General features: G+C 58.0%; 8 protein-coding genes and 1 long non-coding RNA gene across 19 annotated transcripts in view; 6 read left to right on the forward strand and 3 right to left on the reverse strand.

Annotated features, from left to right (window-relative positions):
• The first annotated feature begins 10,657 nt into the window (after positions 1 to 10,657).
• On the forward strand, positions 10,658 to 16,270 carry EIF5A (eukaryotic translation initiation factor 5A). 5 transcript variants are annotated; one of them, XM_047757436.1, is made up of 6 exons: positions 10,658 to 10,677; positions 13,509 to 13,694; positions 14,841 to 14,945; positions 15,146 to 15,277; positions 15,369 to 15,442; positions 15,626 to 16,270. In XM_047757436.1, the coding sequence occupies exons 2-5, from the start codon at positions 13,530 to 13,532 to the stop codon at positions 15,429 to 15,431; spliced, it is 465 nt and encodes a 154-aa protein (XP_047613392.1). In that variant the 5' UTR covers positions 10,658 to 10,677; positions 13,509 to 13,529; the 3' UTR covers positions 15,432 to 15,442; positions 15,626 to 16,270. The 5 variants fall into 5 exon arrangements, with proteins under 5 accessions (XP_047613392.1, XP_047613389.1, XP_047613393.1 ...); XM_047757433.1 differs by lacking the exon at positions 10,658 to 10,677 and adding an exon at positions 10,965 to 10,983; XM_047757437.1 differs by lacking the exon at positions 10,658 to 10,677 and adding an exon at positions 11,199 to 11,217.
• A 185-nt stretch (positions 16,271 to 16,455) lies between these two features.
• Positions 16,456 to 19,267, reverse strand: GPS2 (G protein pathway suppressor 2). Its single transcript, XM_047757432.1, has 11 exons — positions 19,119 to 19,267; positions 18,770 to 18,932; positions 18,287 to 18,396; positions 18,094 to 18,206; positions 17,879 to 17,958; positions 17,709 to 17,791; positions 17,380 to 17,533; positions 17,183 to 17,272; positions 17,000 to 17,079; positions 16,818 to 16,913; positions 16,456 to 16,644 (listed from the first exon to the last, which is right to left on the reverse strand). Exons 2-11 carry the CDS (start codon positions 18,861 to 18,863, stop codon positions 16,561 to 16,563), a joined length of 984 nt encoding a protein of 327 aa, XP_047613388.1. The 5' UTR covers positions 18,864 to 18,932; positions 19,119 to 19,267; the 3' UTR covers positions 16,456 to 16,560.
• A 150-nt stretch (positions 19,268 to 19,417) lies between these two features.
• NEURL4 (neuralized E3 ubiquitin protein ligase 4) lies at positions 19,418 to 31,633 on the reverse strand. 5 transcript variants are annotated; one of them, XM_047757556.1, is made up of 29 exons: positions 31,078 to 31,633; positions 29,721 to 30,165; positions 29,436 to 29,501; positions 28,993 to 29,291; positions 28,710 to 28,821; positions 28,532 to 28,620; positions 27,928 to 28,000; positions 27,504 to 27,768; positions 27,074 to 27,255; positions 26,727 to 26,812; positions 26,439 to 26,601; positions 26,153 to 26,351; positions 25,989 to 26,065; positions 25,763 to 25,841; positions 25,261 to 25,430; positions 25,036 to 25,167; positions 24,517 to 24,662; positions 24,182 to 24,406; positions 23,983 to 24,081; positions 23,739 to 23,900; positions 23,379 to 23,543; positions 22,687 to 22,845; positions 22,128 to 22,307; positions 21,899 to 21,986; positions 21,699 to 21,806; positions 21,418 to 21,562; positions 21,156 to 21,268; positions 20,910 to 21,075; positions 19,418 to 20,078 (listed from the first exon to the last, which is right to left on the reverse strand). In XM_047757556.1, the coding sequence occupies exons 1-29, from the start codon at positions 31,339 to 31,341 to the stop codon at positions 19,874 to 19,876; spliced, it is 4,662 nt and encodes a 1,553-aa protein (XP_047613512.1). In that variant the 5' UTR covers positions 31,342 to 31,633; the 3' UTR covers positions 19,418 to 19,873. The 5 variants fall into 5 exon arrangements, with proteins under 5 accessions (XP_047613512.1, XP_047613511.1, XP_047613514.1 ...); XM_047757555.1 differs by having other exon boundaries at positions 25,255 to 25,430; positions 31,078 to 31,632; XM_047757558.1 differs by lacking the exon at positions 29,436 to 29,501.
• Positions 31,634 to 32,750: 1,117 nt separating this feature from the next.
• On the forward strand, positions 32,751 to 35,981 carry LOC125113952 (uncharacterized). 2 transcript variants are annotated; one of them, XR_007131644.1, is made up of 9 exons: positions 32,751 to 33,236; positions 33,577 to 33,684; positions 33,789 to 33,860; positions 34,103 to 34,191; positions 34,292 to 34,543; positions 34,903 to 35,100; positions 35,184 to 35,416; positions 35,572 to 35,724; positions 35,844 to 35,981. XR_007131644.1 is itself a non-coding variant. In XM_047756885.1 (9 exons), the coding sequence occupies exons 1-9, from the start codon at positions 32,785 to 32,787 to the stop codon at positions 35,900 to 35,902; spliced, it is 1,521 nt and encodes a 506-aa protein (XP_047612841.1). In that variant the 5' UTR covers positions 32,751 to 32,784; the 3' UTR covers positions 35,903 to 35,981. The 2 variants fall into 2 exon arrangements, 1 of the variants encoding a protein (XP_047612841.1); XM_047756885.1 differs by having other exon boundaries at positions 35,184 to 35,321.
• LOC125113955 (uncharacterized) lies at positions 34,081 to 35,624 on the reverse strand. The gene is made up of 3 exons (XR_007131646.1): positions 35,043 to 35,624; positions 34,345 to 34,453; positions 34,081 to 34,251 (listed from the first exon to the last, which is right to left on the reverse strand). It is a non-coding gene; the product is annotated as an uncharacterized LOC125113955 (long non-coding RNA).
• Positions 35,982 to 36,598: 617 nt separating the features above from the next.
• On the forward strand, positions 36,599 to 48,654 carry ACAP1 (ArfGAP with coiled-coil, ankyrin repeat and PH domains 1). 2 transcript variants are annotated; one of them, XM_047756883.1, is made up of 22 exons: positions 36,599 to 36,732; positions 37,297 to 37,354; positions 41,054 to 41,173; positions 41,340 to 41,393; positions 41,485 to 41,543; positions 41,824 to 42,007; positions 42,128 to 42,172; positions 42,279 to 42,374; positions 42,491 to 42,565; positions 42,657 to 42,766; positions 44,232 to 44,283; positions 44,380 to 44,480; positions 44,763 to 44,886; positions 44,981 to 45,192; positions 45,793 to 45,862; positions 45,968 to 46,062; positions 46,183 to 46,355; positions 46,891 to 47,063; positions 47,448 to 47,557; positions 47,647 to 47,757; positions 48,105 to 48,154; positions 48,477 to 48,654. In XM_047756883.1, exons 1-22 carry the CDS (start codon positions 36,680 to 36,682, stop codon positions 48,575 to 48,577), a joined length of 2,226 nt encoding a protein of 741 aa, XP_047612839.1. In that variant the 5' UTR covers positions 36,599 to 36,679; the 3' UTR covers positions 48,578 to 48,654. The 2 variants fall into 2 exon arrangements, with proteins under 2 accessions (XP_047612839.1, XP_047612840.1); XM_047756884.1 differs by lacking the exons at positions 36,599 to 36,732; positions 37,297 to 37,354 and adding an exon at positions 39,988 to 40,110.
• Positions 48,655 to 49,991: 1,337 nt separating this feature from the next.
• KCTD11 (potassium channel tetramerization domain containing 11) lies at positions 49,992 to 52,157 on the forward strand. The gene has a single exon (XM_047756886.1). It carries the CDS (start codon positions 50,144 to 50,146, stop codon positions 50,840 to 50,842), a length of 699 nt encoding a protein of 232 aa, XP_047612842.1. The 5' UTR covers positions 49,992 to 50,143; the 3' UTR covers positions 50,843 to 52,157.
• Positions 52,158 to 52,301: 144 nt separating this feature from the next.
• On the forward strand, positions 52,302 to 54,504 carry TMEM95 (transmembrane protein 95). The gene is made up of 7 exons (XM_047756887.1): positions 52,302 to 52,611; positions 52,848 to 52,904; positions 53,055 to 53,135; positions 53,235 to 53,255; positions 53,395 to 53,475; positions 53,590 to 53,677; positions 53,812 to 54,504. Exons 1-7 carry the CDS (start codon positions 52,443 to 52,445, stop codon positions 53,843 to 53,845), a joined length of 531 nt encoding a protein of 176 aa, XP_047612843.1. The 5' UTR covers positions 52,302 to 52,442; the 3' UTR covers positions 53,846 to 54,504.
• An 8,586-nt stretch (positions 54,505 to 63,090) lies between these two features.
• Positions 63,091 to 63,569, forward strand: part of TNK1 (tyrosine kinase non receptor 1) — a 7,214-nt gene continuing 6,735 nt past the window's right edge. The window contains exon 1 of the mRNA XM_047757447.1: positions 63,091 to 63,169. The gene's annotated coding sequence lies outside the window, so the exon portion shown is untranslated. The remainder of the gene's footprint in view (positions 63,170 to 63,569) is intronic.

Consider the following 63,569-nt stretch of genomic DNA (forward strand, 5'->3'; position numbering starts at 1 on the left):
CTCAGGTTCCATCCCTGACCTCACTCAGTGGGTTAAGGATCTGGTGTTGCTAGGGCTGTGGTGTAGGCTGGCAGCTGCAGCTCCAATTCCACCCCTAGCCTGGGAACATCCATATGCCACAGGTGTGACCTTAAAACAGAAACAAAAACAAGTAACAAAATAAGATGTGGCGGGTACACTATGGAGTATGATGCAGCAATTGGAAGGACAGATTAGGAGTTCCCAGGTTAAGGGTCCAGTGTTGTCACTTCAACGGCTCAGGTAGCAGCTGTGTCTCACGTTCATCCCTGGCCTTCCACTGAAGTTCTTGTCTGAATGAACGTACTGACATTTCCTGAGCACCCTTCTCTGACCATGCGGTGGGGAAGCCAAGAGTAGCTGCAATGATAATCACAAGTGAGCTGGTCCTAGGCAACTCTGGGAGTCTCCCAAAAACAGTTCAAGTGATTTACAGCAAAACACGCGTATTCATTTCTCTCTTCAACAAGCATTTAGTGAGCCTTTCTGTGCACCAAGGAGCTAAAAATGGTGCGAGGGAAATAGTGGTGAATAAAACCCGAAAGATCCCTGCCCTTGGGAGTTCCTGTCTCGGCTCAGTGGTTAATGAACCCAACTAGTATCCAAGAAGATGCGGGTTCGATCCCGGGCCTTGCTCAGTGGGTTAAGAATCTAGCGTTGCCGTGAGCTGTGGTGTAGGTGGCTCATCTGGCATGGCCGTGGCTGTGGCATAGGCCGGCGGCTACAGCTCTGATTGGACTCCTAGCCTGGGAAGCTCCCCCTAAAAAGACAAAAAACAAAACAAAACAATAGAATTAGGGAGTTCCCATCGTGGCGCAGTGGTTAACGAATCCGACTAGGAACCATGAGGTTGCGGGTTCGGTCCCTGGCCTTGCTCAGTGGGTTGACGATCCGGCGTTGCCGTGAGCTGTGGTGTAGGTTGCAGATGCGGCTCGGATCCCACGTTGCTGTGGCTCTGGCGTAGGCCGGTGGCTATGGCTCCGATTCAACCCCTAGCCTGAGAACCTCCATATGCCGCAGGGGTGGCCCAAGAAATAGCAAAAAGACAAAAAAAAAAAAAAACAATAGAATTAGGCTCTCAGGAAGACACTGCTAGGAGATGTGTCACAGCTGATGCTCCGACTTAAAGCCAAACGTTGGGATTAAGGAAGAGGGTTCCAGGCACATGAAAAAAATTAGTGCAAAGGCCCTGAGGCAGAAAAGACTTGAGCCCATCAGAGGAAAATTTTAGGGAGCGGAGGTAGGCAGGGGGAGATCAGCCCAAGCTTCGGAATCTAAATTGGTCATGCCCGCCACATGCAGAAGTTTCTGGGCCAGGCTTCAAACCCAAATCACAGTACTGACAACACTAGATCCTTAACCGCTAGGCCATTAGGGAACACCGAGTTTGTAGCAAAATTAAGCAGATGATACATAGGTTTCTCACATACCCTCTGTCCCCACACAACATCCCCGGCTTGATTTATATTTTTAAAATATTACTTGGGGAATTCCCCAGTGACTTAGCAGGTTAAAGAATCTGGCACTGGCATGGTGCCAGATTCAGTGGCTTGGGCCACTGCTGTGGCAAGGGTTTGATCCCTGGCCAGGGAACTTCCACTTGCTGCAAGGGCAGCCAAAACAAACAAACAAAAAAGTTACTTGGCTGCTCTGGGGAAACTGGGGAAACTAAATTGGAGGAAGGCCCGGAGGCGTGGCTTAATGAGGGTGGAGAGACTGGAGCAGCCTGAAGCATGTTTTGGAAATAGTGTCTGCAGGCCTTGGTGGTGGACGGGATGTGGGGGTAAGGAAAAAGGAGTCAAGGAATATAGGTTTTTCGCTTGAATGTGGGTGGATGATGATGCTATTTATTTCCGTGAGAAAGCCTGGAAGGGGAACAGAGTCAGGAGCTTAGAAACATCCAAGCAGAGAGCACAGGCAGGCAGCTGGGGGATCACTGCGGAGCCCAGGAGAAAGTCAGAGCTGCAGACATGCATTTAGAGCCCCCAGCACAGGCGGCATGGACAGCCCGAGGTCTGGCTGAGCTCCCTAAGAGTAAATGTTGACCTCTCTGTTCTCAGAGAGGAGGTGAGAGTCCCAGAGAGGCTAAGTAAGTGACTGGGCCAAAGTGAAACAGCAGGAGTGGCCCAGGGGTGGGAAGGGAGGTAGAGGGGCCCTCAGATCCAGCAGCCCTGATGTTACCCTCAGTCTGGGGAGCCAGGCAGCCCTGGAGGGCTTCCTCCTCCTTCAGGCTTGGCAGCTGGGGGACACCCTCCTCTCCAAACAAGCAGGAGACAGGCCTCAAGCAGGGGGCTCCTCTTTCTCGTCCAGTCCCGTCTCTAAGGCCGGTTTCCCCTCAGCAGTTTGGTGAGTCGCACTCACTCTGAGCTGCCCAGGCCGCTCTTTCTTCAGAAAACAAATCAAGGGTACCAGGGCCAGGGAGAGGCGGGTCGGAGTCTAAGCTGGACGGAGCATCCTGAAGAGGAGGGGAGGTGAACACAGGAGAGGAAAGGGTGCTCAAGTCTCAGGCCTGGCTCCTGGCTGCTCAGGACAGGACGAGGTGTACCCAAGAATATTCCCTACCTCTAAGGTCAAACTCACATCTCTGTTTTTTTCTGGTATTTTTTGTTTGTTCTTTTTGCCACTCCTTGGTCATGTGGAAGTTCCCAGGCCCAGGGATGGAATCCGTGCCACAGCAGCAACCCAAGCTGCAGCAGTGGCCACATGAGATCCTTAAACTGCTGGGCCACAAGGGAACTCCACTTCTCACTGTTCCTTGTTTTGTTTTTGAGATATAATTGACATATAACATTATATTTGTTTCGGATGTACAATGTAATTTGACATATGTAGATACTGCAAAACGATCATTACAATGTATGTAGTTAGCATCCATCACTACACAAGGTTACAATTTTTTTTTTTTCCTGGAATGAGAACTTTTAAGATCTGTTCTCTTAGCAACTGTCAAATATGCAAGACAGTATCATTAACTGCAGTCACCGTGCTGGAGTTCTTGCTGTGGCACAATGGGATAGGCAGCACCTCCGGAGTGCTGGGATGCAGGTTTGACCCCCAGCCCAGCACAGTGGATTAAGGATCCAGTGTGACCACAGCTGAGGCCTGATCCCTGGTCTATATGCTACGGGGGTGGCCAAAGAAGAAAAAACGAACAGACAAACCACAGTCACCATGCTGTATATTACACATCCAAGGCATGCAGCATGTGGAAGTTCTCGGGCCAAGGATCGAACCTGCACCATAGCAGTGACCCAAGCCTTAACCCACTGAGCCACCAGGGAACTCCAGGATGTTTATAATTGGACGTTTGTATCTTTTGACTCCCTTCACCCACTTCACCCACCCCTCACGTCTCACTGTCTTACAGGCCTCTTTCTTCTTGATTCCCTGGCAGTTTCTCAGGCTCAGATTGCTTCCCGGCTCATTCATTCATTCACTGTATAAATATTCAGAGGTGGCCATATGCCAGGCTCTGTGGTGGGTGCTGGGAACGGCCTGCTCTCCTGGAGCTCGCAGGCTGGTAGGCTAGACAGGATGTCTGCAGGCAGCATAAGCGTGAGGTAGGGGTGGGCACAGGGTTGTGAGGCAGAGAGGATGTCATCCTAGCCAGCCTGGGAGTGTCAGGGAGACACGGGCAGGAGGTGAGGCCAGACCCCAGTTTGTTTGTTAATTTTATTATTATTTAATTATCTATCTATTTATTTTTGTCTTTTAGGGCTGCACCCATGGCATATGGAGGTTCCCAGGCGAGGAGTCGAATCGGAGCTGTAGCCACCAGCCTACGCCAGAGCCACAGCAATGTGGGATCTGAGCCGCATCTGTGACCTACACCACAGCTCACGGCAATGCCGGATCCTTAACCCACTGAGCAAGGCCAGGAATCAAACCCGCCACCTTGTGGTTCCTAGTCGGATTCGTTAACCACTGGGCCACGATGGGAACTCCCTAGACCCCGGTTTTGAAAGGCACAGGAGAGGTGGCCAGATGGAGAGAGGGGAGGCAGGAATGGGATGAAGAGTGACCGAGTGATCGTGGGCAGGAGCACCGGCCAGGACTCAGGATCCAGGATGCAGCAAAGGTAGCCCTGCTGGGGTTGAGGCCCTGACCCGCACCTTGGATCTTTCTTCTCCCAACACAGATGCTGTCTGCCCTTTGCTTCCTCTCTTATGTCTTGAGGTATAAGACCTTCGCACAGGTCTAGACCAGTCAAGAGTGGTTGACACCCAGCCAGGATTGCTTTATCCCTTGCCTCTGGAATTCCTAGACCCTCCCTCAGCTTGTTTTTTGTTGTTGGTGGTGGTGGTTTGCTTTGCTTTTTTAGGGCCGCACCCAAGGCGTATGGAAGTTCCCAGGCTAGGGGTGGAATTGGATCTACAGCTGCCGTCCTACACCACAGCCACAGCAACGTGGGCTCTGAACCATGTCTGCAACCTACACCACAGTTCACAGCAATGCTGGATCCTTAATCCACTGAACAAGGCCAGGGATCGAACCCATGGATACTAGTTGGGTTCATTACCACTGTGCCACAATGGGAACTCCAGCCTGGTTTTTGTTTTTTGTTTTGGCCTGAGCCCTCAGCATGGGGAAGTTCGAAGCCAGGGATGGAACACAAGCCACTGCAGGGACAATGCCAGATCCTCAACCCACTAGGACACAAGGGAACGCCTCTAAGAAATTTAACCCACTGGGCCACAAGGGAACTCCTCTAAGAAACTTTCTGACTTCTCTCCCTAGAACTCAGGTTCCATAAAGCCTCTGGGGATTAGGCGGTGGGGAGGACTTCCGGGCTTTTCCTTTAGGCCCAGAACCACTCCTGTCTCATTCTTCTCTATCTCCACCCTCTCTTAGCTTCCGAAGAAGCAAGGTCAAAATCACAAGAGATCCCTCAGGCATCTTCTCAGGGTGCTCCTTCTACTCTTACATCAACCGCCACTCAGAAACCCACCACTCACTGGTGCTGGGCAGGCCCTGGCTTCAGCACACTGGCCAACATTAGCTATTTATTATTATCTGATACTCTCCTTCTCCCAACTGTGGGGCAGGGTCCATACTGCTAAACTCATCACCCTTGTATCCCAAGTATTGGTCACTTAATAGACTCAGTAAATACGAACTGAATGAATGGACGAGTGAGTGAACACAGTCAAGGGTCTGCTCTGACCTCAGCAGCAGGTCCATGACCCCCCACTCCCAACCAAGGAGTCACCTACATGCTCATCCTCAAGATCATTTGGTGTGTTTGACTTTTACGTAAGCCCTTGAGGGTGGAAAGAAGGAGTACATGCCAAGACCCCCTGATAAGGATAAATTCTCACTGTGAAATATTTGCACCACAGAGAATTCCTGCCTGCCTCCAGTCTTCCCCTGTTTTCTTTTTATCTCAAAACTCCTTCCATTAGCTGACAGTTGACCCACACATGCAACACAGAGTCTGTTCACTATGCTCTCAGATGTATTTTTTATTTAACGGATTTTATTTTTGGCGGCACCCCTGGCATGCGGAAGTTCCTCGGCCAGGGATCGAACCCTCAACCCAATAGTGACCTAAGCTGCTGCACTGACAACACCAGATCCTTAACCTGCTACACCACAAGAGAACTCCATCAGATGGATTTGATTTGATTTGATTTTTGCTTTTTAGGGCTGCACCCAAGGCATATGGAGGTTCCCAGGCTAGGAGTCCAATCAGAGCTATAGCCGCCAGCCTAGGCCACAGACACAGCAACTCGGGATCCAAGCCGAGTCTGCGACCTACACCACAGCTCACGGCAACGCCATATCCTTAACCAGCCAGGGATCAAACCCAAAACCTCATGGCTTTTAGTTGGCTTCCTTTCCGCTGTGCCACAACAGGAACTCCGTAATTTTTTTTTTTTTTTTTTTAGGACTGCATGTGTGGCATATGGAAGTTCCCAGGCCTGGGGTCAAATTGGAGCTACATCACAGCCAAAGCAATGAAGGATCCAAGCCATGTCTGAGACCTACACCACAGCTCATGACAATGCTGGATCCTTAACCCACTGAGCAAGAGCAGGGACTGAACCCACGTCCTCATGGACACTAGTAGAGTTCGTTACCACTGAGCCACGACAGGAACTCCAAGAACATCTGAATTCTAATCCTGGTGAGTGAGTATAACCAGAAGAAGGTGGGAAAGGAATGTGAAATGTCATTAAGACAAGATAGAGATAGAATCTGATCGATTGTATTTGAATCAGTTCTCAAGAAAGAAACTTCTATGTGGCTGAAGGGGAATTCTCGGTATGTAAATCAGGAGAAAAAAAGCAAGAAAGATTCTCCAATAATTTTCAGGGAAGTTTTTTTTTTTGTCTTTTTGCCTTTTCTTGGGCCGCTCCCCGGGCATATGGAGGTTCCCAGGCTAGGGGTCTAATTAGAGCTGTAGCCGCTGGCCTACGCCAGAGCCACAACAATGTGGGATCCGAGCCGCGTCTGCGACCTACACCACAGCTCCCGGCAATGCCGGATCAATAACCCACTGAGCAAGGCCAGGGACCGAACCCACAACCTCATGGTTCCTAGTCGGATTTGTTAACTACTGCACCACGATGGGAACTCCTCAGGGAAGTCTTGATCCAGGGTTATTACTACTCCATGATTTTATTTTATTTTTTACTTACTTATTTATTTTTGCCACACCCGTGGCCTGTGGAAGTTCCCTAGCAAGGGATCGAATTTGTGCCATAGCAGTGACCCAACCTGCTGCAGTGACAAGGCTAGATTCTTAACCCTCTGCACCACAGTGAGAACCCTGCCTCCGCCGTTTTCTTTTTATGGCCGCATCCGCGGCATATAGGAAGTCCCCCAGGCGAGATGTCTGATGAGGGCCAGGGGTGGAAGGAATTGGAGCTGCAGCTGAGGCCTATGCCACTGCCATGACAACACCAGATCTGAAAACCATCTGCAACCTACACTACAGCTTGTGGCAACTTGGGATCCTTCACCCACGAAGCAAGGTCAGGGATCAAACCCACATCCTCAGAGACAACAATGGTCCTTAGCCCGCTGAGCCACAATGGGAACTTCTGCCCCTTCTATTTCGAGTGGCTCTTGGGGACAGTCATCATTCATCTCCTTTTTTTTAATTTTTTTGTCTTTTTTTTTTTTTTTTTTTTTTTTTTGCTATTTGTTGGGCTGCTCCTGCGGCATATGGAGGTTCCCAGGCTAGGGGTCTAATCGGAGCTGTAGGCGCCGGCCTATGCCAGAGCCCCAGCAACGCGGGATCCGAGCCGCATCTGCAACCTACACCACAGCTCACGGCAACACCGGATCGTTAACCCACTGAGCAAGGCCAGGGACCGAACCCAGCAACCTCATGGTTCCTAGTCGGATTCGTTAACCACTGCGCCACAACGGGAACTCCCATCTCCTTTTAAAATCATGGAATACCAGTCAGGCTCGCTACCACTGAGTCACAATGGGAACACCAAAGATGACTTTTTTTTTTTTTTGTCTTTTTAGGGCTGTACCCATGGCATAAGGAGGTTGCCAGGATAGGGGCTGAATTGGAGCTGTAGCTGTCAGCCTAGACCACAGCCACAGCAACACCAAATTTGAGTACCGTCCTGCGACCTACACCACAACTCATGGCAACATTGGATCCTTAACCTTCTGAGCAACGCCAGGGATCAAACTCAAGTCCTCATGCATACTAGTTGGATTTGTTTCCGCTGAACAACAGAAACTCCCAAAGATGACTTTTTTTTTGTCTTTTTTTTTTTTGCCATTTCTTGGGCCACTCCTGCAGCATATGGAGGTTCCCAGGCTAGGGGTCGAATCAGAGCTATAGCCACTGGCCTACACGCCAGAGCCACAGCAATGTGGGATACGAGCCGCGTCTGTGACCTACACCACAGCTCACAGCAATGCTGGATCCTTAACCCACTGAGCAAGGCCAGGGATCGAACCTTCAACCTCAAGGTTCCTAGTCAGATTCGTTAACCACTGAGCCACGAAGGGAACTTCCAAAGATGACATTTTAAAAGTAACAACTTCATCCACATATAACTCACGTATCATACAATTAAATTATTTAAAATGTATGATTCATTATATATATTTTTGTTTTTTTAGAGCTGCGCTTGTGGGACATGGAAGTTCCCAAACTAGGGGTCTAATTGGAGTTACAACTGCCAGCCTAACGCCACAGCCACAGCCACAGCCACAGCCACAATGGATCTGAGCCCCATCTGGGACCTATACCACAGCTCAGGGCAATGCTGGATCCTTAACCCACTAATTGAGGCCAGGGGGATCAAACCCCCATCCTCATGGATTCTAGTTGGGTTCTCAACCCTACTGAGCCATAATGGGAACCCCCGATGTTTTTTAATACTGAATAGAGTAATTGTCACTCCAAAAATTTTTTCTTTTTTTTTTTTCTCTTTTGGTCGCCCCATGTCACATGGAGTTCCCAGGCCAGGGATAAGATCCGAGCCATGGTTTTGACCTAAGCTGCAGAAATGCCAGGCCAGAGATCCAACCTTCATCCAAGCATTCCCAAGATGCCACTGATTGCACCTCACTGGGAATTCCCAATTTTCGAACATTTTCCTCATCCCAAAAGACACCCTCTCCCCCTTGCCCCATAGCCACTGGCGGCCCCTCTCCATCTCTTCATTTCCCCCTAAGCCCTGAGTCCTAGGCAACGACCATCGACTTTCTGTCTTGATACTTGCCTCTTCTGGACATGTCATGTAAATGACATAATACACTATGTGGTCTTTTGTGACTGTCATCTTGTATTTTTTTTGAAGTTTTATTGAAGTTATTCTCTAAGTCTTTGTTTGTTTGGTTTGGTTTGGTTTGGCAGCGCCCCCAGCATGCAAAAGTTCCCAAGTGACGGCAGCGGCAACGTGTGCCAACTGCTAGGTCACCAGGGAACTCTGTGACTGACTTTGAGTTAGCATATGTTTCGATGTTCACCCATGTTGCAGCATGTACCCAATACTTCATTCCTTTTTAGTGTGGAATAATATTTCATTGCATGGATGTACCATATTTTATTCATCCCTTCATCAGTTGATGGACATTTAAGTAGTTTATACTTGTTGCTCCTTATGAATAATGTTGCTTTGAACATGTGTATGCAAGCATTTATAAACGGAGATGAAATTCACATAACATAAAACCATTTTTAAATAAACGATTCAGTGGTATTTAGTGCATTCACACGTTGTGCAACCACCATGTTTAATTCCAAAACATTTCATGACTCTAAAATAAAACCCCATGACCTCTGAAGAGTTACTTCCCATTCCCCTTATCTCCAACATCTGGTGACCACCAATCTGCTATTTTTTTTTTCCCTTTTTGGCTGCATCCGCGGCGTGTGGAAGTTCCCTGGCCAAGGATCCAACTCACGCCACAGCAGCGACCTGAGTCCCTACAGGGACGGTGCCGCATCTTTAACTCACTTTATCGCAAGAGAAGCCCCCAGTCTGCTTTTTGTTTCTATGTACTTACCTACTCTGAATATCTCTTATCAATGAAAGCATAAAGCATGTGACCTTTTTTGGCTTCTTAGCAAAATGTTTTCAAAGTTCATCGAGCTGGAGCATGCATTAACACTTCATTCCTTTTGGCGATTCATAGTCCATTACACACACATGCCACAATTTACTCATTCATCTGTTGACGGATGTTTGGGTTGTTTCCACCTTTAAAAAGTTTTTGACAAAAAAATTAATTAATTTAAAAAAGACACAATTTTTTTTAGGGCCACTCCTGGCATATTGAAATTCCCAGGCTAGGGGTCCGATGGGAGCTGCAGCTGCCAGCCTACACCACAGCCACACCAACATGGGATCACAGTCACATCTACCACCTACACTGTGGCTTGCAGCAACGCAGGATCCTTAACCCACTGTGTGAAGCCAGGGATCCAACCGTGCATCCTCTCGCGAACACTAGTAGGTTCTTAACCGGGCCGAGCCACAATGGGAATGAACCCCTTTGTTTCCACGTTTTGACCACCATGAATAGTGCGGCTGTAAATATTAGCGTGCAAGGATGTGAATACCCTGTTTTTAATTTTGGAGGGAGGTAGATACCTAGGAGTGGAATTGTTGGGTCATATAATACATCTTTGACAAGAGCAGAAATTGGACTTTTAAACAATACTCTCAGGAAGACTGTTGTTGTTTTCTCTCTCTCAAAGCAAATGCCATAAAACACAGAAAACTGAGTAGGAAGAGCTGGGGGTGATGATATTATATGCTACATAAATGTATTCATTCAAACGAGTGCTTGCAGTTTCCATCTAGCAGGTCACATCTCAAACAAAACAACCAGATTCCAAGCCCAGCTTAGTTGCTTGTCTTGTTACACAATTCTGTTGTCCACTTAGCTTACAGAAGCAATGAAGCCATACAGGTAGTGCTGAAAATCCTGGAACTGGAGAGGTAAGATTATAACCTTTCAGGAAAAGCAGCAGCTTTTTTCCCTAGAACGAGGGCCAGGTAAACTCATTCCGAGGGAGAGCATGTTTCTGGCTTCGCGGACACCTCCTAGGACTTAAAGAACGTCAGTGAAATCTGATACCCCACTCTTCATTACAGAGAACTTTTTCTACGTTTGCTTGTAGACGACTGCTCTGGAGACGGCGGAGACTAGGTGGAGGAAAAAGAGAAATACTGTGTAAGTCTCTACATCTTAGGAATCAGAAGTAGAAAGGCCTCTGTGGAAACTACTGGGACCAACACGGACCAGGGTTTTAAACAAGATGGTGGCTGAGGGCAGGACCGCTCTATCTTCCCGCGCGAAACTCTATGGCAGAGCAGAAGCGCAGTTTAGAGAAGTGAAGCTGAGAAGGGTGGTAACCCGACCAGCACTAGCGCGCTAGGGCGGCTGGAATCGAAAGAGCTCTGCCGCGCATGTGCGGAACCGTGGGGGATGGGCTCAGAGACAAGGGGCCCACCCCACAGCACAAGTTTTCTGAAACGTGTGAGTCTTTTAAGACCAGCTAAAGCCGAAGTGGGGCGTTTCCTAAGACGCATGCGTTCTAGGCAGAACCAGCAATACAGTGGCGTGGTCTTTTCAACGCCTGGCGTACAGACGACGTCTGAGGTGGAAGGGGCGGTCAGGATTCCCAACACGCATGCGCTTTGAGGCCGAGGCGTTTCCTTCAGAGGGTGTGGAGTGCGGGGCTCCTTATTGCGCAAGCGCAAGGACTGTCCGGTAGAGCTGGTGGTCTAACCCGGGGAGGGGAGAGGAGGTGGAAGGGCTTAAAAAACCGGGTGCGCCTGCGCGTTGTCTGCCGGTGGGACGAGCTCAGGCTTTGTGAGGGGCGGGGTCACGTATGCGCGTCATTGGATGGGTAGGTAGGAGGGAGGGTGGAGATCGGGGAGGGTCTGTGCGCTTGCGCAGTGCGGGGGTGGAGGGCGGAGGAGATAGGTAGCACGCTTGCGCGGCTGTCACAGGGCTGCTTGGTTGGTCAGTGGGGAGTCGGCGCCTGCGTACTAAGACCCGTGTGCAGCAGCAGCGGCGGCGGCGGTAGAGGCGGCGGCGGCGGCGGCGGCGGCGGCAGCGGGCTCGGAGGCAGCGGTTGGGCTCGCGGCGAGCGGACGGGGTCGAGTCAGTGCGTTCGCGCGAGGTGAGAGCGGGCAGGGCGCGCGTGCGCGGAACCTTGGCTTGGGCCTGGGAGTAGAGATGGAACTGCGCGAGTGTCGGGGAGGGGGCAGAGGGGAGCGGCGGCCACCGCCGCACGGGGTTCGGTCGGCCAGCAGCGCGAGGTGCGGAGAGGCTCGGGCGCGCGCCCCGGTTGGCGCGCGGGGTGACGGTTGGGGCTGGCCGGGTGACGTTGGAGCGACGCAGGGCGGGGGACGGCGAGCCGCGAGGCCGCCACGCGGGAGAGGCCGCCGGGCGGCCACGCTGGGACGAGGGCCGGGGGCCAGATCGGCCCGCCGGGGCAAGGGTACCTGGGCCGTTTAGAACCGGGAGCCGCGCGGCCACGTGAGGTGGGGGAGGGGGCTATTCGGTGAGAGGGCATGTGGGGGGGGTTGGCGGCCAGCGAGGGGGAGGGGAGGCGGCGTGGCTCCGGCCTGGCGCGGCCTTTGAGGAGGGGGCGCCCGCAGCACCGGAAGTGCCCCCACGGCAGCCTGCCCTCGGGGTCGGAGGCCGCATGGCCGAACGTGGACGGGGGCCGCATGGCAGCGCGGGGACCCCTCCCCCCAGGTCCCCGCCACCGGAAGCCCCGGGCGGCCACATGGTGGGCGGGAGCCGGCAACCCCCCGCGCGGGGAGAGCTAGTCCTCGCGGGCGCTTAAGGGGGCTTGGAATTTTGAGGAGTGCGAGTAGCCCGTGGCCCGGATCCTGATCACTCCGGAGAGCCGTCTGCGGGCATATGTTAGTGTTCTCTTCCCTCATGGGCCCCTGGGGCTTTTCCCCCAAATCCTCCTGTGAAGCGAGGTGGCCAGCCAGGTGTAAGTGGCACTCTTCCGTGCTGGGAGGCTAACGAAATGGGGAGACTGAGAGAGAGCAGTTGGACGGGAGCCCAACTCTTCTCGGTCATGCCGACAACGGCTTAAAGTCCTGGGCAGATGAGTTACTCTGTGTGATAGGTGCTCTTCACCTTGTCACTGTCGTTCTCGTTGGGTCTGATTTGGGAGTTCCCGGCTTTAGAGTCCATAACTTTGCTAGCTTAGTATAATTTATTCTACTTTCTAACTACTACCAGCCTTTTGCTTTCATTTTATTGTCATTTACCACTCCTCACTCCCCCACTTTCTACTGACTGTACAGGCCCGGCCTGCAAAGCCGACAGGACTGATGCATCCTGGGAAAAGTGGGAGGGCCCTCGAGAAGAGGCTGGGTTCCTGGGTTCCCTTTGGGAAACCAGAGGTGTTTGGCAGGGAGATCTGTTAGAAAACAACTTTACTTTCTTCCCCTCGGCTGCATCTGCAAATGCATGTTGGAGAGGCGGGAATCCCCCAAAGAGGCCTTGTGGTTTCCTGTACCAGTGACTGGCTCGTGTGTGGATAGGGGGGGGGGGGTGTAACAGAGACGGGTGGGGCTCCCTGTCCTCCGGTCTCCACCCCCCTCCCCTCCATTAGCCCCGCCCTTTTGCTGGCTCATAGCTGCTCACCTAATTATAGCCCTGGTTCTGTGTGGGGAAGAGGGGTGGTTGGTTTCACTGGCAAGTAACACCTGAGTCCTCCCCGTACTGGGAGGCAGGCCTTTGCCCATCTCAGAGATTTGGCATCATAACGTCCTGGAGGTCTCCTATCCCAAGCCGCCCCTCTAGCTTTCATTTGCTGTGGGGATCCTGCTGATCTTCCGCCTGCATATACACACTAGTTCTGAGGTATTTTTGATCCCCGTCAGGATGTAACGTAGGAGCTTGTACCATACTATGCGGGTAGTGGAATAAAGGGGGAGGAATGAAGTACTGTTTCCAGAGTAGAGTGGAATAGACTGGAGATCCTGTGTGAACTCTGTCCTTACTGACCCTAGTTCTTTTCTTGACTCTAGTTGGAATCGAAGCCTCTTAAAATGGCAGATGATTTGGACTTCGAGACAGGAGATGCAGGGGCCTCAGCCACCTTCCCGATGCAGTGCTCAGCGTTACGTAAGAATGGCTTTGTGGTGCTCAAAGGCCGGCCATGTAAGATCGTGGAGATGTCTACCTCCAAGACTGGCAAGCACGGCCACGCCAAGGTTAGAATTTCACTTCCACATTTTGCCTTTCCCACAAGCTGGCATCCGTGCTGGTCCTCTACCTTCTTTAGCTCTTTTATTACTGTCCAGTTCCTGAGCTCAGCCCTTAGCCTGGAACACCTTTCAACTGCCGCGCCAGCATTCAGCTTTTTCCTTGGTTACTCTCCTGTGGCCTGTCATCCTCGAAATCCCTCCTTTTCTCCATCGATGTGTGAATCTCCCAGCTTTTCTTCGTGCTCCTTTATGTATGCTCTGGCTATTCAGGTGCTCCGTCCTTGTTTTCCTGATTCCCTTTTTCTCCTTTGAGACCTTGTAGGAACTCTCTTTCCATTGCTTTGCCCAGGATCTCTCTCTGCAGTCCTAACACAATGCACCCTTCCCCTGGAGGGGCTCCCGTGTACCTCTGAGCTTCTGAATTGCTGCCCCCTCTGCTGGAGCCACCTCCTGCTTCTTTGGGTCCTGATATTCTTTCTGCTTTTCTTGTAACTTTGTACTTTTTTTTTTTTTTCTCAGAAGTTCAACCTGGCCCATCCATTTCTCGTGGTTTGTTCCCTAAATAGGTTTTTCCAAACTTCTGTTGCCCTGGCATTTGTTCATCCTGGGTCATCCCCTAATGCTTCGATCGTGCCTCTGTACTTACTGTTCTTTCAGGTTTCCTTGTTTCCTAAATGCGTGGTCCTTTCTGGTGTCCCCCAAGTCCTTTTTCTTTTTGACTCTTCCTTTCTCATTCCTTCCTGTTTTCTGAGCTTTTTTTCCTTCTACTTTTCTTATTTTCCAAGTCCTCAGCCTTTTATGCTGATGTCCAAAAAAACCTCTTCTGAACTTTTACCTGGATTCCTCCTGCTTCCCAAGGACCTTGGCCTCATTCATGTTTTGATAGCTTGAGGTAACTGACTGCTCCAGGCCTGCCCTAAAACCTTCCCTTGTGCTGTCAATTCCAGTCGTGGCGGTCTTTGGCCTTCAGCTCTTTTTAGGGGCTTTAGTGTTTCTTTTTTGAATTAATTGGTTCCATTGCCAACTTCCCTTATCTTTGCCCTGACAACTCAGTCTGACTTCCCTTACCAGCCAGGGAAGCTTTGATGAGCCTTTATCTTCTCCATCCTAGAGTCTGGTTGGGTTTCTCTCTGATGTGATGCATACACACAGGTCCATCTGGTTGGTATTGACATCTTTACTGGGAAGAAATACGAAGATATCTGCCCGTCAACTCATAATATGGATGTCCCCAACATCAAAAGGAATGATTTCCAGGTATGGAGATGGTTGGGCGCAGATGGGGTAGTGGTTGGGGGTGGGTGGAGGGAGATGCATACTGATCAGAAGAGCTTGGGCCCGAGAGATGGCAGGAGAGGGTATTTGGTGTCAGTTTGCCACCCGAGTTTGCCCATCAAGATTCTTTATCCTCAAGCTACCTGGGCCTCCCTTCAGCTTCCTTCCCTGTCTGCCTTCAGCTGATTGGCATCCAGGATGGGTATCTATCGCTGCTCCAAGACAGCGGGGAGGTGCGAGAGGACCTTCGTCTGCCTGAGGGAGACCTCGGCAAGGAGATCGAGCAGAAGTACGACTGTGGAGAAGAGATCCTGGTATGGTGCCTCCCTTTGTTTTGTGCCCAGCTCTGTTCCTCCGTGCTGCTTCCCCAGCTCAGACTTGTGACCGTCCCCCCTGCTCCCTCAGATCACGGTGCTGTCTGCCATGACAGAGGAGGCAGCTGTTGCAATCAAGGCCATGGCAAAATAACTGGCTCCCAGGTGAGCACGACCCCGCCCCAAAGCCCCCTTCACACACTTTGTCATTTCCATCAAAGCGATGCTTTCAGCATGGTCATGGTTGTTCAAGGCTTATTTTCTGCCCCCAGCATGGCCCTGTCCCCCTTGCCCTTTTTCTCCTTGAAGGTTTTGCCCTGTCTCACCTGGTTTCTCTCTCCTACTCAGGGTGGCTGTGGTGGCAGCAGTGATCCTTCAGCCTGCAGAGGCCCTTTCCCCCAGCCTGGCCCAGCTCTGGCTTGGCCCTTGGCTGGACTCCTACATGACTTATTTGACGTTTTATTTTGGTTTCCCTACCCCCTCAATCTGTCGGGGAGCCCCTGCCCTTCACCCTGCTCCCTTGGCCAGGAGTGAGCGAACCATGGCCTTGGCGAAGCTGCCCTCCTCCTCTCCCCTCACACTACAGCCCTGGTGGGGGAGAGGGGGTGGGTGCTGCTTGTGGTTTAGTTTTTCTTTTCCTTTCTTTCTTTTTTTTTTTTTTTAATTCAACCTGGAATCAGAAAGCTGTGGATTCTGGCAAATGGTCCTTGTGCCCTTCCCACACTCGTCCCTGGTCTGGTCCCTTACTCCCCCATAGCCCTTTATCCCAAGCACCACCCCAACAGACTGGGGACCAGCCCCCTCCCCTGCTGATGTCTCTCCCCAAGTCCCTTTAGATGGGGAGGGAAGAGGAGGAGAGGGGAGGGGACCTGCCCCCTCCTCAGGCATCTGGGAGGGCCCTGCCCCCAATGGGCTTCACCCTTTCCTGCGGGCTCTCTCCCCGACACATTTGTTAAAAATCAAACCTGAATAAAACTACAAGTTTAATATGAAGCCCCCAACTCAGCTGCTTCTTTGAATTAAATGGTATTTGCTGACCAGGAAGTCAATGTGGAAATGAGAGAGTGATTGGTAATCTGCTGTCCCATTGTGATTCCTGCGGACCTGCTGCCAACCCCCACCCCCACCCCCACCCCGGGCAGCCCAGTGGGAGGTAACACAGACAGGAGCAGCATGGGGGCAGTGGCAGGTAGCTTTTATTGGCCTGGGACTCGAGGCACACCAGGGATCCTCCCCCACAGTAGGGGGCAGGGGCTGTGAGCGAGGTTGATAGACTCTGACGGTCACTTGTGGTAGAATCGCGGGTTCTGGCTGTGCTGGATGAAGGGGAGCCGAGGGCCAGGCTGGCTGGTGGTTGCAAAGCCCGACTGGCAGCAGTAATGAGAGGAGGGCTTTGTCAGTGCTCGCCCTTCCCCTTCCTTCTACTCCCGCAGGGGACTGACAGCCATGGCAGAGGAGGAGGGAAAAATGGGGGTGGGGACCACCTGTCCTACCCAGTCCTTTTTGCAACTTGGTGATGTAGGCATTCTGGTGGGCTTACCTTTCCTGCTGGTTGCATCTGCACAGGGAGCTGGGGTGAGGCAAGCAGTCCAGGGGCTGGATGCAGAGCTTGGGGATGCATGGGGCGGAGGGAGGACTGCAGAGAACAGAGTCAGCTGAGGCAGCCTGGGGCTCCCCTTAGTGCGGGCAGCCCTTCCCCTGATTTCCCAAGATTTTACTCACTGAGTCAGAGAAGCCAGTCTGTTGGTTAGCGTGTTCCATCTGCTTTTGTAAGGACAGGGCGCCACCGGGCTGGAGGAAGCCTAGGTGGGGAGGAAGGGTGTGTGAGGTGAGTAGAGAAAGGAGGCGAAGAGGAAGGGAGGACCGCTGGAACTGGGCCCCTGCGTGGTGTCTGTCTACCATCACCTGTCTGGGTGGGCTGAAAGTGGCTGTGCACAGCATAGGGCTGTGGCTGTGGCTGAGACAGGTACTGCACTGCAGGAAATGCCGAAGGTGCTGAGGAAGGCAGGAGACAGCCATTAGGACCTCCTGGTAGCCCGTTCACAACACTCCTCCCTTAGAGCCTTGAGGAAAGCCCCTCCTCCCCTTTGCCCAAGGCTCACCTCTGAGCTGCTGACTAGGACTATAGGCAGGCTGGGTGGGTCCATAGTGAGGTGGGGGCTGAGCAGTCCCATAGGCGCCGCCGGGGCTGCCTTGGAACTGCCCATGCTCCGGGGTCCCTGCGAAAGCAGCTGCTGAGCCCACGTAGTGTCGGTTCTAAGGAGGGAGGATGAGAACCACTGTAAACTCCATGAAGCAAAAACTCGAGTGACTGAAAGGCCCATTTCCCCAACACACTCATGACTTGAATGCTGGTTGGGTAAGGATGCGAGGCCGGCTGGAAGTAGCGGGAGTAAATGACAGCCTAGATACCCAGTCCTCCTGCTCTTACTGTAAGCACTTGGGGGCCGAACATCTGTTTGGCTCTGTCAGCTGCCATGAGGGTGCCTGGCCGATTGTGTCCTCCGGGGCTCCCTAGAGGGAGATGGGCTTGTGATGCTGCAAGAAGAGGCTGCAACCCCCAGGAAGGCCCATCTGACAAGTGGTTTCTTTAATTCTCACCCTGCATGCTGAGGAGGTGAGTTCCTGTGTGAACAGTCAGGCCTTGCTGGTATGCTGCCGATGTCAGAGTGGTCAGGTCACTGAACAAGAGGCAGGCACGTCAGATCAAAGGCAAGCCTTTTCCCCTCTCTGCTCCCGCAAAAAACTTGATCTCTTGTTACCTGATCCCAGTTAGACTTTGGGCCCCAATTTTATTTTTAGCTCCCCAATCTCACCTCTGCTCCTTCCGCCTCCGTTTTTCTTCCTCATGTAAAACTTTCTTGAGCTGCAGGAAAAGCTGGTGCTTCTCTTCCTGGAGGGCCGAAAGCTTCTCCTGCAACTTCAGGATCTGGGAAGGAAGGAGAGGGATGAAAGCAGGAGAGCCAAGGAGGGCAGAAAGGGCTGGGGAGAGATCAAGGGACTGCTTACTTGTTCCTTGGTCTCCTCTAGTGACATTCTCTCTTCCATTTCCTTTTTTTTCCTTCTCTCCTGCTCTTCCTTCATCTTTTGTTCCATCATCTTGTCCACCTCTTCTTCCTCTGGAGGAGTCAGAGTCAGGCAGAATGGGGAAGTGGCAGAGTGGTTAAAAGATTAGAATGTTAGCGATTGAAAGCCAGCAAGAACTGGTTATCCCATCGCACTTGGTACGAACTCTTTCCCTCTGAAAGAGACAGGTTTGCCCACCACTGCAAGAGGACACTGGGGACAGGGAAGTTTGTTAGGTGCTCTCCAAGGTCCTTGCCAGCTCACGGTTCTGGAGTTTAGATCTGGCCTCAGACTCCCGCCACGTCGGGGCTATCGGTCCCTCCTCTGGCTGTGGCCGCCGCGCAGGGTCTGCCCGTGGGTCGGGGTCAGCCCCGGGAGAGCAGCGCGCCCCGGGCCGTGCGTCCTCCCGCTCTGGCCCCAGCTCACCCTGCCGCTTGCGCTCCCGCTCCATCATGATGTGCCGGTGCAACGCCCTGGCCATGGCGTTGGAAAGCTTGGGGCGCTCCAGGAGCGCAGGCATGGTGCTGCTGGGGGCGCTCGGGCCGTGGACGCCCGGCTCTGTCACTGGCTGCCAGACCTCAGACCGGGCCTGCGGGGAGGCGGGCGCTCAGAGGGAGCGGACCAGGCCGGGGCGGAAGCCACTCGCCCGCCGCCCCGGTCACGTGCCTGCCGCCGGGCCCGCCTAACTGCGCGGCTCCTCCGCGAGCGCGGGCGGGGGTCTCGGCCTCGGCGCTCCCGCCCCCTGCCCGCTACCCGGGCGCCGGCCCCTCCCTACCCGTCTTCTCGTCGCTTTCTCCGCGGCCTCCCGAGCGCCTGGGCCGTGGCGTCACATCCGGCCGCTGGGCCGAATCCTTCCGGAGTCGAGGCTGTCGCGGCGCTCGCGGGCCGGCGGGGCGGGGCGGGAAGGCGGAAGCGCGGGCGACGGGTGCCCGCGGCGTCCAAACGCCTCCGCTGCGCCCCGCCCTGCGTCGACCCCGAGGGCGGAGCCCCTGACGTGGCGGGCCGGGCCTCCTCCCGGGTCGGGGCGGGGGGGGGGGGGGGGGGAGAGGCGCGCGCGAGAGGCCGAGGCGGCTGCTCTGAGACGGCGTTTATTGGCTCCTTAGAAATCAGAGTCAGTAACAACTGTACAGAGGCCCCGACCCGCGCCCGCCTTCCCCACTCCCGCCCGGCCCGGAAAAGCAGCTTCGTGTGGGGCGCGGGGAGACGCCTCTGGCCTTCACAGTAACCAGGAACAGAAACGGAAATAAATTAAGTGTAGGGGGAGGAGTGGCGGGGAGGCGCGCTCCCCAGATCAGTGCATGGAGAGGGTTCCCCAGGGCCGGCGGCCGGGCCCCTCGCCGCCCTCGCCTCGAGGGGCTGTCCAGTCCCGGCCCCGGGCGCTCCTCTGCGAGCCCGCCTACATGCTCCTGTGCATCTGCCAGGCTGAGCACCGTGCATGCCGCGCGTCACTGGAATGAGGTGGAGGCAGTCGTCACTCAGAGTCCACGGGCCCAAGGCCCTGCTGTGCTTGTCGTAGTGCGGTGTCACCCCTCATTCCACCCGTACCAGCAGGGCATAGAGGAGCGTGGCCCCCTTCTCCTTGGTCACCCACTCGAGTTCAGCTGGGCTGAAGTGAGGGTCGGGAGGCTCTCTGAGGGCAGCAGAAGGGGGCCCGGGGGTGTAGGAGCCAGGGCGCACGCACACCTGGAACGCCACCTGGGCCTGGTGCGTCCGCTGGGATTTGGGGTCCCGGAATCTGGCAGGCAAGAAGCAGAAACGGGACAGTGAGGCCTCTGCCCCCAGTACCCCTCGCTCTTGCTGGCTGCAACCACCGCCCTGATGGTGACCTGACCCTGAGCCTGAGCAGCTGGCCCTGCTGTTCCCAGGCATCAGCCCCTCCTTACTGGGACTTGGCTTCGCCCTTTCCTCCCAAGGGTCTTCCTCCCATGCCCGCTCCCCTCACTCCCTCCCCTCCCCTCTCCAGGCCTTTGCTCAAATCCCACCTTCTTCTTTTTTTAGGCCCGCACCCATGGCATAAGGAGGTTCCCAGGCTAGGGGTCTAATTAGAGCTGTAGCCACCGGCCTACGCCAGAGCCACAGCAAGTGGGATCCGAGCCACATCTGCAACCTATACCACAGCTCACGGCAACGCCGAATCCTTAACCCACTGAGCATGGCCAGGGATGGAACCCGAAACCTCATGGTTCCTAGTCGGATTCGTTAACCACTGTGCCACGACGGGAACTCCAAGTCCCACCTTCTTAATGACGTCTGCCGCCACTACCCTATTTCATAGGCCAGGTCCTGCCATGCTTCTGATCCACCTCACTCCACTCTACATTTTGTTTCCATAGTATTTACATGTCACCTTCAAAGATACTAACTACTAAACACTCATTAGGCACAAACACTCCAGAGCAAGAGAGGGCAGAAGTTCCACGTGGCTAGGGTTCCCTTTTTTGTTCTGTGTGACAGGGCCAAGTAAGAGGTCTTTGTTCAAAGACTGTGTGAAGGGCTGGGTGGAGATGGGCTGGGAAGGAGGGTAACACCAGATCCGAGCAGCCCTGGGCCCCTCCCGGGTACTCACTGCACTTTGGATGCCAGGGTCTCGGCCCCGGCATATTGGAGGGAGGGGGAAAGCAGCACTGGAGGGGGCTGCTCCTCTCGGGGAGGCGCGCAGTTCTCACCAGGCTCCTCAAAGCCTCCCCCAGGCTCTCCCTTCAAGGGCCGGCAGCTCAGGATGGAAGCGGTACCTGTGAAGAGAGCGGGGTCAGGGCAGCCCGCCCATGGCCCACCCGCCCGGCCTGCCCCGCCTCTGCTGGCACCGTGGTACCTGCTCCCAGCTCCCCCCGGTCTAGCACCCTCCGCACGGCTGCCACGTTGCTCCCGTGATACGCCATGTGCCACTTCTTGGTTAGCGTCCCAGCCTCCAGGCGGGGATTCACCCTAGGAGGGGGACAGAGAGGGCAGATGGGGCAAAGGTCCCTGGCTCTTGCTTGGTCATCCCCCAAGCAAGAAGACACCCTCCCGGGACCTTCGTTTCTCAAGGGGGCAGAGGACCGTGAGGGAGATGCACGACCCTGTCCCATGTGTACCTGAGGTTGAACCTGCACCAGCCGAAGGGCAGAGCATATTCCCGGGGGGGCTCCCCGCGGCGCCTGTGGGCCTCGTCCCCTCGAAGCTTGCGGCAAGACTCACAGTAGCACAGGCTACGCTTTGGCGGGGGCAGGAAGTAATCCTCTGTGGAGAGTGAGTGGCCCACTTTGTGGCTCGGCTCCCGCCCTAGGTCTCAGGCACACGGCCTCTTTGCTGCTCTCCGGGACCCTGGCTCTGGGCCGGGCTGGGCATGAGGCAGTTCAGGGAGACAGGGACTCACCAGGAAGCAGCAGCAGTTCCTGGAAACGGGAGCAAAGGGCGTGGTACTCGCAGCTCTTAAGGGGGCTGGCAGTGGGTGGTGGACCCCAGCACACGCTCTCCTTGATACCTGCGGGAGCAGAGCGGGCAGAGGTCACAGGAGCTGGGGCCCGAAGTACGAGGCCGGGTGAGGTGGGATCCCGGACCCGTGGGCTGGCTCACCATCCACCATGTCCGCTTTCTCCATGTCCCCCTGGGTTCCAGTACTCTTTCCACTGGCAGCCCCTGGTTCAGGGCTCACGATTGTCACCTGCAGGAGAGAGCGGTGGTCAGCTAGGCTCTGACCAGCCCCCCGCGCCTGCTGACCCCCCTTCATGAACACAGACGTCCCCCTTCCTCAGCCCACCCGGCCTTCCAGGCACCGCTCCTCCTTGCCTGCGCTGCCACGAACCTGCTCGCACTGCCCGTAGAGGTCCACGAGCGCGTGGCAGGGCTGGGGCACGTCTGGCACAGCCACGCCCTGGTCCAGCCCATTGATGTGGAGATGGAGCCCTCCAGAGCCGTCGAGCCGGAGTCCCAGGATGGTGCCTTCAGGACACGTGTCCAGATTGGGCCCAAACTTTTCACAGATCTGGGAGGAGACAACTACTGTCTGCCCAGAGATCAGACTCACAGGGCAGCAGCCACCCCTGCCCTTCACTCAACTTGGGGTCGCCAGCCCCGGGGCTTTGCCTCCACATGTGCCCACCATCCAGGCTCTTCCCCTGCTCCGGTCTCCTAGAGCCCATCTCCCCTTCCCCCTGCAACGCGCTCCGGGGAAGGGACACAGGGCACGGGGGGAGTCGGAACCCATCCAGGCCTTGATGCTCACCCCTCCCCCACCCGCTGCAGGGCCCGCCCTTTATACCTGTGGCCCCACCTCCACGGCGAAGGCCCCCCCCCCTCCCTTCCGGCCAGACCCTTCCTCCTCAGAGGCCTGGCTCTTCCCCATCTCTCTGCTCCCTACCCACCTTGAGACCGTTGTGGAAGACGCCGCGGCCCCGCAGCAGCCAGGCTGCCCGTTTGAGGGCACAGGCAGAAGCAGGGAAGTTGAGCCTCTCCGGCGGGCAGGTGATGACTCCCAGGACAAGGGAAGACGTCCACTGCCGGTTCAAGAAGTCTATCCGGACCTGAGGAGAAGGCAACTACTCCGCAATCTCGGCCTCCGGGAAGAGGCCACGCCCCCAGCAGAAGCAAGCTCCTCCCCGCAGCCAGCGAGGGAAGGTGGCACCCCAAGGGCAGGCCTGGGATGCGCCCCTCCTGAAGCCTGGAGGGACAGGAAGCTGCCGTTTCAGCTGTGGCCCTCCCTATTTCAGCCTTGGTCTTGCTGTTAGCCCTGAAAGGATTCCTATCCCTGAGGCTCCTGCCCCGGCCTAACTCTGACGTCCTGCAGGCTGCGGCCCCTGCCACACTCAGGATCCCGAACCTCCCTGGCCTCCCCCAGCCCCTCCCTACTGCTTCCCTCACCAAAGCCCCCAGGTGGGCACCTCCCAGAAGCTGATCTTAGGATTCCCACCTCCGGGCAGGAACAGAAATCTCAGGAGGCTCATCCAAGGGGCGTGCTTGCCACTTTGTCCTCAACCTGGAAAAGCCTTTGTCCAGGAAGGCTTGGCCCTGAGCTCCCCCAAGCAAGTGGAGCTGGGGATAGGGAGGGGAGGCCCACCTGGACCAGCAGCTGGGGCACCAGGGGCTGGTTGACGACCACGATGCCCTGATTGTAGCTGGCCACTCGGGTCGCTGTGCGGTTCCCGTTGGACAAGAGGATATTCTTCCCGTGGTTCTCCAGGAACTCCAGGGCCGTGGGCATAACGGCCACCTGATCCTGGCCCTGGTGTAGAAGAGAAAGTGAGCTGCTAGGGTCGCTGATGCGAAGCATGAGCCGCCCCAATGGAGTTTATGCAGAGCCTGTGAATGAGCCTCTGCCCAGCCAGGACTGGATCAGAGAACCCGAAGACAACCTGGTGGCCCGTGGCCCACCAACTGCCCGTCCCTGGGCCCAGTTGGCCCTGCTGCTGCCTCTTACTTCTGGGCCGTGCTCCTCGCCCTCGTCTTCCTCCTCGCCCTCACTGCCGGTGTCCGAGCTGGGGGAAGGCGGCTGGGTGCCCTCTGGTTCGTCCAGCCTGGTGGAGCTGACAATAGACACACTCCGCACTGGCCCGTAGAGATCCAACACGGCCCACACGTTCTGGGGGCACACAGACCCGGGGGTCAGAGACCAGGGGAGGGCTGCAACCCCCTCCCAGCCCCAATGAAGGTTCTGGGGCTACCTTGGCAATGCCGGTGGCTGCGGGCCCCATATCCTCTCCATCCACCAGGATGTGCATCGTGTCATCTGCGCCCCGGCGAAGGCCCACGCGGCTCCCCACCTAGGACCCAGGTGACGCAAGGACAGGGGCTCAGCCCGCCTCTTCCCCCCCCCACCCCCGCTCCCAAGCCCAGCCCTGCCCCGAGCGTCCGCTGCTTCACCCCCAGCCTCTCGAGGTTCCGGCCGTAGTTCATCCTCTGGAGCTGCCCGTCGCGCCTCACTTCACAGCTGGACACCATCCAGGTGGTCTTCGTCCGGAGCTCGGGCAGGGAGGGTGGCAGCCCCGGGCCCCCGCCCGCTCCGGGCCCCATGTCCCCAGGCACCAGTGTGGTCAGCCCGAGCCGGAGGGAGCCTGCCCACTTCTCATCCAGCTCCTCCACCTTCACCTGGGACGGAGAGACGCGCTCAGCTGCGCTCACGGGGGCAGCGGGGTGGGGGGCCGTTTGGCCCCGCTGGCAAGGTCCGCAGCCGCCTCGGCCACGTCTCCACTGCCCACCTCAAAGACCTCCTCGGTCTTGAGCTCCTTGGTGCTGAAGACGAGGCCGTGGGCGTAGCCGGCCGCACGCACCGCCCGGGTGCCGTCTTCCTCCAGAGTAATGTTCTTGCCACAGGTGCTGTGGAATCGGTGAGCCACGCCAGCCACTGCGGGAAGATGGCACGAGAGGAAGGGCGAGGGTGAGGGCAGCCAGCTTCGGACACGACGCGGGCGAAGCAGGAAGCTGACAGAAAGGCCCCACCTGCGGTACTCCCTCAGGGCCTCCGACACCTCTGTCACCCCGGCAAGCCTCAGACCCCAACCTGCCGTATGCCCAGCTACGGTGTCCCGGCCCCTGGGTGGCAGGAGAGCAGCCAGGCCGTGTGTCACTCCACCCCTGGTGCCTGCTGTCCCCCAGGGCTGCTCCCTCCCTTCCCCGCGGTCCTCGGGCGGCTGCTGCTGCAGCCAGCCTGTCTGAACGGCTCCCCTGACCTGGAAGCTCTATCTCTCGGGCCCGCCCTCCCTCCCTGGCGGCTGAACCTGGGGAGTGCAGGGGGAATGACTTCTCAGTGGCGCTGTTGCTGGTCGCCAGGCTGTTGTCCATAGGGCCGGTGGCATTGGTGATGGACACTTGGACGCACTGGCCGTACAGGTCCACTACTGCATACACCTCTGGGTAGGGAAGGAAGCGGTCAGGAGCCTGACAGGCTGGCGTGGGCTGAGCCGAGGGCGGCAGGCCGAAAGCCACAGCATCGTCACCTTTACCGGGAGGCAAGCCTGAGCAGGCGGCGCCTTGGTCCTGGCCGTTGATGAAGTAGTGCAGGTCACCCTTGGCCGTTCGCATCATGCCAATGCGCGCGCCCGTGCCCAGCGCGTCCAGGTCACACCCGTAGTTGTTGCGCATCGTGTTACCATCCTGCATGATGGCCGTGCCACTGGGGGATGACAGAGGGGGTAGGTCAGCCTCCTGGCTTCCTCCCCACCCAGGCCTCTGCCCAGACTCTGCTTGTCAGAACCTTCCAGTGCCTGGCACTGGGATCTCGACCTGGGGCCTGAGACCCGAGCTCATCGCCTCTGTGCCGAGGGTGCAGCTCCCAGGGAAGAGCAGGAGCTACCTGAAGAGTCGGCGGGGAGGGCTTCCCGGAACTGAAGGGAAGGGGCAGCCACACCCCCTGGGCCTGTCCTCATCTGTGGCCACCACAGGCCCAGAACCCCGCTTCCCTCACCCCGGCCCTGCCCAGCTGGTCCCCAAGGCAGGCAGCCCAACCTCAGCATCCACGTGTCGTAGTCGATGTCCGTCATGGTGTTGGGGAATTCAAGGTCCTCCGGCCGAATAGCGGTCACTCCTGGAAGGAGCCAGGGGGAGGTCGGCGCCGAGCCCCCGCCTCGGGCAGCTGGGACCGCCCCGAGGGGGGTGTGTGCACGTGCACAAACACACACACACACACACACACACACACACACACACACACACACTCTGAAGGGCTCCTCACCAGCCTCAATGGAGCCTGACCAGCGATCCACCATCTTCTGAATGACAATTTCAAACAGCTCTCCATCCCTCAGGGCCCTGCCAGGGCGAGAGGCCATCAGGCTCTACCTGGGCGGCTGACACTGGACAGTGGGAAGGTGGGGACACGAAAGTCCAGACACTGACCGGTTGGAGATGACGATGGCGTCGTTGAACTCACTGCGGCAGTTGTGGCGGAGCGCGGTGCGGCCCCCGTTGGTGATGACTGCGTTGCTGCCGTGCAGCTGGTGGAAGCGGAGGTCGGAGCCCCCGGCCCCTGACGACGGGGAGCTTGGAGACGCCTGGTTGTTCCCCTCGGGGAGAGGCTCAGGGACCGGGGGCACCTCTGCAAGAGCGGAGTCACCAGTAAGGCCTACAGCTGCCTCCGAGGCCTCCCAAGGCCGCCCCAGGCCCTGCCCCGCCCGGCCCTCACCCACGTCGTCCACAATGGTGGCCTGGGCCGCCTGGCCGTAGAGATCGACCACGGCATAGACGCCCGGAGGCACGTTCCAGGCGGCGGGGCCCTGAGTCATGCCATTGACGAAGAAGTGGAGAGTCCCGTCCTCCCGTCGCACCACGCCCACCGTGTCCCCTGCCTTGGAAGAAGGGGGGGCTGGAGTGAGGAGTCAGGCGGAGCTCCTGCCTAGGCTGGTCCCACGGCAGCCCCCGCCTTGCCTGCCTCCCCGCGGCCGAGACCCGGCGGTCCCCCCCACTGTCCCACCTTGAGCCGGTCCAGGTTGTGCCCGTACTCGTCCAAGATGGTCGTCCCGTTGTGCATGACCCCGTTCCCGGTCATCATCCAGGTCCCTGGGGGGGGGGGGGGACAAGGAGGGCCGAGGGCATGCGGGGGAAGCCAGAGCTCCTCTCCTTTGCACAGCGGTCCCCACATTACTCCCCAGAGTCATCGGCCCAGCCTGCCTCTGCTTGCTTCCCAGAGCAGGGCAAGGAAACGCTGCAGGTCCCCAGCCAGCCAGTGAACGAGTCGGCACAGGTGGGACAGGTGGAGGGCTCTGGGGACGGCTTCCTCCCTAGGACCTTCTCCCGGCCCTGCCCCTCTCGGGCGCTTACCAGAGCGCAGGTTGGTCATGGTGGAGGGCAGCTGGAGGTAGGCGGGGTTGTGGGTGGTGACGCCGATCTCGATGGAGCCGGCCCACTTGTCCACCATCTTGTCGATGCGAACCTGGAACACCTCCCCGTCCCGCAGGGCCCTGCTGCTCAGCACCACGCCGTGGTTGAAGTCGTCGGTGGCACTGAGGGCACCGCAAAAGGGGCCTCAGCTCTCAACGCACACACACCGAGCGGGCCAGAGCTTAGGCCAGCGATGCCTGCCCGACACCCGCTGCCCAAGTCAACCAGCTACACGCCGCACTCCAGGAGGCACCCCTTCTCCAGCCAGGAGGTCCCACACTCGACTCCCTCTGCCCCCCCCCACCGCGTCCCCGCCCCCAATCCCACGAGAGCCCCTTCGCAGGCCTCTCCCCAGCCCCACGGGCCTTACTGGGGCCTCAGGGCGGTACGTCCCTCGTGGGTGATGGCTGCCTTCTGCCCACAGTTGGGGTGGAAGAGCAGGCGCTCGGGTTCTGCCTGGGCGGCAGGAGCAGCGCGGCGGAGGGCCCCCTCGGGGGACAGCGCCCGCAGGATGGCGTTGTTCCGGCGGAGGCGGTCACTGTGGTTGTTATTGTGGACGATGGTCACCTTCACCGCCATCCCATACAAGTCCACCACGCCATACACCACCGGGGGCGTCAGCGGCGTGGCCACGCCTGCAGGGGCGGGAGGTGCAGGCAAAGCAGGGAAGGGGGGTGAGGGGGCAGAATGACAGAGAGGGAGACTAAGTATGGAACAGCCAAGAGGATGAGACACGGACCCCCCGCCCCGGGCCAGCCCCTGCCCCCGAAAGCCCCGGCCCGGCGGCCCCTCACCCTGATCGATGCCGTTAATGAAAAAGTGCAGGGCAGAGTTGGACTTCCTCGTGAGACCGATGTGGTCGCCCTCCTATTCAAAGCAGAAAAAGAACAGCCTGGAATCTATTCCCAGTCGAGCTCCAGACTTGAACCGGATGGAGACCACGCGAACAGAGGGGTCCCAGAGCCTCCCCACCAGCACGCCCTGCGGCAGGGGAACCGTTCCGCAAGGCTCCCACGAGTCTCAGGCCGCTCCGAATGCTCGACACAAGTCAGGCGCTGTGTTAAACCAGCTTCTGACCACCAACCTGTTAACCCTCATGACGACTCACCAGATGCCACTAACTGGCTCGTTTTTAGACATTAACAAGGAAAGACTACCAGGGAAGAAAAGCTTCTTGGCTCAGATCACTAGCACAAAAGGCCGATGGGAAAGGGGAATTGAACCCATCTGACTCCAAAATCTGAGGGCCTAAGTGCTGGGCAACCCTGCCTCTGCGGAAGGAAGCTTCGGGCAAAAGATAAAAGGTCTTGCTCCAGGTCAGAGAACGTGGTGCCCATCAGGGACGCACGGCACCAGGGCGCCCTGGAGAGTGGCCCGCACGCTGTATCCCGCCCTCACCTGCAGCTCATCCAGACTGAATTCACAGTACTCCCGGCGGGTGCCCTTGCCGTTGGTCAAGATCCCGCAGCCGCTCATCATGATGGTGCCTGGGGCAAGCGGACACCCTGATTAGGGGACAGGCACCCTCTACCTCGGCCACCACTGGCCATGCCCCCGCCCTGCCAGGGGCCGGTACCTGACTGCAGGTTGGTCATGGTGGCTGGGTACTCCAAATTGTTGGGGTTGTGGGTAGTGACACCAATCTCAATGGAGCCCGACCACTTATCTACAAGCTTGTCAATGCGGATCTGGGGCGGGGGAGGGGGGCGGAATGTTAGTGCAGAGAAAGGACCCCCAGCCCTGGGCTCGTCCCCAGGCTGTCCCCGCCTCTCCGCCTCCAGCATCCAGAATGGAGCCCCGTGTCTGGCTCCCAGAGGGCAAGGTGTCAGCCAGACGCCAGACCCCGGGATCCTGCACACCTCAAACATCTCGTTGTCCCGGAGTGGGCGGTTGGTCATGACGACCCCATTGTTGAATTCATCCAGGGGCCGGCGGCGCTCCGCCGTCTTATTATTGTTGCTGAGTTTGATGAGAGTTCCACACTTCTCATGAAAAAGCAGGGCATCGTTGGAAGTGAGGATGGGCGAGGTGGCAGCACCACTAGGCCCTGGGGCCTCCCCTGCTGGTGGGGAGCTCAGGTTCACGTTCAGGAGCCCCCCGTTGTAGGCAGACAGGATGGCATTGCTCACCACCTCCGAGAGCTCCATGTTGGCAAAGTCTATGGCAGCGAGAGGGAGAAAGGAAGCAGCGATGAGGCTCCTCCCCCTCGGGCTCGCTGTGCTGTCCCTGCCCCTCTCCTGAGGTCCCTCCCTGTCCACCTCACTGCCCGCTCCCCTTCCCAGGGCCTCCCCGGAGCCCTCACCATTATGCGACTCAAGGCTGTTGGGAAACGTCTCCGGCCGGGCCTGCGCTGGGGATACCATGAAGGCTGGGGACCAGGCGGGGTGGGAGGGGAATAAGGGTTTAGCCCCTGCCGCAGGGCCCACAGCCTGGAGACCCCTCCTCTAGCCCCTGCTCTCCCCTTCAGCAGACTCAGGGGCCTGAGTGGCCCTGCCCACAACCCAGCCTGCCTGTCACTAATCTCCCCCACGCCTTCAGCCAATCCCTCTGCCCCGCCCCTCCACCTCTGCCCTAGCTGTGTTCTCACCTTCATCCCCAGAGGTCCCCTGTTCAGCCAAGGCAGAATCTTCAGGGGGGGCGGAGGGCTCGAGGGGAGGTGTGGGGATGGGAGTGGGGGGGCTGAAGCCTGGTTCAGGGGGAAGCACGGTGATCTGGGTGCACTTGCCGTAAAGATCCACGACGGCCCAGACACGAGCGGGCAGGCCCGTGGCGGCCACACCGCAATCCCGCCCGTTCACCCAGAGCCGCAGCTCCCCGGCAACCGTGCGCTCCACGCCCACACGGTCCCCTTCGCCAAGCTGGTCCAGGTCCTGCCCATACTCCTCCAGCACAGAACGTCCATCCCTCAGCACCGAGCAGCCTGACACTACCCACGAGCCCCCCTTCAGCCCCGTGGCGCTGCTTGGGAAGTCCAGCACACTGGGGTCCAGTGCCGTCACCCCAATCTCAATGGAGCCACTCCAGGAGTTGACCTGTGATGGGGTGGTGGACAGAGGCTCAGGATGGGCCAGGAATGGGTGTCTCCCACCACTAGGAAACCACACTTCACAGACCACTGTGCCCCCCTCCACCTCTCAGCCAAGCTAACCGGCTTTTCTCTCTCAGGACAACAGGCATCACCACCCAGAGATCCAGTCCCACAAATAATTTTCTGGAGTCTGGTCTCAGGGGACTGTTCAACCCACTGTCCCCTAGCAACTCTGCTCTGCCCTCTGGGTGCTCACTGCCTAGGACATCATGCCTTTCCCCACCATGCCAGCTAAATACCCTGGCTCCCGCCTGCTGCTCCCTCTAACTTCCCTGGTCTCTGTGGCCCCTCAACTACCAAATCATAGCTCTCCATGCCCACACTCCTTGCTCTCGTGTGTAACGCTCTTCTTCCCGACCTAATTCTCTCCTAGGCTCCGGTTGCACTCAAATTCCCTCTCTTCCCAAATTCTGCCTCTGTGCGCCCGACCCTTCACCACATCAGACACATGCACACACACCTCCTTCTCCCTGAGTGTCCTCAACCATCTTTCTGGCCCAATTGGTGAGTCTGTCCTTCAGTGGATGTTCTTTCCTTGCTATCTACATCTCTGACATCTCTCCCTCCTCCGTCTCCCACAAATTCTTTCCGGAGGTCTGTTCCCTAGTTGCTATAGTGAGGGGGGCCCCTGTCCCTTCCCTGCTCCAGGATCTTAGGGAACTCAAGATTTCCTTGTCTGCTTCTCCTTGAGACATGATTCTGCTACATGCTCCCTTCCTGCCATCACTTGGTGTCCTGCCCGTCGGTTCCCTCTCGGTACCCGGTGATGTGGGCTACCATGGCTGCCCTCCCTCATCTCCCTCTGGTCCCCTCCCATCACCCTCCATATCTCGGTTCCGCGGCCCCTGCTCCGCACCTTGCGGTCGATGCGGACCGTGAAGACGCGTCCATCGCGTAAGGGTTCCCGGCTCAACACCAGCCCGTGGTTAAACTCCTGGCCCGGCTGCTGCCGCCGCGCTGTACGCCCACAGGCCGACAGGCTCACCAAGCGCCCGGTGCGCGGGTGCAGCTCCCCGCCAGACCCCGGTCCTGAGCCGCTCCCGCCGGGGCCCCCACCCCCACCCGGCCCCGGCCCGGGGCCTCCCCCAGAGCCCCCACTCCCACCCGACCCCGCCGCCATCGCCGCTGACACCGGGGCCGCGCGACAGCCGCGCTTGGCGGCACCGTGGCAACCGCTGTGCACAGACACCCTGAGGGAATAGGACCGGGGGCTGGGGCCAGATATGCTTTACGGCACTGCCGGGCAATGAAGCATCCCGGGCTGGGGAACTAAGGACTACCACGGTGAGAGCAGAAAGGACGACGGGGTCGGGCAGGTTTGCTTTACGGCACGGGCGAGGTGACGGAGTGGCTCCGAGACGGGTGAAGACCGGCAGGGGGCTTTGCGACAGTGGAAGAAACGACTGCCCCTGGCAACTTTACGACGGGGGGGGTGGAGCCCAAACACGTTCAGCTTTGCGACAGCGGCACCGACGACCCCGCCTTCGTCGAGGCAGGCAACACCTTGAAGTATTCGTTTTACGGCCAGAGGAGGTGTCTTTTCTTCACGCCGTAGCTACGAAGTGGTGTGACCCGGGGCTGAGGAATCAGACTAGGGGAACCAGTGGCTTTATAATAAAAAATCTCTTGCCATTCACGCCCTGAGACCGGATGTGTCTCCCGACAGTGTCGCGGTCCCTCCGCTTTGTATCACAACTCTTGTGAGCGGCAGAGCGGGCCGGCTTTTGAGGGATAAAAGGCTCGCAGGTGTTAGTCGAACCCATCTTGAACTCAGTCCAACTAAACTTAGATTTTATTTTTTTGCTCTTTAGGGCCGGCACCTGAGGCATATGGAAGTTCCCGGACTAGGCTCCGGGTCCAATCAGAGCTGCAGCTGCCGCCCTGCACCACAACCACAGCAGCAGGGGATCGGAGCCGCCTCTCTTGACCTACACCACAGCTCATGGCAATGCCGGACCCTTAGCCCACTGAGCGAGGCCAGGGATCGAACGGGTGTCCTCATAGATCCTAGGCCGGTTTCATTTCCTCTGTGCCACAAGGGGAACTCCCAAACTTAGATTTTTTTTTTTTTTTTAATCCAGGAGTAGAGTCCAAAGGAACCCCGGCAGGCAGTTTAAAGCAGTGCCCCTGACGGTCCCTGAAGACCCCCCCCCCCAAAGCTATTTAAGCCCCCAGCTGAACTCTCCCAAAGCTCAAGCTGAGGTTGGAGGGCTGTGACATCACAATTAGGTTTCTCGCCCCATGACCAGGACCCCTGGCTATGATTGGTTAATTCGGATGAGGGCGGTGATGAGGGAGAAGGGCGGGAACAAATCCCGGAGACAAAGAAAGGTTTTAGGGTGGAACAGAAAGGGAGGGGCACGTAGCGAAGCTCTCAGCCTGAGGTCCCGAGATAGTTTTGACTCCGCCCCCCGAAGCTCCAAGGCGCGGGGGCGGGGGGGGGGGGAGCCTGGGCCCCGCCCAAGGGGCCCGCTCCCGCCGCGGTGGGGGCGGGGCTAGGGGCGGGGCTATGTGGAGCAGGGAGGCGGGGCGGGGTGGCTGAGAGTGGCCCCCTAGTGGGGCCATGGAGAAGCAGGAATCTCTGGGGGCTGCTGGCAGCCTCAAGGGAGCATCCCCTGGAGGGGCAACCAGGGACGCGCTAGGAGGCATCGGAGGAGTCGAAGGAGGCGCCGGGCTGCCCCCCGGAGTAATCATGGTTCACGGTTCTGGGCCCCCCGCGCATCCTGGGGGGACAGCAGTCCTCGACCCCGGGCTCCACCAGCACCCTGGGGAGGTCGCGGGCCACAGCCATGGGTTGGGTACACACCCTGGCGGGTTTAATCCCCCCTTTCCTGGAACCAGTGTATCGGGGACATCCAACCTGGGGTCGGGGGGACCTGGGATGTACAACTCAGGATCCATTCCGCGCCCTGGGTCAACTTGCACGCACCCCGACAAACCCTGTGAGGACCGGCCCCGAAGCATCCTAAAAAACAGCAGCTCCATCATGATGCACAAATCCCCCAGGGCAGAGAGGTAAGGAGCCAGGGAGGAAGAGATTCCAGACACTAGAGCAGGCGGAGTCTGCAGAGAGAAGGGGCGGAGTCCCAAGAACTGGAAATGAGAGTAGATGTGGGCAAATGGGTGGACAATCTGAGGTTCCTAGCCTTTGAGAGAGTGGCAGGTACTGCATAAACCCTGACTGCATAGTACGATTATCCTCAGGTTTGACCCCATCCCCAGCCTCCTATACCTCTGCAACTAGGGAAGACAAGAGAAAGTTTTGAATGACAGAAAGAAGAGGGAGGGCTGTGCAGAGGTGGAGGTCCCTAGAAGGTCTCCTCCTCCTTTTTTTGTGACCTTCCTTCACCCCAAGGAGAAAGTCTCAGCACTGGGATGAAATGAATATCCTGGCCACCTACCACCCTGCTGACAAGGACTATGGATTTATGAAGGTGGATGAGCCCAGCACCCCCTACCGCAGGTGCAGAGTCCTCAGCCCTAGCCCTTCAACCCAGACTCCCTTCCCTTGTCAAAGGGACGGGGAAGCAGAGGGGCCTCAGGGACTGCTTCCTCCCTTCTCTGCAGACTGCAGGACAGCGAAGAGGACCTGCTGGCGGGGACCTCCTACGCAATGACTCCTGAGGAGTTGGCAGAGAGGTGAGAGTCCTGCCAGAGCTCCCTTGGGACGTGGGGCCTCTTCCTCCCTCCACCCCCGAACTTGGGTCAGTGCCAGATCTGCTCTTGCCACCCCCCCCCCAAATGGGAGGTCCTACAGTTTGGATCAGGACTCGTCCAGGCTGAGGTCAGGAAGTCAGCCAGCTTGGTCCCATCTACCACCTGCCCCCCCCCCACATTGTTCTCTCCCTTCTGTGCCCCCAACTGGTCTCCCTCCCCTTCAGGTTAGCAACAATGGATGATTTCTGCCCCAAGGTCCTTCTGTACAGTGATCACAGAAGCTTCGGCTCTTCAGACAACTTTTCCAAGACACGTGAGATGCAGGGCAGGGGCTGAGTCGAAGGGGGAGGTGGAGGGAGCCTTCATCGAGAGCCTGGCAGGAAAGCAAGCCAAGCTCTGACCCTGGCCCGCAGAACCCAGTGATTTTGAAAAGCGCCGCAAGGCCCATTACAATGAAGGAAAGTACCTCAAGGCTCAGAAAAACCTGCCCTTGGATCCTAACAAGAGCAGCCACGTGGGTGGCCTCGGTGTGAGCAGTGCCAGTCGAGGTGTGATGCTGGACCCAGAGCTCAGGCCTGCGGAGAGAAGTGGGGCAGGAGGACTGACCAAAGGAGTCAAAGATGAGATTGGCCTGGCGGCCAGGAACCACATCCTAGAAGCCAAAGGTTAGCTCTGCTGGGGCCCCAGGGCCTTAAAGGAATTGTTCTCCAGAACCTTCTCCTCCATAGCCTGTCTTTCCCAGTGGGCATCACCCCAGGGTCCTGCTGCCACAGGAAAGCTGTGCTGGAAGCTGACCCCAGGGAAGACAGAGGGCAGCTGGGTTGGGGTCCCCATCAGGATGGTCCCCAAGGAAGGCTGGCTGGGGAGGGGGAACAGAGAACCCAAGGAAACGGGGCGGGGAGGGGTGGGGTGGTCATTGATGATTTTCTAAAATGGGAGGAGGTGAGAACCTGGGGCTTGAGCTTCTCCCCTGTGCCGGGGGCACTGGTCATCACAGTGGACCCTGGCGGCCTGCATTCCCTAGGTGGCCGTAAGAGTCAGATTGATTTGAGGGACTCCTCGGATTCCCCTGCCTTCAGAAGTCAGTCCCAAGTGTCAGCCACCCCCGTCACGGAGAAGGAGATGGAGCTGCAGCGCAAGGAGTATCACAGGAAAGGGAGGTACCTCAGGTGTTCTCCCCACCCTGAGCTGGAGGAGGACACAGAAGATGAGCAGCAGTCCAGTGAGAGCCGGGCCGGGACAGCCCAGGAGCGGGAGGGCCGAGGACCCATGGGTGCCCCCGCCCTGATCCTGTGATGCTTCCAGGCTCCGCCAGCTTAAACTGGGTGATTGAGAGTCCTGTGGGCACTGAGGTCCGCCTGCTGGACCACAAGAGAAGCCCCCCTCAGGATCACAGGGCCCCCGAGAACTCCATGAAGGTGACGGTGACACCAGTGAAGCCTGGTGAGGGCACCAGGCCACCATCTTACCAGGCCTGGCTCTTGGCAAGCTCCCACCCCCCAACCCCTGCTCCTCTCGGGCCGGTTCATCGGCAACAGGTGATGAGAGAGGCTTTAAACGTCCTTGTGGGCGAGGTCCGTGCGGCATAGGGAGGGCCCACGGGGGCTCAGAGGAGCGGGGCCCCCTCTAGCCTGGCACCACCGCTGCCCCCACACCTCCTTCCTGAGTCCTCTCTGCGGCTCACCCGCTCCAGGTCCTGCCCCACCCTTCAAAGACAGCGGGTCCCAAGCAATGTCTGGCTGGTGTCAGTGTCTGGTGTCCAAGGGGCTGAAATGGCAAAGCGCAGAAGGCTCAGAGAGGGATGCTGGACGCCACCCAAACCTCCCAAGCCAGGACCAGCACAGACGTGAGCACGGGCAGGGGCACGGGGCTGAGAGGCCAGGTTCTAGGGCATCTGAGGGTCACAGGGGCCAGGTCTCCCACCTGCAGCAAGAAAGTCACTCACTCGGCCCCGTCTCCCTCCAGATGAAACCCTGCGGCTTCGATGGACTCAGGAGGAGGAAACCAGGCAATGGAAAACGTAGCCAGCTAGGGGTGGGCACGGGCCAGCCTTCCCCTGCCATCGCCACCTCTGTCAGGTGGACAATAAAGAGAAGAAGAGCAGGAGTCTGCGTGCTGTGAATTGGCCCAGGCTGGACCAGAGGCGTCACGGTGGAGAGGGGGGCAGAGGGGGAAGTTCCCACCCAGGAAACCACGAGCAGGCAGGGCAGAGTGGGAGGCTCGGAGCGATCTGGGGGACCAGACTCTGCAGGCACCCAGGAGTCTCGGAAGACCCAGCTGCAGGGGGAATGACAGAGTCTGGTGTGACTCAGCCAAGTCACACACCGGTAGCATCTTGAATTCTTACAGCAGCCCTGGAGGAGGGAGGAGTGGCCATCTCCATCCTTCAGATGAGGAAACGGAGGAATCGGGGAGCTTGCCCAGGGTCACACAATCGGGATTTGAACCTAACCCCCACACTTCAACCGCCGATGGAGCATGAAGCCCGGAGGCCAGGGCCCCGGTAGGAAGGTGACTGCACCAGTGTCTAGGGCGGGGCTGTGGCTTCTCTGATCTCCGGCCCTTCTCCGTGGCCCAGGCCCCGCCTCTGCCCCTCCCAGCGCTGCCTGGAAGTGTAGGGTGAGGGCTCCTCCTAGGATACCCCTTCCACTTTGGGAAAGGGTCGAGCCCTCAGGCTCTACCCAGGAGGGGACCCCCCTCCCCCTCCCTCAACACCGCCCTCCGGGCGCAGGGAGTGCGGCCACCTGCATCCCCACCCTCCTGGCCCCAGGGCCCTCTGGCCCCGGAGTGGTCAAGCTGAGATGACGGTCAAGCTGGATTTCGAGGAGTGTCTTAAGGACTCCCCGCGCTTCCGGTAAGTGGGCCAAGGGCTGGAGGGCTGGAGGGGGGTGGTCTGACATCCCCCCAACATACCCGCACGACCTTCCCCAAGTCAGATGTCCTTCCAGGGAGTAAGTCACAAAAGAGACAAGATGGAGCTTGCGGGGCCAAAGCGGTACCTTGGCTCCCTCAAGTCCGGGGCTCTGATGCTCGCCCCCTACTGCAAATGTGAAGGGCCCCCCCCCCCGCCGCCCCCGCCATCCTCTCTCACCCCCAGAGCTGGCATTCCCCCCACCCTCTCTCTGGGACCCCTGCCCCTCCCCCAGCACCTGCTCTGGGCGGTTAGCAACTTCCTGCCCTCGCCACATCCACCCTCCTTCTACCCTTCCTGCTCCGGCCTGGGCCGCGGTGGCTCCCACACCGTGCAGAGCAGTGTGAGCCAGAGAGGGCGGGTGGGCAGGTCTTAACCCCACCGGCCTCTTCGTCTGTACCCTCCGCCCCGGAACCCCAAGCCCCGACCCTGCCGGGGCGGGGGGTTGCGGCGACAGACCGCAGGGCCCTTGGCTCTGTTCCGGTGACCCGTCCCTCCTTTTCCCAGAGCCTCTGTCGAGCTGGTGGAAGCCGAAGTGTCTGAATTGGAGACCCGGCTGGAAAAGGTGATCCTGACGCGGAGAGGCGACCTGGGGGGGTGGTTAAGATGAGACGGGTGGGCCCCGGGAGAAGCCTGCAGACCCAGAATGACACCCAGGATACAGACGCTCACCAGGGGAGATCCATATCTGGGGGCTTCAGAGAAGCCAAAGTGGTTCTGTGCCCTTAAGGAGCTCGGAATCTTGGAAAACAAGACTCACCTGTGGATTTACCTGGTCACCTGTGAGCCCTGGTGATGTGGGACCCTGGGCGCCTCAGGGCAAAGAAGTCTGTGTCTGCCCTCGGGGAGCCCACAGACTGACTATGGGAAATGAAGCAGTAAAACACAAACACGAGACAGAAGGGCTTCTTGGCGACTCTTGATAAACAGCGCACTCTCATCCCCCGTACTTGGTTCTGTTTCCTCCATAGCGTTTATCTCAGTCTGACTGCTGACATGTGTACTGGCTGTATTCATTTCCTATCGCCATATGACAAATTATACATTCGGTGACTTGAGGCCCTGACGTTATCACAGTGGGCCTGTGGATCAGGAGGCCCGCCGGGCTTAGCGGGTCCCCTGCTCAGTGTCTCACGGGCTGCAGCCAAGGTGTGGACAGAGGCTACGGTCTCATCGAAGCGCAGGCTTTTCTTCTGAGGTCACATGATTGTTGGCAGAGTTGAGTTCCTTGCTGAGATTGAAGCCTCACCTCCCAGAGGCCACCCACGGCTCCCTGCCACGGCGCCCCGTCCACAGGCAGTTTACTTGGGAGCAGCTTGCTTCTTCAAGGCCAGCGGGCGAGCCTCTCTTGGGGGTGCTGGACCACTGATGTCAGGCTGTGGTCACAGGAGCGAAGCCATCACACCGGCTGTTAGAGTGCCGTCACCTTCGCTGTGTTTTATTGCACTGGTTAGAAGCAAGTTGAGGGTCTCAGTCCCCCAGGCTCTAGGGGCGAGGATTACGCAAGGGTGGGAAGCTGTCTGTCCTGCTTGCCGATTTTTTTCTCGTCCTTTCCCGACTAGAACATAAGTGTCATGAGAGACTTTTATGTTTTGTTTGTGCTTAATCCCCAGTGCCTAAAATTTAGTAGGTAGCCAATTTATATATATATATATTTATTTATTTATTCAATTTTTTTGGCTGTGCCTGTGGCATACTGGGCCAGGGATCCAACCTCCACTACAGCAGCAACCCCAAGCTGCTACAGGCACAGCATGAAACCTTAACCCACTGGCCACAAGAGAACTCCTATACATATTTTTATTTGGTTTTTTTTGGTCTTTTTTGTCTTTTTTGCCTTTTCTAGGGCTGCTCCTGAGGCATATGGAGGTTCCCAGGGTAGGGGTCTAATCGGAGCTGTAGCTGCCGACCTACGCCAGAGCCACAGCAACTCCAGATCTGAGCTGTGTCTGTGACCTACACCACAGCTCACGGCAACACCTGATCCTTAACCCACTGAGCAAGGACAGGGATCGAACCCGCAACCTCATGGTTCCTAGCTGGATTCGTTAACCACTGCACCACGACGGGAACTCCTATTTGTTTCTTTTTCTTTTCTTTTCTTTTTTTTTTTTTGCTTTTGAGGGCTGGGTATGGATCATGGCAACGCCAGATCCTTGACCAACTGAGCAAGGCCAGGGATGGAGCCAGCATCCTCATGGATACCAGTTGGGTTACCGTGGCACCACAATGGGCACTCCATATTTTTTTAATTACGTGTTTTGTTTTTAATTACTTGTATGCATGTAAAAAGTTGCAAAGATGGCACGGAGAGGTCCTGTGTACGAATCTCTGGCCTCCCCCAGTGGCAGCATCTTCCATACCTGGAGCACACTCCCAAGGCAGGCACCTGAGATGGGCATGATTCAGTGAACGGTCCACCAACCTGGCTTGGGTTTTACCTGTTTTGCCTATAGCCCTTAAAAAAAAAAATCTTTGCGTGTAATTCACTGTCACTTTCTCACATGTATAGATTCTTACAACCAGCATCCCGTTCAAGATAGAAAACTCCCGTCGCCACGGAGGAAGTCTTTTGTGCTGTCCTTTGTAATGAGATCCTCCCTGCCTCCTCCTCGAATCCATGACAACCACTCATCTGTTTTCTATCTCTAGACTTTTGTCATTTCTAGATGGCTCTATAAGTGGAATCATACAGTAGGGGACCTCTCAAGATGGGCCTTTTTTTTTCTCCCCACTCAGAATAATGGCCTTGAAGTTTATTCAAGGTGTTACATATCAATAATAGCAGCAGCTCATTATCAGTTGTTCATGTATGAACAGTTCATTCCCTTTTGCGTTGTCGAGTAGCGTTTGCTCCAGGGTGGTCCCAGTTGGTTCCGTCTTATGAAAGTTCCTTTGTCAGGTTTCTGGGAAGGGGGGCGGTGGGTAAGGGAAAAACTGGACTCTCAGTCCCCCAGCTCCTCGTCATGGAGTCGTGAGCATCTGGCTGCTTGTCTGTGGTCATGGACACCCGAAGGTGACATCTGATAAGATTTGATCATGGTCAGCTTCCCGACCATGACTGACCCTGCCAGCCACCCTCAGGTCACGCTCTGTTTCCCTGACTCACCCTAAAATGTCAGCTCCACGGAAGTTCCACCAGTGCCGATGTAGCCCACGTTCCCTGAGCCCCTGCTGCCCGGGGTTTCCTCATAGAGCCTTCTGCTGATCTCCTGTTCCCTGGCTGAGCTGACGAGCTCCACAGACACTTACCCAATCCCAGGCATGATGGCCTAGGCTACAGCCAATGGTGTCACCTCAAAAGCAATGCCGTTTCTGCAGGTAACAAGAGCCAGGGGTCAGACACCCTCGCTTTGGCTTCTGGGTCAGTCACCTGGCTCTGCCAGAGATCCTCTTTGGGCCAGTCACTTGTCCCCTTGTTTTTGGGCCGTGCCTGTGACATGTGGAAATTCCTAGGCCAGGCATCAAACCCACTGCCATAGCAGGGATGATGCGGGGTCCTTAACCACGAGGCCTCCAGGGAACTCCACTTGTTCCCTTGTTTACCAAGCCTCCTTGTTTGTAATGAGGAATCGGAGTTCCCCTTGTGGCTCAGCGGAAACAAACTCGACTAGTATCCATGAGGATGCGGGTTCGATCCCTGGCCTCCCTCAGTGGGTTAAGGATACGGTGTTGCTTGTGCTGTGGTGTAGGTTGCAGACATGGCTCAGCTCCCCTGTTGCTGTAGCTGTGGGGTATGCTGGCAGCTGCAGCTCCAATTCAACCCCTGGCCAGGGAACCTCTATGTGCCATGGGTGCGGCCCTAAAAAAAAAAAAAAAAAAAGATTTATGAGGGAACATTCAATAAGCACAGACTGGACACATCCAGACAGTAAAACTATAGACTATGAACCAGTAGAGCGCTGATCCTGTGAGCCAGCCGATGGCTTGAGAATGCAGTTTCTGGAGAACTCTAGATCCCAGCAGTTGGTGTAGGGCAGGGAGACATGCGTAGAAGTGGGTAAAGAAATACACTTTGGAGGTGACGCCAACCCTGGCTTTGGTGACAAGGCTGGGAGGAATTTTGTTCCAAGTGCAGACGGCTGGGAACAAAGAGATAGAAATGAGAAAGCACATCGAAATTGGGCCACAGAGAAGCGCAGGTGCCGTGGGGAAGGAGGGGCACAGCCCTGGGAGAGAGGAGAGGAAGCAGGACGGGGGTCGGGGTGTCACTGGCTCTCGGTGGCAGAAGGCACGACTCCCTGTTGGCTCGGTTGCTTCCTAGCTCCTCAAGCTGGGTAACGGCCTCCTGGAAAGCGGGCGCCACTACCTCGCGGCCAGCCGCGCCTTCATTGTTGGCATCTATGACCTGGCTCACCTGGGTCCCCCAGAGCCCATGATGGCGGTATGTGCAGGGTCCGAACCGGGCTGGGGCAGGGGCTGGGATGCTGTGAGGGGGAAGGCCTTGGAAAGGGAGGCTTGGGCCGGCCTCTGCAGGTCCCCAGCCAGAGCAGGCTGGGTCTAGGCCTGCCACCATGCCTGGTACTCTCTCTGTGCCTCTTCTTGCCTAGGAGTGCCTGGACAAATTCACTCAGAGCCTGAGCCACAAGCTGGACAGCCACGCGGTAGGCAGGGGTGGGGGGCAGGTGGGGCTGCGGGGATTGCGGGGTCGTCTGCGGTCCTGACCCCCACCTGCCACCTTCTGCTTCCCCTCAGGAGCTTCTCGACACCACTCAGCAAACCCTTCAGCAGCAGATCCAAACCCTGGTCAAGGAGTGAGTTGGGAGGGAAACCGGCCCTCCAGCCCTCTTCCCATGGCACCAGGGGCCGCCCCGAATGAAGAAGGAGTTATGAGCCTGGGGGGTTCTGATGGCCTGATTGTCTCCCCCCTCCCTGGGATGCCCTTGGCGTTCTGGCTGTCCCCAGGCTAGCAGCAGGCTCTGAGCGAGCCCCGGGGCCTTCTCTGTGGCCGGGGTGGGGGGGGTGGGGGGTGTGTGTGGGGGGGGGTTGGGGGGGGCTGTGCAAGGGCAGGTCTATGTCTTCCCTGACCCGCAGAGGTCTCCGCGGCTTCCGAGAGGCTCGTCGGGATTTCTGGCGGGGCGCCGAGAGCCTGGAGGCTGCGCTTGCCCACAATGCAGAGGTCCCCAGGCGGCGGGCCCAAGAGGCAGAAGAGGCAGGGGCCGCTTTGAAGGTTGCCCGAGCCGGCTACCGGGGCCGGGCGCTGGACTATGCCCTGCAGGTGCCTGCCCCAAGCTGTCCTGGGGTGGCAGGGCCTCCGTCACCCCGAGGCTGGGGAGTCCCTGGTGTGCAGTGGGAGCTGGCGGGGTCCGAGACTGACCCGAGGTCTCTTGGCGCTTAGATCAATGTGATTGAGGACAAGAGGAAGTTCGACATCATGGAGTTTGTGAGTTGCTGGGGTGGCGAGGGCACGATGGGAAGGAGCCTGCTGACGAGAGCTGCAGGGAAGAGGGAAAGAGAGGGGTCTGCCCCCTGCTCACTTTGTCCCCCAGGTGCTGCGTCTGGTAGAGGCCCAGGCCACCCACTTCCAGCAGGGCCACGAGGAGCTGAGCCGCCTGGCCCAATATCGCAAGGAGCTGGGTGGCCAGGTAGTGGCCCAGGGAGCAGACAGGGGGAGGAGGGTGGGAGGGAGGGGCTCTGAGATGACTCTCCTGGCCTTGCTGGGGGAGGCCGGGGCCGTCTGAGATGCCCCTCCTGTGCCCAGTTGCACCGGCTGGTCTTGAATTCAGCTCGAGAGAAGAGGGACATGGAGCAGAGACACGTGCTGCTGAAACAGAAGGTGAGGGCTGTGGCTGCAGGCCGGAGGCAGACGGGCCTGGGCCCTGGTCTCTGCCCATTGCAGGTGCCCTCTGACCCTCTTGTGCCCCCAGGAGCTGGGAGGGGAGGAGCCAGAGCCAAGCCTAAAGGAGGGGCCTGGTGGCCTGGTCATGGAGGGACATCTCTTCAAACGGGCCAGCAATGCATTTAAGACCTGGAGCAGGTGAGGAGCAGACACCCCAGTCGGCCAAATCCATGGGTTACGTTGTTTCTGAGTGGTTATTGTGTGTTAAATGCAGCAGAAAAAAAACAGACAACAGTGCGTTAAGGATCTGGCATTTGCAGTGTAGTGGCTCCGGTCACTGCTGCAGCATGGGTTTGATCCCTGACCCGGGGAACTTACACATGCTGCAGGTGTGCAACCCCCCAAAAAGAATGTTCCCTTTGTGGCTCAAAGGTTAACGAATCTGACTAGGATCCATGAGGACACAGGTTCAATCCCTGGCCTCGCTCAGTGGGTTAAGGATCCGGCATTGCTGTCAGCTGTGGTGCAGGTCGCAGATGTGGCTTGAATCCTGTGTCGCCAGCAGCTGCAGCTCTGATGTGACCCCTAGCCTGGGAACCTCCATATGCCATGGGTGTGGCCCTAAAAACCAAAAGAAAGACAACCCCCCTGCCTTCAGAGCGTTTACATTGCATCGGCAAAGACAGGCAATAATAGAATAATTAATTAAGTATGTTATACGGTATCTTAGAAGGTAAGCGTGCCATAGAGGAAAAATAAGGCGAGCCTTGGGGAGAGCTGGGGACGAGTCATAATTTTAAACAAATTAAAACTCCTGTGGTCAGGAGTTTCCTCTTGGTTTAAAGATCCAGCATTGTCAGCACAGCAGCTCAAGTCACTGCTGTGGCTTGGGTTTGATGCCTGGCCCAGGAACTTCCCCATGCCATGGGCATGGCCCAAAAAAAAATTGTGAAGAAGGGGGTCAGGATAGGGCCTCGTGAAAAGGTGACTTCTGAGTGAAGACTGGAAGGGTTTCTGGGGGAGAATGTTCTGGGCAGCAGGAGGAGCTAGCAGCGCCAAGGCCTGGAGGAACCTGGAGCGTTTGAAGAACAGAGAAGAGACCGTGGGTGTGGACAGAGCGAGGGAGGAGGAAGTGAGGTCGGAGGTGAGGTCGGAGCTGATGGAGCTGTGACTCATGACAGGGCCTCGTTGGCTCCTGGAAGGACTTGTCTCCACTGAGGGAAGCGGGGCGCCCTGGCAGGTGCAGAGCCGGCTGGTGATCTCCTCCGACCCAACCCCTCCCTGTGCCAGGGCCACTGCCAGCCCGTCTGGGAGCTTTGAGCAAATTAGGAAACAAGCCCCTTCTCCAAGATACTTCTATTTGCTCAAAATTGGAGCAATAGACTTATCTGATTAGTAAACACATTTGACTGCCATCTGCTGGAAAGCTGGCCTCGTAAATACAGCAGATCTGGGTCACCCGAGACGTGAACAGCACCCCTAAGATGTCCTGGTCCGCGCCCCTGTCCACCCTCCTCCATCTCTCGGGACAGTCAGCCCGGGGTCTCTCTCCTCTCAGCAAGATCCCGGTGGGGCTGAGAGCACCGCCTCTCTGTTGTCCCCGTCACCAGCCGCATCCTCCTGATACCGCCCGTGTCTGTAACTCTGTTTCCACCTCCTCCAGACGCTGGTTCACGATCCAGAGCAACCAACTGGTTTATCAGAAGAAGTACAAGGTGGGTAGGGCTCGGGTCCTGGATGCCTAGGCCCCGGGGAACTCGGCCGTGCCGTGGCTGGCCGGACTCTGCCCCCTGACCTCCCTCCCCTGCCAGGACCCCGTGACCGTGGTGGTGGATGACCTCCGTCTCTGCACAGTGAAGCTCTGTCCCGACTCAGAAAGGAGGTTCTGCTTTGAGGTGGTGTCCCCCAGCAAGTGAGTGCTGGTCCCCGGAGCCAGAGCGGATGCATTTCCATCTTAGCAGGGTCTTGGAGGTCCCTGAAGCCGCTCCAAGCCCTTTGGTGGCTTGATGGGGGCGGGGGGCACTTGGGTCCAGGGCAATGGGGGATATTTAAAAGGCTATTGTTCCCTGGTGCAGAGGCCTTTCAGTAGGACTGGGACCAGCTGACTACCAGCTGAATGCCAGCCTGCCTGGCCTGCCACCTGGCTTCCCAAGCCTGAGACCCCTCCCTGCCCTCTGGCTCCCCTCCTGCCCAGGTCCTGCCTCCTGCAGGCTGACTCAGAGCGCCTCCTGCAGCTGTGGGTCAGCGCTGTGCAGAGCAGCATCGCGACGGCCTTCAGCCAGGCTCGCCTTGATGACAGCCCCCGGGGTCCGGGCCAGGTACCTGGGGGTACAGGGCCAAGCTGCTCCGGGGAGATGCGCTGGCCCTTCCCTGAGGCCTCAGGGCCACTCTTTCCTCCCTTGTCTCCCCCAGAGCTCAGGACATCTGGCTGCGGGCTGTGCTGCCACTCTGGGCTGTGGCGGGATGGCCAGGGGAAGGGAGCCTGGTGGGGTCGGCCACGTGGCAGCACAGGTGCAGAGCGTGGACGGCAATGCCCAGTGCTGCGACTGCCGGGAGCCAGCCCCCGAGTGGGCCAGCATCAACCTCGGCGTCACCCTCTGCATCCAGTGCTCTGGCATCCACAGGTCACTCCCCGAGGCTCGAGAATGGGCCCCTACTCCTTCTGGTGGCAATGGGGCGGGGGTGGGGAAAAGAGAGAGCCCATGGCAGGGCTCCCGCCCCCACCCCCGGCCAAGGCTTCCTCTCTCAGATTCTGCCTATCACGGGGCACACACCTGGGCTGAGCCTCTAGGGAACAAGGCGGACCCAGGCAGGCCCAGGCTGCGGTGTCCCGGTCTGGCCAGGGCAGGGGACACGGAGAGGAGAGTATTGGCCTGACTAGGGGAGGTATAGGGTCTGGGATGCTGAGGGTGGGGAGCCAGGAAAAAGCAGAGAGAGGACATACTGTGAGGACCTAGCAAACCTCTAAGGCCATCACCCACGCCAGCCTGGTGGGAGGAGGGGAGGGGAGGTGGCGTGGAAAGAGGAGTCCGGGCCAGAGTGCCTGGAGCGTGGGAGACGGCTGGAGAGGGTGAGGGGAAAGGGAATGGCGAGCGGGCGGGATCCTGCGGATCCAGGTCAAGGCCCCCACGCGGGACCTGGCCCCCCAGTCATCTCAGGAGCAGCAGTGGCAGCTCCCCGGCTGCTGCCCCACAGAGGGCCTGACTTCCTCTCTGGCCCTTCAGGAGCCTTGGGGTTCATTTCTCCAAAGTCCGGTCTCTGACCCTTGACTCGTGGGAGCCGGAACTCGTGAAGGTGACTGGGGGTCGTGGGCGAGGGGGGGGCGGCCCGAGGGCAGGGCTGCAGGCGCTCACCCGCACCCTGTCTGTCTGTCTCGGCCTCCGCCTGGACCGCCTGAAGCTCATGTGCGAGCTGGGCAACGTGGTCATGAACCAGATCTACGAGGCCCGTGTGGAGGCCATGGCAGTGAAGAAGCCCGGGCCCAGCTGCTCCCGGTGAGGCTGGGGTAGCGGCTGGAGTGCCCTTCTGCGGGGGGGGGCGGGGGGGGCGGGGGGAGGGCCTGGGATGGGAGGAGGGAACACTGTCCCCTTCTCCCCCCACTCCTTCCCCGACAGGCAAGAGAAGGAGGCCTGGATTCACGCCAAATACGTGGAGAAGAAGTTCCTGACCAAGCTTCCTGAGATTCGGGGGCGAAGAGGTGGCCGGGGGCCCCCAAGAGGGCAGCCCCCCGTGCCCCCAAAGCCGGGGAACATCAGGCCCCAGCCGGGGAGCTTCAGATCCAAGCCAGGTATAGGGGTGGTTGGGCTGGGCAGTCAGCGAGCGCCTGCTGTGTGCTTGGCGAGCCGGGAGGCACAGGCTGAGGCCCAGGCCTTCCGCCTGAGAACAGGGGTGGGGAGGCCCACAGCAGCCCTGGTTTTACCAGGCAAGCGTTTCAGGGATTACTGTGGAGAATGGGAAGCACGGGGGGGGGGGGTGCTGGGCGTAGGCAGGGAGGGCTGTGCAGGGTGTCGAGTCAGGAGAAAGCTGGAGAGGAGGGTGTGGGATTAGCGGGAACAGAGGGAGCCGGAGAGCCGAGGCCGGCTGTCAGCACCCCGGATATCCCAGCCGGTCAGGGTGGTTGGACAGGAAGAGGGGAAGGAGGCTGTCTCTCCCGTGCACCCCAGGAGACCTGCCCACAAACACTCACACACACCCCCGTCACCTCCCGCCACAACTTCCAGCCCAGAAGGCCTCCCCAGAGTTGAGAAGTGACCTGTCCCATGACAGCATTCGGGGACTGCTGAGGGCTTTCTTCCCAGATTCAAAGCTGGTTCCCCTCACAGAGCCACCCTCTGAGGACCTGGGCAGCCTGCACCCTGGGGCCCTGCTCTTTCGAGCTGCTGGGCATCCTCCGTCCCTTCCCACCATGGCTGATGCCCTCGCCCACGGAGCCGATGTCAACTGGGTCAACGCAAATCGGGAGAATGCCACCCCGCTGATCCAGGCCACAGCTGCTGTGAGAGTCTCGCCCACCTCCCCACCCCTCCTCCCCTCCCCTCCGCCTGACCCTGGTCCCTGCCCCTGCCCCTCTCGCCATCCCATAGGGGCGATAACCAATAGAGACTGGTTGCAAAGAGTGTGAGATTTGGAGGCCGACAAACCCGAGTTTGAATCCAGACTCCTACCATTTGCAGTTAGGAACCTCCCTGTGGCTCAGCTTCCTCATCTGTAAAATGAAGATAACATAGCTCATGAAGTCCTTCCATGAATCTAATGGACGAACACACGTAAAGAGCTAGAGCAGAGCCTGCCCTTCCCATCCCCCGCCTCTGAACGGACCCCACTCTAACCGATCCTCACATGTGCCTCTCAAAATGCCCCTCTCTGCTTCTCTCTGCAGAATTCTCTTCTGGCCTGTGAGTTTCTCCTCCAGAACGGGGCAAGTGTGAACCAAGCGGACAACCAGGGCCGGGGCCCGCTTCACCACGCAACCATTCTTGGCCACACCGGGTAGGGGCGGCAAGGATGACGGACGGCCTTGGGGCGGGGAAGGCCCCAGGCGGGGCGAGGCGCTGGCTGAATGTGGCCATCTCGTCCAGGCTGGCCTGCCTGTTCCTGAAACGTGGGGCTGATCTGGGAGCTCGAGACTCTGAAGGCAGAGACCCCCTGACCATCGCCGTGGAAAAAGCCAACGCTGACATCGTCACTCTGTGAGGACGCCTGGAGAGGCGGGGCTCGTGCTTGCACCCTCCCCTGGAGGCGGGGCTGAGGCGGAGACCCCCGCCTGCCAGGCGGGGCCCGGGAGGGGCGGGGCCAGCTCCTGGACCAGGCAGAGAAAGGATGCTCCAAGGATGGGCTGAGGCTTGGAGGAGGAGGGAGGGCAGGGTCCGAGGAAGGGGACTTTATTCTGAGAGAGGCAACATTCGTTAATATTGTCGTCAGGCATCTTTTCAACAAAACAGATGAATGAAACTCCCAACTCAAAAGATAGGAAGTGTGTGTGGGGGGGTAGGTTGTTAAGAGAATGTCATTCATTCCTTAATTCCCTTCCCTACAGGCTCCGACTGGCAAAGATGAGAGAGGCCGATGCGGCCCAGGGCCAGGCTGGTAAAGTACCCCCCCCACCCCCGCCCCCACACGACACTGTAACTCTGGGCTTCTGGTCGCTGGTGACCTGTCCCCAACCCCCTGTGCTCAGCTTCTTTGGTTAATTACATTATTTAGTCAACAGATATGGATGGGGCACATCCTACGCGCCAGGTCCTTGAAACAGAGCAAAGAATAGGCGAGGGCGCTGCCCTGACAGCGCAGATGTCCCCTCCACCCACGCTGGAAGCGCGTGCTCTTACCAGGCCGGGCTGTCCCCATTGTGCGCTTCAGTGCTAGCGCCCAGCCACCCGGCGTCCCAGCCCTTCCTCCCTCCCCTCAGGAGATGAGACGTATCTCGACATCTTCCGAGACTTCTCCCTCATGGCATCTGACGACCCCGAGAAGCTGAGGCGGCGCAGTCATGACCTCCACACGCTATGATCTCAGACCGTCGAGGGCCCCGCACCGGCTACTCCTCCCCTCCGCCCCTTCGCCATTAAATCCTCTGTGCCTTGCTCTTCAAAGTTCATTTACTGGGCAGCCCCTTCAGGCTGGCAAGGAGTTGGGCGTTGCGTCTCTTGGGGTGCAGGAGCGGCTGGGAGTTTGCGAGCTTGAGTCACACGAGGGGCGGAGGGGCGAACAAGGGGAACAAGAAGAGGGAGCTTCGGCCTCGGTCCGAGAGTCGCGCGGGGCACGTAGGCTCAGGCGACGTGGCCAGACCCATCCGGGTGGGGAGAAGCCGCTCGCGTGGGCTGGGCCCGGCCTTCCCTTGGGGGTGCTGGCATATGGCTGGGATGGCGAGGCTGGCTCAGGCCACCCCGGCCCGGGCCCGGAGGCATCCCTGGAATGCGGCGGCTCAGCACCCGCCCCCTCGGGAATTCCCTGCGGAGCGACTGGGAAGGAACTGGTCCCCAGCCCCCGACGGCCAGGCTTCGGTTTCCGGAGCGGCGAGATAGGAGGGGCCGGCTCCAGCCTAGATGCAGACGTGAGGTCTAGCACACCTGGGGGCCGGCGGGGCCGTCGCAGCCACATCCGGAACGACGCGCCTGAGTCACCCGCAGGACCCCACCCCCGCTAGCGTCCGCCAGGCCAGCCCGTCCGCCCCGTCTCTCCGGTTCGCCGCTCTCGGCTCCCACCACCACCCAAGCCGCGCTCGCCCGGCGGGGGCGGGGGGGCGGGGCGCTCAGGGGGCGGGGCTGCCTCTTAAAGGGCCCCCGGCCGCTGCCCTTAGGCCACTTCCTGGGGGCGGAGAGGACTTCAGCGGCTGCGACGACACTGGGGGAAGGCGGCGGCGCCCGGTCTCGAGACTCCCGGCTGCTTCCATCGGAGTCCTCGGACACTCCCAGCTCGGACTGAGCGTGCATCCTCGCTCCCCAGCGGACACAGAGGAGCCTCCGGTGTCGGCTCCGGTCAGCCCCTCCTCCATCTCCTGGAACCCGCGCCGGAGCCAGGCCAGGCCCGGCCTCCGACTGGCTCCCGGAGCTCTGCATCGACTCGCCCGGAGCGACAGCGCTCTGCCCCAGAGCCCAGAAACCTGACCCTTCAAAGAGTCGGCCTTGTGCTCGCCACCGTCACCTGCTGGTTGGATTTCGGAAACCCACTGTCTGAAGACCACATAGAGGAATCGCTGACCCCCGGAATCGGACCTAAATCTCTCGTCCCTCTCTGGCTTCCCTCTGCTGTTTTTATCCGTTCTCCCAATCTTTCCGGAATTTCTGTGCCCAGAACCCTCCTCCACCACAGTAGCTGGAGTGAGCCCCACATCTTGCTGCCTTGTACTCCAACTTGTGCCTCCGACCCAGAGACTGCCTGAACTTTACGCCCCAGTTCTGCACACACCCAGGAAGTTCCGCCTTTTCTTCTCTTTCGGTGTCCCCAGTACGCCTCAAAATTTCCCCTCCTCCTGTGCCCTCTCCGCCCCCCGCCTTTGGGGGCCCTGTGACCCTGAATGTGGGGGGCACGCTATATTCCACCACTTTGGAGACGCTGACTCGATTCCCAGACTCCATGCTGGGGGCCATGTTTAGGGCCGGTACCCCCATGACCCCCAACCTCAGTCCCCAGGGAGGTGGCCACTACTTCATCGACCGAGACGGCAAGGCCTTCCGGCACATCCTCAACTTTCTGCGGCTGGGCCGCCTGGACTTGCCCCGTGGATACGGGGAGACGGCGCTTCTCCGGGCAGAGGCTGACTTTTACCAGATCCGGCCTCTCCTGGATGCCTTGCGGGAACTAGAGGCATCTCGGGGGACCCCAGCACCCACAGCCGCCCTGCTCCACGCAGATGTAGAAAGCAGCCCCCGCCTGGTGCACTTCTCCGCTCGCCGGGGCCCACACCACTATGAGCTGAGCTCTGTCCAGGTGGACACTTTCCGGGCCAACCTCTTCTGCACCGACCCCGAGTGTTTGGGTGCCATGCGGGCCCGATTTGGTGTGGCCAATGACGACAGGGCGGAGGGAGGCCCACACTTTCGTCTGGAGTGGGCCCCCCGCCCCTCGGAACTCCCGGAAGTGGAGTACCAGAGACTGGGGCTGCAGCCACTGTGGACTGGGGGGCCAGGAGAGCCACGGGAGGTGGTGGGCACCCCGAGCTTCCTGGAGGAGGTGCTGCGGGTGGCCCTGGAGCACGGCTTCCGTCTCGACTCCGTCTTCCCTGACCCCGAAGATCTGCTCAACTCCCGATCTCTGCGCTTCGTTCGGCACTAAGAACTGAACTGGGAACGCTGCCCTCTGTTTGACCGGGGCGGGGGGGAAGGGGAAAAAGAAGGGGGTGCCAAAAGGGATGAAGGCTCTCCTGAGGCCTCTTCCTGGCTCTGCTTGGGGAGCTGTGAGAGTCAGGAGTCCCACTGCACCTGACTGGAGGCCAGATATGGGCAGCAATCCCCAAACCAGAGCCCACAAGACCAGAGGGTCTGGACTGATGCTAATCCTGGGAGGGGTGGGGAAGCTTCCCTTGGCTGTTTCTCCTCTGAGCCTGGGGACCTCCAGTGTTTCCTTGCTTGGAGCTCGGTATTCAGGGTCTGGAAAGGTGGAGACACTTCTCTTGCAGGGCTGGGCTTATCAGACCTGTGGAGGGACCCTCAGGGTTTGGGGAAAGAGGGTCTTTGGATTGCTTTAATGTGGTCTCCTGGACTGTGACTTCTCCTGGAGCTGGTGGCCTGGCCTGGCCTGGCCTGACCAAGGAGAGGCCAGAACACTCTGACACACGGGAAGGGAGATCCTTTGCCATGTCCCAAGCCACCACTGAGGGAGACAGAGAGGCTACGCCCCACCCTAGGTGGCCACAAGGGAGCTAGGAGAATCCCCATTAACTGTGGGGCCGGAGCATCCTTCCCATTTTAAAGGATCCCATATTGATGGTGGGGCTGCCCAGGGGGGAGGCGGGAGCACGTTCTTGGGTCCTGGCCTGCCTTCCTTCGCTTCAGGCATGTGTACGTGCCTGCCAGCCAGTGGGTCAGATGATGTGTGGGGCCCTCGCCTCCTGGCTCCCATCTGTGTTGCTGGAGATGGTGTCTGTGTGCTGGTCTTTCTGCGGGCTCTTCATGTGCAGGCTTGTTCGGGGTTGCCTGGCAACTGTTCTGGCACCAGGTGTGCCAGCACCATGGGTGTAAGCAGACTGAGAATTAGTTTAATCACAGGTGTGCATGCACACATGTGTCTCACATCACCACGTTGGCAGGAGGAGCCTTCGGGGCCTTGAGTCACTAGGCTCTGCTGCTGAGAAGTGAGAGAAGTCACCGGGCTCAGCCGGGCCTTGGAGCCCTGTATAGAACTCTCGGTTGCTAGGGCAACCATGAGCCTGTTGCTAGGAGATAGCTGGGGAAGGCCCAAGGCTGCCCAGGGCAGAGAGATGAACAGAGGAGTTTGAGAGAGAGGGGGAGGCTATGGAAAAGGATGGGATTTCTGGGTCCCTGGGGGATGGGGTACTCACAAACGACTTCTTCACTGGGGGAGTCGCTTGCTATTTATCACTGGTCACGATTTACAAGAAGACAAATAAAATTGCTTTTAGAACCGCGAACTTGTAAAGGCTGCCGAGGGCCAGGTTGGGGGTACAGCAGAAGCCCTGCTTTCTCTGCCCATCTCCTACTAGAGGTATCTTCTGGTGCCCAGTTCCTTGGGCCCCAGGTTTACCCCCGCCAGGGATGGAGCAGTGGCATTGTTCTGGGATGCTCCAGAACTTCCAACTGTCCCGGAACACTCTAGAACCTCCAGGCAAAGAGCTGTAACCAGGGTCACAGAGCATTCCAAGGCCTTCCCAGCCTAGGTGGGGCCAGCACCCCTCTGGTTCTCCTCCGTGGGCCCCATGTGGATGCTGGTCCTGGGTGGGATTTTCCTGGCGGCTGCCGAGGCCTGCATCTTCTGCCGCCTCCCAGACCACGGCTTGTCAGGCCGCCTGCATCAGCTTTGCAGCCAGATGGAGGCCCAGTGGAAGGACTGTGAGGCCTCCTGGAACTTTCCGGCCTTTGCCTTAGGTAAGATCAGACATCCAGGGACGGGTCCATCAATAGTCACCCCTGTGCCCCAAGGGGGGCAGCACGTGGCTTCCCAGCTGTGCCACAGCTACCTCCTCCTCCGTCCACAGCCTTTTCTGGACGCACTGGCCACTCCCCTGGGAGAGCTTCCTGGGACTCTGGGAAAAAGTCAGGAAGGGCCCCAGAAGTTTCTTCTGGGCTGCTGAGCCAATCCCCCGTCCCTCCCATCTCCACAGATGACACGTCCATGAACAAAGTCACGGAGAAGACCCACAGAGTCCTGAGGGTCGTGGGTGAGGTCAAGGGGGAAGGCTCAACCTAGGGACCTGGATTGGCCCCAGAGGAGGGGGCTGGGGAGGCAGGTGGAGACTGCGATGGGGAGACGCTGGGGGAACCGCTCCTGCGGAGGCCCTGGGCACTATAGCTGCTCCCTGCCTCCCCAGAGATCAAAGGGTCTCTCTCCCCACTCCCTGCATATTGGCAGTGGCTTCAAAAGACCAAGCTTCCGGAGTACAACAGGGAAGGTACTGATGCAGGGAGGGATCGAGGGGTGCCTAGGAACCCTGGCAAAGGAGTGTGTGGCTGAGTTCATCGACCCCCACTCTCCTTGCCTCTCATTTCAGCTCTCTGCGCTCCCGCCTGTCGTGAGTAGGAAGGGGAAGGGGTAGCTCCGGCAAGGGGCCTGCGGTGGGGTGGGGGGGCAGAGGAGGGAGGAAGTGTGGGACTCTGGAAGGGTGGAGCCCAGGCCTCCCCACCCAGCGCTGGTCCCGCTGTCTCCTGCAGGGGGCAGCACCATCCTGTACAACTGCTCCACTTGCGAGGGCTTCGAGGTGCACTGCTGGCCCCGAAAGCGCTGCTTCCCAGGTCCTTACTCCCACCCCTGGCCGCACCCCACCCTGATCTCTGAGCTCTTGGGCTCCCCCAGCTTCAATGCGTGTGGTCCCCAGGATCATGCACTGCCTCCCGGGTTCCCTGCAGGAAGTCACGATCTTTGGGAAGCCAGGATTCTGCTCCTCTCTGTCTCGGGAACCGTCCTGCTTCTGGGGTTTCTGAGCCTCTCAGTGGAGTGAGTTGGGGAAGAAGGGTCAGAAGGAGCCTCATCGCCTCCAACCCATCCCTTTTGCCCCCCCCCCCATCCTTCCTCCCCCGCCCCCGGCCCTCCCCTTCCCTTCCCAGGGCTCCCACACTCTCATCTCTCAGGTACAGACACTTCCAAGCAAAAAGTGAGCTGTGAAGACGGGGACAGACCCTAGCCTCTGGTTCTAAGGCACATGTGCCCACAGAGTCCACGTGTCTCGTGGGGAAGAAACAGCTAGCCCCTTAGTTCCAGCCCCAGCGGTTCAGTCTTCCAGACCGATACCCGGACGCCCCCATGATCCCAGCTTCAGATGGCCTCCAGGGACCCAGGCACCCACAGCTGGAAAGTTCCTCGCCTCCAGCCCTCAACCAATCGCACAGGGGCAGTGCCCGTGCCAGGAAAATATCTACAGAAGGAAAGAATCCCCTCCGTGCACACCACCACTCCCACACCCCCTTCTGCCCGTTCCCGGAAAGCGGGGGCTGTCTGCCCCAGAAGCTTCTCTTGGCCCTCCTGTGACTGATTGGGAATCCGGGAATGAGTGTTCTGGAAAACTCCCTTCCCCTAGCGTGAGACCACATCAGTCCGCCTGCTGGCATGCTACCCTGCCATTTAACATTGTGAAGCCTTGGCCTCCCACGGAGGCCTCCCTCCTGCCAGGCCCAACTAAATCTGCTGTCAAATGGCCTCCACTGCTGCCTGGCCTCTATCTGCAACTGGGGAGGGCGCAGAGGGCGGGCGGGGGGGGGGGGCGCTCACGGAGCACACTGGTTCCCCAGTGGGGGGGATTTTGCACCAAGGCCACATTCGGGAACATCTGGAGACATTTTTGGTTGTTTTGATGGAGGGGGTGCTACTGGCATTTAGCGAGTCCAGACCAGGGGTGCTGAGAAACCTCGAAAACGCTCTGCAAAGACCTCCACACAAAGACGAGCCTGTCCGAATCCCCAACAGTGTGTGCTGGAGAAATGCTGCTGTTTGGTCCCCTGGCGAGCAGGCATCTGGGTTTGGGGGATGGGAGATGGGACACGAAGAGAGAGGCCTGTCACTAACCAACCCTAAGTCTCAGTCCAAGGGCCAGCCTGGAAGGGATCCTGGCGCTCCCTTAGCTGCCGTGTGGTTTTCAAACTGGGTCCCTGGAGGCTCCCAGTTCTGAACTGGCTGCACATCGGAGCTGCCTGGGCAACTTAAAACGCTACCTGTGGCTGGTCCTCATCTCCAGAGATGCTGAATTTAGTGGTCTCAGACGGGGCCTCAGTTAATGGAGCCTCCAGCCAGCCAGGGTTAGAACCACTGTCTGGGGGATTTGTCAAGACCCTGGAGATGGAGGAGTTCCCCTTGTAGCACAGCGGAAACAACCAGTATTCATGAGGATGCGGGTTCGATCCCTGGCCTCACCCAGTGGCCCCTGGGGATCTGGTGTTGCTGTGGCTGTGGTGTAGCTCAAGCTCCGATTCGACCCCTAGCCTGGGAATTTCCATTTGCCACAGGTGCAACTCTAAAAAGAAAAAATAACATAAAATAAGATAAAATAAATCCTCCCTGACTCTTCCTTGCCACAGACTCTAGAATTGGCCCTGGCCCCTGACATTCAAGCCTCTCCATCAGTAGCTACCCTTTTTTTTTTTTTTTTTGGTCTTTTCTACGCCCTCACCTGCAGCATATGGAGGTTCCCAGGCTAGGGGTCGAATCGGAGCTGTAGCCACTAGCCTATGCCAGAGCCGTAGCAACTCGGGGTCCAAACCATGTCTGCAAGCTACGCTGCAGCTCACGGCAATGCCGGATCCTTAACCCACTGAGAGAGGCCAGGGATCGAACCCGCCACCTCATGGTTCCTAGTCGGATTCGTTAACCACTGAGCCACGACAGGAACTCCAGTAGCTACCCTGTCTTATTCGGTCCTCAGACCAGAAGTGTCCAGACACAGAGCTGGCATCCTGCTGGAATGACCCACAGGCGTCTCAGATGCCGCATGTCGGCCTTCCCCCCGCCCCTTGGGATCCTCTCTCAGGTTTCACGGCAGCGCCAACAGTGTCAAGGACATCCTCTTCCTCTCACCAGGAAGTGATCGGCTTTGCTGATGCTTCCTGAAAGCTGACCCCCTGGTGTCCCGGGAGCTTTATCTGTCAGCTCTGCCCACCCCGCAGCCATACTGAATGGCGTCTAGTTGTTCAGACACTGTTTCCTTATGTCTCCCTGCCTTTGCCCAGGCTTGTTCCTATACCTGGAAGGCCTTTCTCCTTTGGCTCGGCAATCGCCTCTTCTGAGAAGCCTTGTCTAAGCCCCCAAGGCAGAGCGGAGTGAGTCTGCGCCAGGCCCCTCTCCGAGGGCACCTGTTACTTGTGTCTTTACACGCCTCCCTCCACACCACACACGACTCTCGAGAGCCGCCGCTTAAGGTTTTGCGCCTTTGTTTCCTCAGAGCCTGGCACATGCTAGATACCATAGTGTATCCCTGATGACTCCAGAACCTTCTCTGATATCCTTGTGATACGCCCTCCTTGTGTAAGCCCTTCATAAGCACATGGCACCGGAGGCTGGTGGAGTTTGTTTGCTTTGTGCCCATAAGGCCAACCTACCAGAGTGTGGCCTGCCAGAGTGGGGATGGATTTTCTTCTTCTTTTTTTAAATCTTTTTAGGGCTGCACCTGTGGCATATAGAAGTTCCCAGGCTGGGGGTCAAATCGGAGCTGTTGCTGTTGGCCTACACCACAGCCGCAGCAACGCCAGATCTGAGCTGAGTCTGCAACCTACACCATAGCTCAGGGCAATGGCAGATCCTTAACCCACTGAGTGGGGCCCAGGGGTCATACCTACATCCTCAGGGATACTCGTTGGGTTCGTTACCGCTGAGCTATGATGGCAATTCCTCAAGCGGTGGTTTTAATGCCACTAGGTATCTGTTGCTCAGCAACAGATAACTGGAATGGTAGGCGGAGGGTCCGAAAAAAGGGCTGGGTGGCTGGCATCAAAGGCCCGGGGTTGACGACATGCCTGGCCAGGCCCCTTCCTAGTGATGCATGCACCTGAGGGCTATCCCTTCACCAGCCTGAGCCTCAGTCTTCCTTCCTGTAAAGGGGAGCTCACGATGGCGAACGGGTATGGTGACTACGTGTCAGACAACTTTCTAAGCATTTTCAACATCGTATTAGTTATCCACAGCTATGACACAAATTATCCTAAAACTCAATTGCCGAAAACCACAAGCACTCGCAGTCTACGTGGATTAGAAGTGCAGGAGCAGCTAAAATGGGGGGGTTCTGGCTCAGGGGCTCTGAGGAGGGCGCAGCAGAGATGTTGGTCAGGGTGGCAGAAACCCAAGGGCTGGCGGATCAGCTTCCGAGATGGCGCAGTCACCCGCCTGGCAAGTTGGTGTCGGCGGATGGCAGGAGCCCTCCGCTCCCATACTCGCGGAACCTCTCCAGAGGGCTGCTGGCCTGTCCTCAGGGCATGGTGGCTGGCCGGCCTCCGCCAGGGCCAGTGACCCAAGGAAGGCAGGCAGAAGCCACACTGTCTTTCATGACCCAGTTTAGAAGTCACACACCATCCTTTTCACACTATCCCACTGGTTACACGGATCGGCCCTCTTCACTGTGGGGGGAGGTTCATTTGGGAATGATTTTGGAGACTGGCTGCCAGAACTCAGTTACTTTTGCAATAACCCCACAAGGTAGCTGCTCCTAATAAGTTCATCTTGCAGATGAGGAAAGAGAGGCAGAGAAACACGAAGTAACTTGCTCAGATGCATCGGATGGTAAGTGATAAAGCGGGGATTCAAACTCAGAGTCAGGCTCCAGAGGTGAGGTCTAAGCTGCTGCTCTGTAAAGCCTCTCAGCTCCCCTGTGAGGCTGAAGCAATACAGTAGATATGAGTGCTTCCAACTTTGGTTGTGTGTGTGTGTGTGTGTGTGTGTGTGTTTGTGGAAGTTCCCAGGCCACAGATTGAACCTGTGCCACAGAAGTGACAACACCAGATCCTTAACCCATTGACCTACCAGGGGATGCCCAGAGTGCGTCTACTCTGGAAAGCAAACCATCAGATATATACAGGGTGGTGGGCTGGTGACTCCATTAATTAGCGAGGCAAATGCAAATCAGGAAAGGATGGGACCTCTGGGAGCTGGGAGATGGAGAAGGGGTGATTGGAACAGAAGGCTTTTACCAGAGGGTCTGGGGAGAGCTAACCGTGTGGGCCAGGGAGTGCCACACTGGGGAGGGGGCAGGGACAGGTTCACCAGGAGGACGCTTACACATCAGGTTCAGAAACTCCCATCCCTGCCACTCCCAGCAAAGGCGCTCGTGGTGTCAAAAATCTCCTTTGCTTCACTCTGCCCAGACGACTGCCTTGTTCATTTGTTCAACAGAGCTTACTGAGCACTTGTCACATGAGTCAGACACTAGACTGACTGGGCATGGGGGACCCAGCAGTGCCCAGGCAAGATGAAGTCATTTGCCACCTGGAGCTTGGGATCTAGCAGGCGAAACAGACATGTCACGGGCAAATTCTGCCAGAGCAAAGAGTGCAATGTCGGGAAAGCACAGGGATCTTGGGGTGCAGGTGACGAGCCCCGAGCAGGTAGGACTAGGCTTCCTGCATTTAGCAAGGCCAGACTGCAAGAAGGGTGGGAAGACTGCCAAGCAGGGGGAACGGCCACACAAAGGCCCAGAAGAGAGAGCCAGAGCACTGAGGGGAGAGGTTGATTTGGGTCAGGTTGAAGGGGGCGAGCCCAGTGATCTCCAGGATTAGTGCAGAAAAGAAGGTAGAGTTCCCACCGTGGCTCAGTGGGTTAAGAATCCGACTAGTATCCATGAGGATTCGGGTTCAATCCCTGGCCTCGCTCAGTGGGTTAAGGATCCAGCGTTGCCATGAGCTGGGGTGTAGGTCGCAGATGGAACTTGGATCTGGTGTTGCTGTGGCTGTGGGGTAGGCCGGCAGCTGCAGCTCTGATTTGACCTCTAGCCTGGAACCTTCCATATGCTGCAAGCAAAGCAAGAAAGGAAGGAAAGAAAAGGAGAAGGTAGGGAGGCACGAAGTTGGCTCCTGACAGGAGCAGAAAGCTTTCCGTACAAGGCTGGGCCCCACCCCTCACCCAAACTCAAGGCGGGGGGGTGGGGGGTGGGGGGGGCAGGGAGGTTGGCCCCCTGGGTGCCCTCTGTGTTTGTCCTCCTGGTTCTCTGCCCTGTGGGGAACACTTGGCCCCAGTGCTGTGAATGTGCTCATCCTTCTCGGATGCAGAGCCTGCAGGGCAGGGCAGACTTTGGGGAAACGCAGATGGAGGGGGTGGTGATGTGGGCGGGATGCCCCATCTCCTTGGCCTGGAGGAGGTGCTCCTCTCCTGCGGGGGTGAGGTTGGTCAGGCTGTGCTCCCCCACACCCCATCCTCCTTATGGGCAAAGGTGGGGATGAGAGAAGCTTAACTCCAAAAGTAAGAAATGAAAAGGGGGAGGTCCTGTCGTGGCTCAGTGGCTAACAAACCCGACTAGCATCCATGAAGACGCGGGTTCAATCCCTGACCTCACGCGGTAGGTTAAGGATCCTGTGTTGTGGTGAGCTGTGGTGTAGGTTGCAGACGCGGCTTGGATCCCGAGTTGCTGTGGCTGTGGCGTAGGCCGGCGGCTACAGCTCTGATTAGACCCCCTAGCTTGGGAACCTCCATATGCCGTGGGATCGGCCCTAGAAAAGGCAAAAAAAACCCCAAAACCCTTAGCCTAGGAACCTCCATATGTCACAGGTGCACCCCTAAAAAGACTAAAAAAAAAAAAAGAAAAGAAAAAGAAAGAAAGAAATGAAATGAAATGAATTCCAAAGGGAGAGGGCAGGGAATGAGTCCTCGGATTCCCTGCTTTTTTTCCAAGACAGAGGCAAAGGTGGGGCTGAGCCTCTGCCTGGTTTCCTGCTGGAGCACAGAGGACCTAGGCGGGGAGTCCAACTGATCGCGCCCCCCATGCACAGCCTCCTCTCCCTCCAAGGCCAAGGCCTAGGCACGGGCGGCCTGTCTCCCCCGAACCAATGGTCAAGGCCTCTTCCTGCTTCTTCTCTCTCACCTCTTCCCAGCCTCTTACTACCTCAGGCTGCATCTGTCACCCCCCAGTTAAAACCTTTCAGTGGTTACCAGAGCCCTCAGGTAAGGCCCCAGCTCCCACTGTGCAAGGTGCCTCAGAGTGAGCCCGGGCAGGCGTGACCTGGGCTTGTTCACCTGGGGCTCCAGAACCTGGTGACAGCTGGCCGGAAGGATGAACTGGTGCCTAGTCGGCCTCCTGCCAGCCTGTCCAGCGGCATCTGCCCATGTGCTCGACCCTCATGTATTCATCCACCAACCAGAGGACCTCAGGGGGCACCCAGATCTGTAAGGACACCGGACATTCAGAGGAAAATCAGGTTTCACATGCTCTTCCCTGAAGAGGCTCATGGAGCCATTGTGTTTCCCCCCAAGAACGTGGACAGCACCAAAACGAATCTCAAAGAGCGCTGAGTGAGAGAAGCCAACTGCAGATAATAAAGAGCATGTGACTCCCCTGACAAAAAGGGCAAGAGCAGGCACAAGTGATCTGTGAGGTTTTGGGTTTTTTTTTGTTTTTTTTTTTGTTTTTTTTTTCCCTTTTAGGGCTGCACCTGCGGCATATGGAAGTTCCCAGGCTAGGGGTTGAACTGGAGCGGAAGCTGCTGGCCTACACCATAGCCACAGCCACAGCCACGCCAGATCCTTAACACACTGAGCGAGGCCAGGAATCGAACCTGCGGCCGCATGGATACTAGTTGGGTTCTTAACCCGCTGAGCCACAAAGGGTACTCTGACCTACGAGTTTTAGACGTCAGAATAGTAATTGCCTTGGGAATGGGATTGACTGAAAGTGGATACATGGCTACTTCCTGGGACCAGAGAGATGTGTGGGTTTTCATCTGCATTCATGGATGTGAACATTTGTTGAAATACATTGAACTGTACAGTTGAATCTGTGCATGTTACTGAAAATAAGTTATACCTCAATAAAGTGCTGTCGGCACTGGAAGCTAATAATGTTCACATGATTAGAGTAATGATAAAAACCCTTAGGGTATGGATTACATAGCACAATAGAGAGAATCAAAGAGAAACTGGTGGGAGTTCCTGCTGTGGTGCAGTGGGTTAAGAATCCTACTGTGGTGGCTCGGGTCCCTGTGGAGCCCAGGGTTCAATAACCAACCAGGGGGAGGTGGGTTAAAGGGTTCTGTGTTGCTACTGCAGTGTAGGTCGCAGCTGAGGACTGGATTCAATCCCTGGCCTGGGAACTTCCATACACTGAAGGTTCGACCATTAAAAAAAAAAAAAGAAAAAGAAAAGAAAGTTGAAGAGGAGTAGTTCCCCTTGTGATGCAGCAGAAACAAATCCAACTAGTATCCATGAGGATGCGGGTTTGATCCCCGGCCTCACTCAGTGAGTCAGGGACCTGGAGTTGCTGTGAGCTGTGGTGTAGGTCGCAGATGCAGCTCAGATCTTGTGTTGCTGTGGCTGCGGTGTAGACCAGCAGCTGTAGCTCTGACTAGACCCCTAGCCTGGGACCTTCCATATGCTGTGGGTGCGGCCCTAAAAAAGGGGGGGAGGGGCAGAAATATGGACAAGCAATTAAAAGATATGGAAGAGAGGAGCTCCCACTATGGTGAAAGGGGATCAGTGGTGTCTTGGGAGCGCTGGGAAGCAGGTTTGCTCCCAGGCCCGGCAGAGTGAGTTGAGGATCCGGCATTGACACAGCTGTGGCTTGGGTGGAGACTTCGGCTCCGATCTGATCCCTGGCCCTGGGGGGCTGCATATGCCTTGGGGCGGACAAAAATTAAAAAAAAAAAAAAGAAGAAGAAGAAGATACAGAGGAGAGAGTAAAAAGGTTTCTAATCTGAGAATACCAGGAAAGGAGGATAGAGAGTATCTGGAGAGTTACTGGCTGAGAATTTTCCAAAACTGGTGACAGGTATGAATTCATGGATCCAGGAAACACAACATACTGAGTAGAATAAATATAAAGGCATCCATACCTAGACCTTCTGTACTAGAACTACAAAACACCAGAGTGCCTTTGTGATGTAGCAGGTTAAGGACCTGGTGTTGTCACTTCTGTGGCCAGGGTCCCTCCTGCGGCTCAGGGTTCCATCCTTGGCCCAGGAACTTCCACATGCTGTGGGTGTTGCCAAAAAAGAAAAGAAAAAGAACTACAAAACACCAATGATACCTTAAAAACAGGAAGAAGAGATATCATCTACAAAGGAATGACAATTAGACTGAGCAGATGTTTTCATAACCAATGTGGGCCTTGCACTTACCATATGCCTACACTGACCCAGGTGCCTTAGGAAGAACAAGCCATATCCAGCCCCTTCCGTGTGGAGCTGGAAGGATATCAGAGATGACAGATGTGCAGGGAACAATCCCAGTATGATGAGCGGGCCTGGTTGAAGGGCAAGAGAATTGGTAAGAAAATCATAGAAGCAGTACTGCGGTGAATTACGATCTTCCAATCAATGCTGGATTTTCCCATGTGTTTACCAAGTAGAGGCGGGCTTTCACACCCCCCCACCCCCACCCCCCTGCCCCCAAGGGGACTCTGGGGACAGCAGCTGCTATGCTCACACAGCCTTCCTTGGGACAGAAGGAAACAGGCCACACGTCCTAAGGCTGGTGGTTTCCTCCCTGGGCCTCTCCCTCAGGAAAAGGGAGAGGAGAGTCCACCTCAAAGCCTTCTGGGAACCAGACTGTGTCCCTGCCCCACAAGCCAAGGAGCAGCAGACAGGGCCCTGGGGTTAGCAGAGGTGACTTAGGGGGAGGGGTGAGGCCAGGAAGTGCCAGTGATGGGAATTCGAGCCCTGAGGCCTGGGGTGCGGCCCGGATCACGAAGACCAGGTACCAAGCGAGGATGGGGCTGGGGAGCCGCTCGGAAGCTCCGTCTCCAACCCGACCCCCAAGTCTCCCCACATGTTTCACACTGAGGAGCTCCCCAAAAGGTCCCTTTTAGACTGGGAAAAGGGGGTTCGGAGCTGGGGAAAAGGCAAGGGCTTCAACTGCAGACGCTGTCTAGGCTGGGCACTGCCGTCCTGCCCCGCCTTCAACACCCTCCCGTGGCGCCAATCCCAGACCCGCTGTACCAAGCCTTCTTCCTCCACCAGCGCCGGGAAGCCCTCTCCCCTGCTTGGGGGCAGGGGCTGAGCGCTGTTTAGCCTGGTTTTCTGGGGAGCCTGGACGGCATGTCCCGACCAGGGGCTTATTCCCTTAAGGGGACGGAACTCTGGTCGAGAGGAGCGGAGGAGTTGGCCGGGCGGGGGCACGGGGACCGGGCACGGACGGGGCTGTCTGGGGAAGGGTGAAACGTTCCTTGGGGAACCGCCCTCACCTGGTCCTCCCCGGCCCCGGGCCGAGCCTCCAGGCCCCGCCCCGCGCGGCCTCCGTCCCGCCCTTCCCGGGATTTAGTCCCGGCAGCCTGGGCGGCTCCGCAGCCGCCGCTTCCGCCTTCGCCAGGTGAGGGTCGGGGGAGGTAGGGGCCCGGGGGGGGGCGGGGGGGGGCCGGGCGGGGGCGCGGCCGCGGGTGCGGGGCCTCCGCTCCCAGCCCCTCCCGGCCGCGGCCGCTCCGATCCCCCCGGCGCGCGCTTCCCCGTCTCACCTGGGTCCCGGCCCCGGGGCTCCCGGGCGTCCTGGGCTTTCTCCTTCCCCGCCCCCTGCTCGCGCCGGATTCCGCGCCGCCTCCGAGCGTCCCTCTGGACCCAGCCCGGGGTCCTCTGCTTCCTCCGGGCTCAACTAAGTGGGGGGAGGGAGGGAGGGAGGGGGCCGCGTGTGTGGAAGGGAGAGGGTGTTTGTGCAGGCAGCCGGCACCCTGAGCACCTTAGAGCCTTATTTCATAAAGATTGGTGGCGTCGCCTTG

Source organism: Phacochoerus africanus, chromosome 14 (assembly GCF_016906955.1).
Source record: "Phacochoerus africanus isolate WHEZ1 chromosome 14, ROS_Pafr_v1, whole genome shotgun sequence".
NCBI lineage: Eukaryota > Metazoa > Chordata > Mammalia > Artiodactyla > Suidae > Phacochoerus > Phacochoerus africanus.

Bases quoted from the DNA above. Each gene is read 5' to 3' on its own strand.
- EIF5A (XM_047757436.1), top strand. From the start codon at position 13,530: ATGGCAGATGATTTGGACTTCGAGACAGGAGATGCAGGGGCCTCAGCC. The intron at 14,946-15,145 runs GTATGGAGATGG...GTCTGCCTTCAG, and splicing joins TCAAAAGGAATGATTTCCAG to CTGATTGGCATCCAGGATGG. The intron at 15,278-15,368 runs GTATGGTGCCTC...CTGCTCCCTCAG, and splicing joins ACTGTGGAGAAGAGATCCTG to ATCACGGTGCTGTCTGCCAT.
- GPS2 (XM_047757432.1), bottom strand. From the start codon at position 18,863: ATGCCTGCGCTCCTGGAGCGCCCCAAGCTTTCCAACGCCATGGCCAGG. The intron at 17,534-17,708 runs GTAAGAGCAGGA...CTCCCTCCTTAG, and splicing joins TCGGCCCCCAAGTGCTTACA to AACCGACACTACGTGGGCTC. The intron at 16,645-16,817 runs GTAAGCCCACCA...TACTGCTGCCAG, and splicing joins AGATGCAACCAGCAGGAAAG to TCGGGCTTTGCAACCACCAG.
- NEURL4 (XM_047757555.1), bottom strand. From the start codon at position 31,341: ATGGCGGCGGGGTCGGGTGGGAGTGGGGGCTCTGGGGGAGGCCCCGGG. The intron at 25,842-25,988 runs GTGAGGAGCCCT...GGCTCCTTCCAG, and splicing joins GTCAGGCTCCATTGAGGCTG to GAGTGACCGCTATTCGGCCG. The intron at 20,079-20,909 runs GTGAGTACCCGG...CTTGCCTGCCAG, and splicing joins ACCCTGGCATCCAAAGTGCA to ATTCCGGGACCCCAAATCCC.
- LOC125113952 (XM_047756885.1), top strand. From the start codon at position 32,785: ATGGAGAAGCAGGAATCTCTGGGGGCTGCTGGCAGCCTCAAGGGAGCA. The intron at 33,237-33,576 runs GTAAGGAGCCAG...CTTCACCCCAAG, and splicing joins AAATCCCCCAGGGCAGAGAG to GAGAAAGTCTCAGCACTGGG. The intron at 35,322-35,571 runs GTGAGGGCACCA...CACCCGCTCCAG, and splicing joins GGTGACACCAGTGAAGCCTG to GTCCTGCCCCACCCTTCAAA.
- ACAP1 (XM_047756883.1), top strand. From the start codon at position 36,680: ATGACGGTCAAGCTGGATTTCGAGGAGTGTCTTAAGGACTCCCCGCGC. The intron at 41,544-41,823 runs GTGAGTTGGGAG...CCTGACCCGCAG, and splicing joins ATCCAAACCCTGGTCAAGGA to AGGTCTCCGCGGCTTCCGAG. The intron at 42,375-42,490 runs GTAGTGGCCCAG...TCCTGTGCCCAG, and splicing joins GCAAGGAGCTGGGTGGCCAG to TTGCACCGGCTGGTCTTGAA.
- KCTD11 (XM_047756886.1), top strand. From the start codon at position 50,144: ATGCTGGGGGCCATGTTTAGGGCCGGTACCCCCATGACCCCCAACCTC.
- TMEM95 (XM_047756887.1), top strand. From the start codon at position 52,443: ATGTGGATGCTGGTCCTGGGTGGGATTTTCCTGGCGGCTGCCGAGGCC. The intron at 52,612-52,847 runs GTAAGATCAGAC...CCATCTCCACAG, and splicing joins CTTTCCGGCCTTTGCCTTAG to ATGACACGTCCATGAACAAA. The intron at 52,905-53,054 runs GTGAGGTCAAGG...CTGCCTCCCCAG, and splicing joins CAGAGTCCTGAGGGTCGTGG to AGATCAAAGGGTCTCTCTCC.